The 72089-nt window shown below is 30.0% G+C and overlaps 1 protein-coding gene across 1 annotated transcript; it reads right to left on the reverse strand.

The window, feature by feature from the left end:
• Positions 1–4247: 4247 nt before the first annotated feature.
• LOC117784438 lies at positions 4248–52104 on the reverse strand. The gene is made up of 14 exons (XM_034622180.1): positions 51926–52104; positions 49486–50178; positions 47333–47630; positions 38782–38906; positions 38482–38712; positions 36806–36945; positions 33646–34156; positions 25263–25387; positions 25020–25094; positions 21770–21987; positions 10820–10911; positions 7692–7884; positions 6573–6922; positions 4248–4846 (listed from the first exon to the last, which is right to left on the reverse strand). The coding sequence occupies exons 1-14, from the start codon at positions 52082–52084 to the stop codon at positions 4301–4303; spliced, it is 3756 nt and encodes a 1251-aa protein (XP_034478071.1). The 5' UTR covers positions 52085–52104; the 3' UTR covers positions 4248–4300.
• Between the last annotated feature and the right edge of the window lie 19985 nt (positions 52105–72089).

Consider the following 72089-nt stretch of genomic DNA (forward strand, 5'->3'; position numbering starts at 1 on the left):
AGTATTTGATTTGCGTCGTTCATTTCGTTCGACCATTTTGATTGGTCGCTTGCGCTCACTCATACATTCATACATTCATTCATTTTCGATCACTTGTTGTTGCTGTCGTTGTTTTTGTTGAGTTTGCTGTTGTTGTTACTGATATATCCTTGTTTTTGTTGTTGCGTGTACTCCCGATCAGTGTTGTTGCTTTCTCGCTTTGTCTTATTGTCCCAACGCCTGCATTGCTCTCTCAAACTCTCGCTCTTTCGTTCGCTCTCTCAATTGAGTTGAGTTAAGTTGAGTTATTGTTGTTGTTATTGACGCTGCTGCTCCATGCTGCTTATTTTCGTTGCGCTTAGTTGAGTTAAGTTTTTGTTCTCATTTTTCCATTTTTCTTTTTAGTTCTCTCTCTCCTCTATCTCTTTATCATTCTTGCTGCTACTGTTCGTTTAAGTTGTTTGTTGTTGTTATTGCTGCGTTCTCACTTTCTTGCTCACTTTCGTTGAGTTGATTTTGATTAAGTCGAGTTGAGTAGAGTTTAGTTGTGGTTGTTGTTGTTGCTGATGTTTATTTTTATTTTTTGTTGATTTTCGCTCTATTTTTTCTTAATAATTTTCTGCTGTTTGCTTGTTGCATTTGCTTTAACAATGTATGTATATACAAACATGTATGTACATACATATATTTGTAAATATGTTTATTTTAAATTGCAGTCGCCATTTCGAGTTGAAATTTTTAAACGGAGTTTTAAAAGTTTTCAAACCACCCTCGCTCACCCCTTGCACTTGACAAGTCAAGGGATTTGAAACTGTGGGTGGAAAATATATACGTATGAATGTGTAATTTTGTATGTATGTGCATTAGGGTGCATCAACTTTAAAAAAAAAAAAAAAAAAATGGTCACCCAGAATTCCACCTTAGAATTGTTCGTAGATTACGAATTTGGGTTATCATATTTCACTTTTTTTGGGCTCATACAAATCGATGCACCCTAATGTGCATCTATCCGTTTCTCACTTTTATTACGATTTCCATAATTACAACTTAACGAAAATGTTGATGTATTGATGTATGTCGGTATGTATTTATGTATGTATGTATTACATTTTTTTCTGCATGAAATTCTGTATAAAATTCGGTGTGGATTTTTGTATGTATTCCTTTTTTATCTGTAAGTATTTCTGCATCCATTTCTGTATGTTTTCTGTATGAAATTCTGCATGCATTTCAGTATGTATTTCTTTTTCTGTAATTTCTGTTTTTTTTTTCGGTAAGTATTTCTCTACGTATTTCTTTTATTTTCTGTATTTATCTTTGTACGTATTTCTGTATGATTTTTGTATGTAATTCTCTATGTACTAACATACGAGGGGGAATTTAATTCTCTATGTAAACCTTTTTGGTATTTAAGTTTGTTTTTTTTTTTTTTGTTGTTTTTTTTCATTTTTTTAAGCACAACACAAAGAGCGTAAAAAGACATTTATGCATTAAGTATTTAAGTATTTAAATATGTATACTGTTTTCATATTCCACAATTCCATAATTCTCTTTATGCTCACGTTTATCATCCCGAAAAAAATTGTTTCTATATGTATGCTTGGGTTTTTGATTAAATATTGAGATTCCCTATCTTCAATGGCATACCCTATTTGTTAGCTGATTTGCATACAGGGCATTCTATAGTCGACCTATATATGCTTTCAATTCTTTTGTCTTGCTTTGTTTTTTTTGTTGTTTTTTTTTTGCATTAATAAAATGTGTATAAAATGAAAACTGTATTAAAAAAAAGGGCTTTTTAATATGGATGTAAGTGTATGTCATACACTCATGCTCAATTTAATAATTACACCAGCATCAATTGACTTTAAAATGAACATCTTTTAAGTCAGCCTGAAATTTATCATTTAAATACTTTTTTTTTTTAGTTTAGAATTAAAAAAATAAACATTAAAACCTTTTTTTTTTGAAAAATACTGCTGGCAATGGTTAGACAAAATAATACAACAAGTATGTCTATTATATAAAAGCTAAATCATGAATATTCTTCAAGTGTCCGGTTTTTTTTTTTTTTTAAGTTTTGTTGTTTTTTGGGGCCCGCTTTTTAGAAACCTGTTTTCTGAAAATTTCGTCAAACCTATAAAAAAAAATAAGGGATGAATATGATGGATAGTAAAAAAAAAGCTGATTAGAAGTATTCACGATAAAGCTTATTTATAATACAAGTATTTATTTATTTTTTATTATGTCAAACCATTTTTGCAGAAGGAATTTGGTTTTTTTTTTTTAATTTAATTATTCCAATTAATTTATTTTAAATAATTTATTTTTGATATAACTGTCGTCGGCTGTTCTTTGTATTTTCTGTTCTTCTTCGTCTCATATTTAATGTACGTAAATCTTCAAAAGAATTTTGGAAAAAAAAGGTTACAAAAAAAAATATTTTTACTGCTGTTTGTTGGTTGTTTATTTGTTTGTTTTTTTGTTGTTGTGGGGTTTCTTTTTTCACCTGATCCTGTTATGGAATTTGTAGAAATCAATGTTTTCTTTATAGAATTTTTTTTTCTTTTAAAATTTCTGTGCTTTGCATTTCAAAATTATTGTCCATATTTTTTCGTTTTAATGAAGGACATAAGTATATGCTTCTATGCATGATGTATTTACCTGAACTTTTTATAAAAAAACAAGACGGATTTACAAAAATAAAAAAAAAAATTCTTAAATATACTTTTGATTTAAGACAAAATTTAAGAAAAATTAATAAAAAAAATTATAACAGAAAGTCAAAATAAGAAGTTTTACAATAATGATATTTTTTTTAAATGTTTTCCTTTGACCTCGATGGATTCTTTGGGCAAAAGTTTCATTTTTTTATGAGAGATGTTAAATTTGTTGATTTGTGTCTTTAAATGAAGAATCTATTCAGACAAACGTTCTTAAAATTTCAATATTTTGTCTCAAAGTTAAGAACTTTAATACTATAGACAAAATATCTTAAACTTGAACTGTTTTAATTAAAGCTATTAGAATTAAGATTTTTGTCTCAATTTAGATATAACTCAAAATTCTGAGCTTTTTTCGACAAAAGCTCTCAAAATTTTGATTTTTGTCTCAAAACTAACAACTTGTTTCAAAAAAATGAAATGAAAAAAATTAAAAACGGAACATAGTTAATATGGTAAACTATATTCCATATTTCTATGTAGTGATTGATCTGAAAAATCATGGAACAGCTCAGGATCTGGATTAGCCCTCGATTTGATCTGTCAAGATAAATATTATAGGTGCATATTATAAATTTAGTTCGGAATACCGAATTTACCTCTCAATTCCCTCTCAATTTTCAGTTTCATTTTAAAATGAAATTCCCAAAATTCCAAATTTTTGCACTTTCAATTTTAATTTAGAATAATTTTGTAATTTATTTCTACTTTTCAATTCCATATCAAATGTGCCTCAATTTTATTGCAATGTCAATTTGGGATTCATTTTAAATTTCAATTCACTTTGAATTTGTTACTTTAAAAAAGGTTCGGTTCTTATAAAAATAAACACATATATTTTATGCCTTTTTTTATATATATATTGAACTAAAGATCAAATAATAATAACGTTTAAATTACATTCTTAAAATGCGTTCTTTTGTGGATCTGGATAAAAAGATAAGGTAATAATAATTGAACAAACATTTTTATTTAAAACCCATTTTGTAGAATAATGACTATTTAATGTGCATACCAAAATATCAAAAATTACCAAAAACGTATTTTTTTTATACTGTTCTTTATAATTATTTTTTTTTTTTGGGTATTTATGGTAATTTTGGTATGTGCATTTAGTTTATATTTTCTTTTTTTTTTTTTATATTTAACTTAAAAATAACTTTTATTATTTATCTTTATGGTATAAACTAAATTAGAGTTATTCCCAGATTTTTAAATAAAATGAGAGATTTAATTATGATACCTTAAAACATATAATTTGTTCTTTTTTTCTAAATATAAGCAGCAATTTTGTTTTTTTTTTTGTTAATATTGTTTAGAAACATATTTAGAGCTCAAAATAATTCTTGAGCTATAAATATAAAATTAATATTAATAAAGTTTCCTTTTTTCTGTAAGATTTATTCATTAAATAAGATAATTTGTTGTGAGGATAGATTTTTTTTAAATTCCTGCCGAACCGAACCTTTAAAGAAACTCCTGTCTTGATTTTTTTTTTTTTTTGTAAGGTCACAATCTTTTAAATTATTTGTTTGTTAATCCAGTTATCCAGTTAACACACATACAACTTTACACACACAAAGACACAGAGAGATCGCTTAGATGACAAACAAGTCGCTGCAGCTGGAAGAATTGCGTCTCTTCAGATTCTTCTTGAAGCGCAGCACCGAAGACAGGAAAATTTTGGTGCGTGCTGTCAATTTGGTGACGACCTTGCGATTGCAATCGATGGCCTTGCTGGAACTGGAGTCCCCATCATCATCATTATCATCATCATCATCATGATCATGATCATCATCATCGCTGTCATCATCGCTGTCATTCGCATTACGCTTATGAGTATGATGATGATGATGATGTTGCTGTTCATTATGTTGTCGTTGTTGCAAAGCGGCTGCAGCAGCCGCCGAAGTTGAAGGACCGTCATCATCGTGATCGTCGTGTCGGGAACCGGTACTGGTACCGGGACCGGGACCAAAGGGATCCCGTTGCCGCATTCCGGCGGACAGCAGCTCGAACTTACTCTTGCCATTCGCATAGCCGTGCAATCGCTGCGTCTCGCTGCTCTCCTCGTCCTCCAGCTCACTCTCGCCCATCTTCAGGATGCTCTCCAGGTTCAGAGTCCGTCGATTCGCTTTGCGTACCTGCCATCATGATCAATTTTCAAATATTAATTTCATTTTAATTATGATCAATTTTCAAATATTAATTTCATTTTAATTATGATCAATTTTCAAATATTAATTTTATTTTAATTATGATCAATTTTCAAATATTAATTTCATTTTAATTATGATCAATTTTCAAATATTAATTTCATTTTAATTCGAATTACTTCAAATATTTCTCTATTTGTATCACAATGTTTCGAAATAACAATTATAGTTTGATCTGAATACAAAAATTATACAAAATTATAGTATTTTTTTAAAATTACTATTTGAAAATTTAATTTTAAAATCAAAACACTAAAATTCATTTTCAAATTGTGCTTAAAATTCATTTTTAAATTACTATTTGAAAATTTTATTATAAAATTAAAACACTAAAATTCATTTTCAATTTTTGTTACCAAACTATCAACAAATACTAAAAATACCTTAAAGCTTTTGTGTATTTTTTTTTAATTTTTGGTTTCAAAATTTGAAAATACCAAAAATTACTTAATCATGGTAATTTTAAACTCTTAATTGTAAATTTTATTTTGAATATTAATAACAATTGTACGTTTTTAATTGTTATATTGTAAATTGAAAATGAAAATTTAATGTGCTACCAAACTATCAAAAAATTCTAAAAATACCAAAAAATACATTTAAACTTTTATGTAATTTTTTTTTAATTTTTTGTTTCAAAATTTGAAAATCCAAAAAAATACTAAATCATGGTAATTTTAAACTCTTATTTATAAATTTTATTTTGAATATTAATAACAATTGTACGTTTTTAATTGTTATATTGTAAATTGAAAATGAACATTTTATGTGCAGATCAAAAATATCAGGAAATACTAAAAATACCAAATAATACATTTAAACTTTTATGTAATTTTTTTTAATTTTTGGTTTCAAAATTTGAAAATACCAAAAAATACTAAATCATGGTAATTTTAAACTCAAATTTGTAAATTATATTTTGAATACTAAAAATAATGGAACGTTTGTAATAGAAATATAATAAATTTAAAATGAAAAATTAATGTGCTATCAAACTATCCAAAAATACTAAAAATACCAAATAATACATTTAAACTTTTATGCAATTTTTATTTAATTTTTGGTTTCAAAATTTTAAAATACCAAAACATACTAAATCTTCATTAATTAAATTTTTAATACTAAAAATAATAGTACGTTTTTAATTGTTATATTTGAAATTGAAAATAAAAATTAACAAGTATAAAAATTAAGTTAAAGATTACAAATAAAAATAAAATTAAATATAAATTACAAACTGTAAAGAAAAAAAAATTAAAGTTAGATCTGGGGCAAGCAAAAATTAAAAATGATCCAACATTTGTTGCAAAACATTTGTTGTAAAATGAATAACAAAAATATTAGAAAATACTAAAAATACAAATAAATTCACTTGAGCTTTTATGCAATTTTTTTTTTAAATTTTTGGTTTAAGAATTTCGAAAAATACGACATTTATTTTAATGGTATATATGGTATTTTCGATCATTTTGGTATGTACTTTCAATTGTTCAATGTTAAATATTTACTCTAAAACTGACTAAAATATATACTGAAATATATGATAAAAATTAAATCATGTATGAGAGGATATACTTAGAATATTCGCAACCAAAAATAGTTTTCAGATTTGATATTTGTTTTAGTCAAAACTCATATTTGGGTGCCCTGGTACCTGCTGACTTCGTCCAGCTGCTGCTGCAGCCGATGTTGCTGGCACATTATCAGCGTCGTCATCATCAACATGATCATCATCATGGCCATCGGCGAAGTCATGAGCATCGTCCTGGAAAATGCTCATCTGCCGGACAATGCGACGGGCCGGAAGATGCATCCTGCGATGGTTTTGTATGCTGCTCTGAAGATTGAGACGCCGTCGATCCCGATCACTCAGCAGTCGAATCCGCTGCGGATTCAGCTTCACCTGTGCCACAATTCCCACCAGCAATTCGTCCACATTGTGATCCAGTCCCGAGGATGTCTCTATGAACTTGCAGGCAATCTCCTTGGCCAACTTGCGACCCACTAACACAAAGGATTTTTAATATATATATATGAGAATTATCTACAAGTATTATACACTGACAAAAAAATGTTAAAAAATCAAGATTTTTCTCTCGAATTTTAAGACCAAGTTCTTATTTTAAGAATAAATGTTTTTACATATTTATTCTTTCCTAACAATTTCAGATTATTATTCTTTTATTAAGTACTTTAATTCTTTAGATTAATATTCATAGTATTAGTAATATGATCTTAAAATGTTCTTATTTTAAGAACAAAATATTTAAGATGAATGTTTTCAATTTACGAAGTTGGTTTATTTTTTTCAGTGAATATAGTTCAGATCAATTAAAAAAGCCGTTAGTGCGAGTTTTAATCTAGCATGTATTTTTGTTATTGCAGGGTTTTGCTTGTGCGTCTGGCTGGCGCCAAAACAAAATTTTTCAATATTATTTTAGTTTATTTCATTTTAGTTATATTTATTTTTTCATTTGAATTGATATCATTTGAATTGATTTTATTTTTGTTTTTTTATTTTTGTTATCTTAAAAGTGCTTGTGCGTCTGGCTGGCGCCAAAACAAAATTTTTCAATATTATATTAGTTTTATTTTTGTTTATTTTATTTCATTTCAGTTATATTTATTTTTGTTCATTTTATCATTTGAATTGATTTTATTTTTGTTTTTTTTATTTTTGTTATCTTAAAAGTGCTTGTGCGTCTCTCTGGCGCCACTGTGACTTGCTGAGCTTTAAGTGCTCACTCCTGATCGAGATATTGGGAAAACTTACAGTGTCGGGAGACCTCGCGATGTCGCTCCAGATCCGTCTTGTTGCCCACGAGAATTGCACCACGTGTCAATAACATATCATTCTCCTTGAGGTACTGCAACACCTTCTCCGCAAACTTGTAGGTTCCACGATCCACCACCGAGTAGACAACCACAAATAAATCGATGTTGTATGTGGCACAAAAAGCCTCCGTCTGCGGAAAAAAAAAATTTACACAAAAAATTTTATTTTTTAGTCTGACTAGTGCATTAAATTATCAAGGAATAAATTTTTAATAAACTATATAATAAATGAAAGAGAAATAAAAGAACAAAGCAAAAGGAAATTAAGTCCAAAATCATGTTCATTTTTAAATTAAACAATAACAATAAAAATTTTTAATAAATAAAGTATAATATGAATATAAATATGTATAGGTTATGTCTCAAAAACTTTTCTAAACTTTTCTTTTATTTTTTAAATCATTTTTACGTTTTCTAAACGCTTTAAAAGAGGTTAGAAAAAAAATTAAATTATCTTTTTAGTTTTCAAATATAATTAAAAAATATTTCATTAGCACCACTTATGTCAATGCTAATGAAATGACAAATGCATTAGAAATGCACTCGTCTTTGTGATTTTTGAAAAGGTGAATTACCAATAGAATCAACTGAATAGCGCACAAAAGTAGGCAACAAAAAATAAGCTGCCAATGCAATTTTGCGACTATTTGCTAATGTGATGCATTTGACATGAAAACAAACTGACAAATTGCTACCTTAAATGTACAAGTGTGCATTAGAAGGAGAAGAAGCAGAAGCACATATATACATATATAGATAATTCCCTTAAGCGCACAAAAGTAGGCAACAGAAATAGAAACAAAACTGTCAATGCAATTTGCTGCTTGCGTTTTAAGCTTTCAGCTACAAAGAACATTCTTACACACACACACCACAGGACACACACACACACACACACACACACACACACACACACACACACATACATATGTCATGCGGTTGTTAATGCGAAACGACGTCTAAATACAACAATGTAATGCGCTTTGGCCTTTTTTGTAGCTGATAAAAAAAAATGTGTTAATGACATTTGAAAAAAAAGTGTCAGCCACAGAAACAACCCGCAGAATCTGTGTATGTGTGTGTGTGTGTCTGTGTGTGTCTGTGTGTGTACGGTGTGTATGTGCGTGTGTGAAAAGCTCTTAGCCCATAAACAGGACATATTTGACCTACTCTGATAATAGAAATAAAAATGAGAAGACAAAATAATATGAGTTGATGTTACTTTGACTTCAAAAACGGTATCGGAAAAAGTTATATTATAAAATATCATATACAAATTATCATATAAATAGTAATAAATAAATGTATATCAGTAAATTATTCAAAATATAAAAAAATAGGAAAATTCATTAAAAAATAAAATCGCCAAGACTGTTACGAATTTATTCTGTTTAACATATAAATTATAAAATAAGAATATTTTTCTTAAGATTTATCAAAATATTTTAAACAATTTTTATTCATTAAGCTTAATAGTATTAGTATTTATTTAGCTTCCCAGTGTAACAAGTAAAAATACTTATAAGTAAAATACTAACTTATCATTGAATACATATCAATATAATGTTTTTATTCATAATAGTTTAACTCTCTTTTGATTTCCTTTTTAAATTGTGCTCTATAAATATTGAAAATAATACTAATGTTTAAGTTTTTTTTTACCTTAAAATTGCGAATAAATCCATCGAATGTAAAAAATATAAAAGCAATTGAAAACAAAGCTTTAAACTATATTTAGGATACCCTTACGAAAAATAATAAATCTAGGATCTTTCCATTTAAAAAAAGAAAACGGAAGAAAACTGACCCGATTTTTAAACGGAATGTCATTTTGATCATGGTTTGGCATATTTATTCATTCTGCATTCCAATTAAATTAATTTTGTAAAAAAAATTATATTTCTCTAAATCTTGGGTTGGATGCTAAGGGTCCCCCCTTTGAAATTTTGAAAATTGAAATTTTTAAATGTCAAGTTTTTACTTTTAATGAACTCCTTATATCGTAATTAGTATAAAACAACACTTTAAACTTGATTCTGAGACCTTTCATATTTTTGTAAAAAATCATGTCAAATCAAAGAAAAATTTTGACTTGCAAGTGGCTAGGTCAAAGTTCGGACCAACTTCAAACTTTCATAACTTTGCAAAAACTAGAGCGATTTTCAATCGGAATGTCATTTTTATTATGGTTTAGCCTCCACGTGCATTCTGCATTCAAATTTTATTAACTTTGTAAAAAAAAATTAATGCCGTCAAGATTTTGGGTTTGATGCTAAGGGTCCCCCCTTTGAAATTTTGAAAATTGAAATTTTTAAATGTCAAGTTTTTACTTTTAATGAACTCCTTATATCGTAATTAGTATAAAACATCACTTTAAAACTGATTCTGAGACCTTTCATATTTTTGTAAAAAATCATGTCAAATTGAACAAAAATTTTGACTTGTAAAGTTGCTAGAACCATAGTTTGACCAACTTCGAACTTTCATAACTTGGTCAAAACTGTACCGATTTTCAAATGGAATGTCGTTTTGATTATGATTCGGCCAGTATATTTATTCTGCATTTAAGTTTTATTAATTTTGTAAAAAAAATTATTTTCCTCAAGATCTTGGGTTCCATGCTAAGGGTCCCCCCTTTGGAATTTTGAAAATTCAAAATTTTAAATCTCTAGTTTTTACTTTAAACCAACTCCTTAAATCGTTATTAGTATAAAACAACACTTTAAACTTGATTCTGAGACCTTTTATTTTTTTGAAAAAAATCATGTCAAATCAAAGAAAAATTTTGACTTGTAAAGTGGCTAGGTCAGAGGCTTGAGCAACTTCGAACTGTCATAACTTTGGCAAAACTTTATCGATTTTCAAGCGGAATGTCATCTTGATCATAATTTGGCATATAAATTTAATCTGCATTCAAATTTTATGAAATTCGTTAAAAAAATGTTATTCCTTTGGATCTAGATATGTATTTACTTCGATGTCATAATTATGATATAACGATAAAAATTGGTATTGTTTTTTTTTATTTCATATTTATCCAAGGGATACAAATTGATTGTTACTTACGGACATTTCGCAAGCCGGATGATCAATAATTTCCAAATCCGTTTCAATATTATCGACCAGCACGGAGACCGTCTTCTGTCCATAGTCATCATCTGGAAAATAAGTGAAAGAATAAGGAGAAAAGAAGTTAAGAAATATCCCATACAAATCTGAATTACTCTTTCATTTAATATGTGCAAACATTTTGATGTACTTTGGCCCATTGTCCATTTCCATAATCGGTTTAATGCGTTTACACGCTAAGTAAATTACATAAATTACATGCCTACATATTTGATTAATTCCCCAACTCTATTCGATGGGCAAATAAATTGCTTGTGTTTGCAAAATTCCGCAAGAAGAGTTTATCTAATTTAGCTTGCCATATTTATTCAGATTAAGTGGAGTTCAATTCCATTAAGTTTTAGTTAGAAGACATGAAAAAAATTGCATGAAAATTCTGTTTCCTGTTTTTTCTGAACACGAAACAATAATAAATTTTAAAATAAAAATTATAAAGTAAACAAAAATTAATAGCAATAAAATAGTACAAAAAATTAAGCAAAAATTTAACTTAAGTATTAAATTTTCAATTGAAATTAATTTTGCTTGATTTTATATTTATTTTAAATTTGAAAATAACATATATCAACAAATGACAAATGACAATTAATAGCAATAAAATAGTACATAAAATTAAGCAAAAATTTAACTTAAGTATTAAATTTTCGATTGAAATTAATTTTGCTTGATTTTATATTTATTTTAAATTTAAAAATTACATATATCAACAAATGACAATTAATAGCAATAAAATAGTACAAAAAAGTACGCAAAAATTTAACTTAAGTATTAAATTTTCAATTGAAATTAATTTTGCTTGATTTTATATTTATTTTAAATTTAAAAATTACACATATCAACAAATGACAAATGACAATTAATAGCAATAAAACAGTACAAAAAATTGCGCAAAAATTTAACTTAAATATTAAATTTTCAATTGAAATTAATTTTGCTTGATTTTATATTTATATTAAATATAAAAATTACACATATCAACAAATGACAATTAATAGCAATAAAATAGTACATAAAATTAAGCAAAAATTTAACTTAAGTATTAAATTTTCGATTGAAATTAATTTAGCTTGATTTTATATTTATTTTAAATTTAAAAATTACATATATCAATAAATGACAAATGACAATTAATAGCAATAAAACAGTATACAAAATTGCGCAAAAATTTAACTTAAGTATTAAATTTTCGATTGAAATTAATTTTGCTTGATTTTATATTTATTTTAAATTTAAAAATTACATATATCAACAAATGACAATATTAACCATTTGCACAACAAAATAGTAATTTACTTGCAGCCGAAATAACAATTTTAACACTATTAAATTTCACGTATGTGTTTTGCTTTTTTTTAACAGCTTGTACAAAGTGTTATTCTTAGTTGTTATTACTTAGACACTTTTGTGTTATTGCTCAAGATAATACACATGACAGATAACACAAATATACTCTGTTTTCTGAGCTGAGACAGCTTTAAAAATATTTGTTGTCTTTTAATTGCAACCTTTGTCCTTTTTTTCCACTGAGCAATAACTTGTTTTCTTCATTCTTCTACATTTATAGGTGCATATATTTTCAAGTTCGATCAAAGAGCAGGCGAGTAGTGGGGGTTAAGTGGGCGTGGCAGACAATAAAAGTAGGCTGCAGCTTAACATCCGCTGTTTCACAATTGCCTTGGCAAATATTTAGATGCCTCATTGTCCTTTCCCTCCTCTCCGTTTCTCCCCATTCCCTCCCCCTTCCACTCACCACACAATTGTTGCCGTGCTTAATTTGCATGTTGCATTTTCCGTAATTTTCCGCGCGTGGGCGGAGCTCAGAAATTGAATTGCAAACATTGAAAACGGAATTTTGTTGGCAACTCCTAAAAGCATGCTGCATTTGGTTGCGGCTATAATATACCCTGTATTCCAAGCATTATACTTAAGGGAGTGTCTGATTTAACAATCAAACATGTAATAATAATTTAATTGTAAATTCTCAATATAGTTTTTGTTCCATTTTCATTATCTCAATATATATATATTTGTTTTTTTTTATTGTCGACTGTTTTTAGTCGAGTATTAATAAATAAATAAATAAAATCTACGGATCAATTAATTCTTTATTATTGTAACATTGTTCTTAGTCGAGTATTAATAAATAAATAAAATCTACGGATCTATTAATTCTTTATTATTAAAAAAAAAAAAAAAATTTATTATTGTAACAATTATTGATTATTATCTTTTTATCACATTTTACTCTAATTGAACAAAAGTAATGAAGGTGAAAATAACACTGGAAAAAATAACTCAAAAACAAATTGAAAAGTAATAAATTTTGTTTTAACATTAAATAAATAAAATTGTTTTTTATAATGTAATCAGAAATTAAATATGCTTATGCGTCGGCATTAAAGTTATCTAATATTATAATATGTAATTATAATGATAACTAGATTTCATTAGATTTATTATTGTTATTATTATTATTATATTTTTTTTTTAATATAATATAATGAAAATTGATGCTAACAGCAATTTTAATGACAGTGAATTTCATTACCAGTATCTACTTTTTTGACTGCTCACTTTAATAATAGTAAAAAATAATGCATATTAAATATAGATGTATTGTGTAGCTACTTATGTCATTGTAATGAAACTTTCAACTATCCCTCTGCATTTGAAACATGTTACAGGGTATTAACCAGCTTAACACTCGCGTTATTTGTTGTTCGTTTTGTTGCTTTCAATTGGGATTAGTCATGTCTTGTACATGATAATTTTAGCACTTCTGTTCTTAGCGTTTTCATTGTAATTTTTTGTGTTATTATTAATGCACATAATAAATAGACCCGTACTTAAAGTAAAAACAAGTTTACAAGTTTGTGATAAAGTCTGTCAGTGCCTATTAACACAATACTTATATAAAGTGCAGTTAGAATTTTAACACGAATTCCTCAGCACCCGAATATTTAATTAAATCGAGTAAAATGTGCATTTTTCAAGCTATAGTTTTGAAATTTGGAACACGAAATATTCGCTATTTTTAAACAGTTTGTTCAAAATTTCATTTTGTTTGCATTTCTATAACTTAAAAATTTGAATATATTAATAAAAAAATTTTAACATTTTTTTTTTTTGTATTTTTATGCAAAGATATTAACTTCAACATTTTATTAATTATTTATTAATTAAATATATTTTATTTGTTTATTTATTTAATTGTAATTTTAGTTTGTACTCCCAAAAATCTGTTTTTATTTTATTTATATTTAAAATATTTTAGCTATTTAGTTTTAGTTGTGATTTTAGAACATTCATTTAAAATATTGTATTAAACTTTATTTTGTCAGCTGTGTTTAGTAAAATAAAAAAGGCTAAAAAAATTTATACATTTTAAGAAATGTTTAAAAAATGTAGCAGAAATATCAATCAACAATATCCCAAAATTGTTGTCTCTTCTCTTTTAAATATAGACTTTATTTAAACACTTGTCTCTTTTTTGAAATATACATATTTAAATAAATATTTTTTTTTTTGAATAATTGTCTTGTTGCATTCAATTAGTTGAGATTAGTCGAGCCTGTTACATGTGAATTGTAAAAAAGCTCACATTTTTTGCGCATTCATTTATTTATTTAATTATATTCATATATTCATGTTTGTTGTTGCTCTCAATTGGGATTATTCATTACTCAGTATGTGAATGCAGCTGTTTCTCTCCACCTGAATAAAAGGGGAGGAGGGGGGGGGGGTGTATCTCCCAATTTAACCTTGAATGCAATTACAAATAATCCATAATCCATAATAAACGAGAACAATCTAAACTTGTAATCCCAAACATTGAACGTTGGGAAAATAAATTGATTGTCCACCTGATGAGCTTATCAATATGGAAGTTGCCCTCCCCCACCCCCACCCTCCCCTGACTCCTCACCTTTTACAAGTGCTTTCCAATTAAACTCCAAGTACAGCGAATACTAGAAAATAAGAGTATTATCGAGTAATTGGCATTATCATTAAGAACTAACCGAACGCATTAAGCAATTTTTAATGGATTTTAATTATCGCATTAGCTAACTAGATGAAAAATCTGTAGCCTTCATTAGACTTATAAATATTTAATATTTAATGCCTGAGCGAAAGAGTTGCATTGATTTTTTTCTTTCTGAAAAATAAATGCACTTTTAACAAAACAGATTAAATCAGCTCAAGCTTAATTCTATAGTTTTCAACGAAATTGTAGAAAAATTGATTGCCTTTATCAGATAGAAAAATACTTAATGGAAGAAGTGCATGTTAAAATTTGAGTGTTGTTTATAGGCAAGTTTGACTGTACTTGTATTCAACGCAACAGATGCTCCACTTAGATATTTGGATTTTCCCTTATCTTTATTGTTTTCATTTTTCATTTTTCATTTTCATTACAATTTTTTTATGTTTACTTTTATTTTATTTTTGTTTTTTGAATAATTTGTTTCCACTTTTCATCCGTTCTTCTGGCAATGGAAATGGAAATACACATTAGCCCATGGCGTGTTCTGCATTGCGTTCAGTGACACCCTACCCTAACCACCCTACACCCTACCCGCCCTACTTTCCTTTTCCTCTTCACTGCATTGGTCAGTCTACACAAAATGTGACAGACGAGTATTACAAAACAAAATGAAAAACACTAAAATTTTAAGAAAACTTTAATGTGACGTTTATGCACAATACTGATCAAAAAAATGTTCTGAAATCAATACTTTGGTCTCAAAACTAAGAATTTTGGTCTAAAAAATGAGAACATAAAATTCTTAATTTAAGAAAACACATCTTGGTTTTAAGAGCATTTCAAATGAGACCAAGCTATAATTTTAAGTACAAATACTCTTCAAATTAAAATCAAAATATAAAAAAATTAAAAAGGATTTTTATAATAACATTTTTCTTTTTTTTTTTAATCTTGACTTTTTTACATCTTAATTCAGTTTTGGTAAATTTTAAAATGTTATTTTAATTTGTTACGAGTGGAATTCGAACCGGCGCTCACTGCGTCACAAACTAAAGCGGCTTCTCTAACCAGAGCACCACGGGAATCTTATTTGTTTTATCTGAAATAGTGCATATTTATACTTTCCAAACAATTTAAGATTTTTATTCTTAGCAGAACTTAAGAACTTTGATTTTTTAGATTAATATTTTTAGTATTAGTAATATGATCTTAAGATGTTTTTCTTTAAGAACAAAATATTTAAGATGAATGTTCTTGATTTTTTTTTCAGTGTAGAAAGAAATATTTGATCAAATTCATGAAGGAACAGGTCGAAGACTTTCGATAAAAACCGTAAACAATTTCTTGACTATAAGCATATTTAAATGAAAATAGGAATTTCCTTTAATGATTTTATTAATTTTTTTTTAATCACAAAAATAATGAATACACATGTAAAAAAAAGTTATCTTGGGAAAAAATCCTACCCGTAAGACTTAAATAAAAAGTGATTTTTATTTTGATATTTATGAAAAAAAAAGAAATAGAAATCATAAATAATGATTACATGTAGTTTTCATTACTTTACGCTCAAATATAATGATTATAGTCAGATTTTATTTATAAGACTACTCAAAATATATCATTATAATTGATAAAAATCTCTTTAAAATCAAAATATATGTAATCATTATAATATAATTTCTATAACATAAATTATAGTAACTACTTTATTTTTTCAATGAATTTGTCATTTCATTAGCATTGAAAAATGTAATGCTTAAGAAAATGTCATCTCCCCTGCAATGAAAAATAGTAGCGCTAATGAAAATATTTTGAATTCTAATTGAAAAGAAAAATTATTTCAAATTTTTCCTTTGGCATTAAATAATTGTAATGAAATCTCATTACAACACGCAATATAATTAAATATTTGAAACAGTTAAATTTAAAAAATTTGGTACTTTAAAAAATTAGTTTTTAAAAATATGTAAACACATTTTTTTAATGTTTTTAATTGTCTGTGGCTAATCTAGAGCAATTTGAAAATTATGGCTTAGTCATTGTGTGAACTGTACTCATTTATTGATTTGTATGGGATTTTATGGATATCTGATGTACTTTTTAGACAGAGTTCAATATAGTGTTGACAATATTATTGGCTTGCTTCTACTCATCCTATCTATATAGTCTTATTTACTATTTAGATAGAGTCCACATTAATGTTAAAGTATACTTGGCTACTTTTTACTTATTGTCCTATATGATTGGATGTATTAATAGGAGGAGGTTTACTAAAGTATTGAAGCGTACTTGTCTTGCTGTATTACGGTATTTGTATAGATTAGCGGTATAGATTGACAATATATTTAATTAACTCTATTCCATTATTGTATTATTTGATCTTGCGTATTAGCGCGCATATTTCCTTATCTATTTGGAACATACAGGTTGAAACAATGGTCTATTATATCGGAGCGCCAGGGTTGCGACCCATGTTGTAATTCTACGCTCTAGTGACCTTTTGGAGGGACCCAATTGAGTTTCAAATGTGATAAAGCACTCCGAGGGCTGTTTAAACTGTTTGTTAATTTATGAACAACCCTGATAAAATTTAACATTTTTGGCATATGTTGAAAATACTAAATTTATAGATTTTAAATTACCAAATATTTATTTTATGCAAATTTTATAAAGTTGTGATTATATTTATTGAATTTTAAAAAGAATAGAAAAGGTTCATAACTAAAAATTTTCAATTATAATAATAATAATATTATATGAGCGCTGGTTTTTCAATTGCCAAATGCAGGGTATTTCGTAGTCGTGCTCTGAGTTGTGTTTCATTTTCAAAAAGCGAGGGCAGCATCAACATTTGCAGCTATTGTTGAGTTTACGTACGTTAAACACGTAGTTACAATAGCCTAAAGTCTGTCCCACTCACACACACACACACACACACACACAGAGTGTAGAGAGAGAGAGAGAGAGAGACAGAGAGAAAAAGGACAACAATGTTGCGTGTTGTCTTTGTTGTTGGTCTTTGGCTTCTCCTTCTTCCTCTTCATCCTCTGCGCTTGCTGCTACTTTGACTGAAGCGCTAATTAAAACTTGAGGTATTTCACTCATCTCCCCTCTCTGTCTAGCACCCATTCACTGCCTCTCCCTTCCTCTCTCTTCCACTTTGGCACTCCCTCTTTTTGGGTGCATCCTGTCTGTTGCTTTTGGTGCAACAATGCAGCCTCTTTGCAACAATTTTGCATGCCTCAGTGCTCCGTAAGGAGCAATGGATTATAGCCCAGTACTTAAAATTAATACCCAGGATTATAGGTCTGTGAAACTAAAAAATATGTCGGTTCTATAAAGCATTTATACAATTCAAATGGACAAAAATGTTGGGCAAAAAAGGATTTTCGCCTTTATTAAAAAGAAATTGCAAAATATAGCGAATTTTTTCTATGTTGATCTCCATGCTTAACAAAATTTCTCTCACAATAGAATAGACCGACCAAAAAATTTACTACACTGCGTTTTCAAGGCGAAGCCCACCTTTCTAAAAAGCCCAAGTTTTAATCAGTGTGACCAATAGTTTACAAATTAGAGCATACCAAAGCTGACACACAAAAAAATTACTTTTTCCACAACCTAATATTTAATAGAAGCACCTAAGTAAGTACTCATAAAGTGTGAAAACTGCTGTAGTTATCGATAATATATCGATTTCCCTTTTTTTGTGCTTATTCATCGAACACCAAATTTGAAAGTTAACCCAACAAATTTATCAGAAATTTAAAAATATGCACACAAGCATAAAAGTTCTAAAATTTCCTTTAAACGAGCGTTTTTTTTTTTCACCATCGGTGAATTTGCTATTTACATAATTTGTATCGGTTTCAAAGGATATTCCCTATAGGTTTTTTTTTCCCAGAATTATTCACACTAGGAACAATTTCAAGCAAAAATTGATTCAACTAGTTCTTTTTTCATCGGTGAGCACCGACGCTTTTTCATTTCTCAGTGTTCACAAGATCCCAACGGTTTTTTGACAAAAAGTGTCGGTGAAATTGGCTGCTTGACGGAAACATAACGAATTTTAAAAGCTTATTTAATAAACTATAAAAATAATAAGATATACAGTTGAAAATTTTTAACCTGTTCTAAATTAATTATTATTTATTTGTATTTTGCGTTTTGAATTCACTTTGAGTTGGTGAATTTAAGTTTAAAAGTAAAATAATACATTTTGAAATTCTTTAAAATAGAATCGAAAAAGTTCTGGTTATACTATTAATAAAAAAGAATTTTTATTAACAATGTTATTGGTTATATGCTGTTCTTATTGTGTTGCCCGCGTCTGTATGTTCAGTGAAACGACCTATGTAAGCATCCACGAAGTGTGTAGTCTCTTTTATTGTTTTTAATTTAATCTTCTTAATTAATAATATATAATTTGCATATTACACTTGAAATTATTTTTTTAATATTTATATTTAATATATATTTTTAATTTGAGCTGAAAGCATATAAATACTGGGCATCTAACAGTCGAGCAACTAGACTGTACTGTTTCTGCTTCATTTCTGCAGACGCGTCAGCCCCATTAACCCTTTAAAGCCCCTCGTCTTCACTGCCTTTTAACCCACTGCACGCAAGCTGTAAATCATAAATGTGGAACAAATGTTGGTGTTGTTGTTGTTGTTATTGTTGTTGTATATACTAGCCTATACTATACTGCTATACTGACTGCAGGATTAGCTTAATGGCAAAGCTCGAAGCTTTTACGCCTACTACGCTATTTCCACCTCCATTTTCAGCTGCGTTTTCAACGTTCCCAGTGCTAAAAAACACGCAAAGTGCGTTCAATTCCAATTCCAATTCGAACTTTAACTCCAACTCTGATTCCAATTGTGATTTGGAATCTAACTTGAAATCCGCTGCATGCACTTCCGACATTGGAAAACTTTCATGTTTTAGGTCACACAAATTCAGGACACGTATGTGTTCAGTATGTATGTGTGTGTGTGTGTGTGTGTGTGTGTGTGTGTGTGTGTGTGTGTGTGTGTGTGTGTGTGTGGGTGAGTCCTGAAATGTCCCTCAACCAATGACCAATTGCTGCTGAAGTTTCATTAAAGCCACAGAAAAACGTCTTTAAATATGCCAAATAAAATAAATCATATACAAAAAAAACATTAAAAAATATAAAAATTATAAAATAAAAATTTGTATACAACAAATTTTAAATTATTCTTGATTTGCACTCTTTAAATAAAAATCCAACTTAAAATGTTTTTTATGATTTTTATGATCTTGACATCAATGATTATAATGATTACATTCCCAATCTAGGGCATCTTTTTAGACCCCGTACTTTAAAAAAGGACAGGAGTCTATTGGGTTTGTTTTAACGAATATGTGCGTAACAGGCAAAAGAAGGCGTGGCAGACCCTATAAAGTATATATATTCTTGATCAGCATCAATAGCCGAGTCGATAGAGCAATGTCCGTCTGCTCGTCTGTCTGTCTGTCCGTCCGTCTGTCTGTCCGTCTGTATGAGCGCCAAGAACTCAGAGACTATAAGAGCTAGAGACACCAAACTTGGTATGTAGGTTCCTCTATATTGCAGGCAGGTCAAGTCTGTTTCTTTTTTGAATCGGACCACTATATCATATAGCGCCCATAGGAACAATCGGTCGAAAATCAAGTTTTAGAATGAAAAACTTTTTTGTTTTATGAGATATCGTAAACAAACTAATCCAAAGTTGGTTCGAATCGGACCACTATATCATATAGCTGTCATAGGACGGATCGGGCGAAAATCAAGTCTTAGTATGAAAATCTTTTATGTTTTATGAGACATTGTAACCAATATGATAGAATATGCATTTAAGTTAACTAAGTCCGGGGTCTCCGACAGTCGAGTATGCTCGACTGTAGCACCGGCCCACTAGTTATTTATTTATTTATGTATTTAAAGTCGACAAGGAGCAGTCGAATCAAAAAATTAAATTAGGTAAAATGACTAAAAAATCTATAAAAATTAAAAACTTTATTTAGATGATTTAACATTAATAATTAAAATAAGCTACAAGTAATTTTAATTTACAAAAAAATGAATATTGTAAAGTTTTTATACAATATTAAAGGCGACAATTATTATCTGTTGATAAATCGCATTGTAACAACAATAAAATTTGTTAATTATTCAACCAACGATTTTTGATTTAATTACGTCTTACGTCTATTTTATAAATGATTTGATTTTTAAAGCAATTTTCAGTCAATGGTTGAGCTATTTTTTTTTTCCGTGCTTCCCTTGCGGTCTCTATTCATTTTTCAGTGATGTATTAGCAAAGTTAATGAAATTAGCGACGAGTCTTTTCATATTTTGCGGCGTAATTAAAATGCAAATGCGTTTGACTTAAATCCGCAAAACAAAACTAAATCCCTCCCACCACTTACAGTGGGGAAAACAGCAAGATTAGCTTGTATCAAGGTATTTAATATTTTTGCTCAATTTCAAATGTGTATATTTTTAAAAATCCTTTAATTGACTTACTATATCAAAATAAAACTTCAAAAAAAAGAAAGTGTTTTTAAAAAATTTTCATTTTAGAAAAAAATAAAAAAAAAACTACACAAAAAAAATGTTGCTTTTATTCAATATCATTAAAAACCTTTTTGAAACTTTTTAATTGTAGAAAAAATTACAAATTGAAAAAAAAAAACCGAAAAAAATCATGCCAATATGACAAATGTAAGCTATTAAAAACCAATTCATTTCTTTCCACCGTTGCCCACAAAATACTGATATCGTTTATCACGTGTCACATGTTTCTCGTTTTTTTTTTTTTTAATTTTTTTCAGTTCCGTGTCCGTGTCCGTTTCCGTTTCCGGAGTCGATTCCGCTTGATTGATTCACTTACCCAAACTCAAATCATAGGCGCAGATATAGTCCGATGTTGTGAACTGATAGGTTAGCGTTGTTTTTCCCACACCGGAAGCGCCGAGCATTGCGATTTTATAGGCCGGAATGTTCTCCCCATTCTCATTGTGCTGATGGCCGTTCACTCTCTGGGGCTGCAGGGCGAGAGAAGGGTCCGTTGCGCCCTCCACCACATCCGCGGAAGTGCGTGACGCATTGCTGCAGTTGGAAAGTGACAAAAAAAAAAGACATCAGAGAGACAATCATTGCAAATTAAAAATAAATCTAATTATTCACATATACAGTAAACGTGTATACATTATATATTCACTTAACTGGCTATATCTTGCCGAAACGAATTTAGACAGATATGTGTTGTATGTCAAAAAACGCGTAGTTTTATTGTCTATAACATATTCAAAATTGATAATGATTTTAGGTGTAAATTTTTCTTAAATCGCCAAAGTGTGTGATAATAAACTATTTTTCAACTGTAATATTTTACCAGAGCACTATTCAAAGAAAAGTTACGGCTGATCCTAAAAGCTTTTAAAAATATCTTTCTAATGACATATAGAACATATCTATAGCCTTTGTGGTTTGGAAACTGTGTGGGTGTCAATTTAAGCGGGTTTTTAGCGATTTTTCGCTAAACTAGCGGCTTTTTAAAAAAGTCCTAGAACAAAAATCTCTAGATTTGCGAGAAGGAAAAATTTTCTAACGCTTCGATACAAACAGACACAAAAAAAATAGTTTATACCTTATTGGAAAGGATTCTGAAAATTTCAAATATCAAAAAAAAAACACACTCTCATCATATATGGGAATTTCGTTGAAACTATTAACGGGTCATCCTAAAAGCTTTTAAAAATATCTTTCTAATGACATATAGAACATATCTATAGCCTTTGTGGTTTGGAAACTGTGTGGGTGTCAATTTAAGCGGGTTTTTAGCGATTTTTCGCTAAACTAGCGGTTTTTTTTATAAAGTCGTAGAACAAAAATATCTAGATTTGCGATAAGTAATAATTTCCAAACGCTTTGATACAAACAGACACAAAAAAAATAGTTTCTTCCTTATTGGAAAGGATTCTGAATATTTCAAATATAAAAAAATACCACACTCTCTTCATATATGAGAATTTTGTTGAAACTTCTCAGAGAAAGAATATACGAGTATCATCTTAGAGTTATATTAGGTATTATATATTTTAATGGTTTAAATAAACTGTCTGATTGCTTCAAGATTTAGATTTAGCGATTGCAGGGCATATTGATAAGTTTAGCGGGCACAGACAGTGACGGGGCATGTAATAACAATAATAACAGAAATAATAATAAGAATTCACGACCAAGCAAAATGCCACAGACGAAGGCCACGCGCCGAGACAGAGACAGAGACAGAGAAATGTGACGGCAGTATAAGAACAACAATACAAATTCCCTTAACAAAAAAAAAAAAAAAAAAAGAAAAAAAAAACTTAGAAGTAAAAAATAAAAAATGGAGAAAAGCGACACAAAATAAGTCTTTGCCTGCTGTTGGTAATGGCAGCGGAAATTGTTTTGTGTGGAAATTGTATGAAATTAGTGTGTACTCCTGGTCGACTGTCTCCCTCTCCCTCCCTCCTCTCTCTCTCTCACATCTCTCTCATGCTCTCTGCGTGTGTGGGGCACGTTCTCATTGTTGCCACCGTTTATGAACTTTGCCTTGTGCCTTGTTTGCAATGTTCCATTGTCATTTTATAAACACTTTATACAGTGATAAAAATTACCGATTTCTTAAATCAATAACATTTACTTTAAATATGCACAGTTAGTCAGGAAAGTGTTTTCACTAAATCAAAATTTGACGCAATTTCTCTTGCAAAAAATTATATATTTTTTTTTTCAATTAGTATTTTATTTCATATTTTAAATTTCTTGTCTATAATTAAAACCCTTTTAAAATTAAAAAATTATTTTCATGGAATTTTACTATTTCTAAAAATACAAAAAAAAAAAAAATATGTGAATTTTGATTTTGTCAAAACCACAAAAATGTTGTAAAAGGTTCGGTTTGGCGGCTCGAACCATAGGGCAAGACTAAGGTTCGATTCGCGAACCGGTTTATGTACCCCCTTAACCCAAGCGTTGGGTTTGAAAGCCGTTTCTATTTAATGGAAAACAATTTTTTTACTATTTGAATTTTTTCTATAGTTTTTTAACCAATTAAATTTTGAAGTTAAGAACAATCGAATTTTGAAATTTATTTGAAGATTTGAATATGAAAATTTTTTTCCAGTTAAGTAATACTACAAAAACATCAAAATTATGTAAATATTTTTTTTCGAACCGAACATTTTATTATTCGCTAGGTAAATAATGTCAAGATTCGACTTATGATCCGGTTCAGGCGGCTTAAAAACACGAACCGCATTGGTTTTGCGAGGTTCAGTTCAGAGCCGGCTGCCCTTGGTCAAAACATTTTCTTGATTAACTGCATGTATTATAGTTTATATAAAAATAAGACAACTTTATGAAAAAAATATGGAACTTTTTTTTTTTTTGCAAAAGGGCTTGAAATTCAATTGAAATTTTAGTTTTAAAAACTAACAGTTTACGTCCTAAAAATGCGCCAAGAATATAGTAATAATTATTTTAATCAGTGTAGTACTCTCTATTGAGACAGACAATCGCATTTTTGAAACAATAGTTCTTGAAATTTGAATGTTTTTTTTAAGTTCTAACAATTTTCCAGGGACTGTAAGCATTAAAAGCTTTATTATAAAACTCAAGAAATAATCATTATTCCATGAGTTTTATTAATTTTCTTATGATTACTTTTGATCAAAAAAATATAACTCAGGAATAATCATTATTTTTAAGCAAAAAAATAAAACTCATAGAATAATGATTATTCTTGAGTTTTATTTATTTGAATCAAAAATAAAACTCTAACACCAAGAGTTTTATTTTTGAGCAAAAAAATAAAGCTCAAGAAATAATAATTATTTAGGAGCAAAAAAAATAAAACTCATAGAATAATGATTATTTCTAGAGTTTTATTTTTTTTGTATGTTTTATGAGTAAAATAGTAAAAATCATAAATCTTAAGATCATGGTGAAATTGCATAGATTACCTTTAAAGAAAAATTTTGGTATATTTCAGTTTTATTTACAGTTACTAGAAGTGAATGATTTTTTCATTTGAAAAAAAAAACAAAATAATTCCTGTTACTGGAATTTTGACATTTTTTATATTTTTTTCTCACCTATTGTGACGATCCACACCACTGTGCGAGGTGCCCGCCGATGTCACAGAATTGATCGAACGTGACCTGCGACTGCTGTCGTTTGTTCGTTCCAAGAAGAGAAAAAGAGCAAAAGAAAAGAGAAAGTAAACTGTCAGTGGAATGTGAATGCAAAGCAGTAAACAAAACTTGTTTGTTATTTTGTGTGTATGTCTCTCTCTGTGTGTGTGTGTGTGTGAGTGTGTGTTTGCCCCGCCCACTTACCGTAATGAATCGCCCAAATTGCAAACGCCATGCGACGTGATGCTGAAACTGCGCAGTCGATAATAATCCATGTCCACATCGTCGCCACAATGAATCGCCGAGCGACGCGTGTCCGCCAGTCGAGGCTGCAACCGGAGACGACAAATAAACAGACAAAAGCAAACAACATTCAATACTCAACATTCAACATTCAACAGATGACAATGACACACAGATACTAATACAAATACAAACACAAATACATATTGAGATGCTCTTAAATGCAGCAAATGATGCGATTACAATTATTTTCATCTTAATAGCACAATAATGAGGCACTCGTTACGTATACGCCGCGTAAGCTGGGGGAACAAAATTGCAAATAAAACTAGTGGGCCGGTGCTACAGTCGAGCATACTCGACTGTCGGAGACCCCGTACTTACTTTGGCAAAAACTTAAACTAAAAACTAAAAATATCATACTAAGACTTTATTTTGCCCGATCGGTCCTATGACAGCTATATGATATAAGGGTTCGATTTGAACCAACTTTGGACAGGATATATAAAACCAAGTCATATGCTTATTGTATCAGTTTAATTACGATATCTTATTAAACAATAAAGTTTTTTGTACTAAAACTTGATTTTCGACCGATTGTTCCTATGGGCGCTATATGTTATATTGGTCTGACTCGAACCAACTTTGGACAGGATACATAAAACTAAGTTTTATGCATATTCAATCAGTTTGGTTACGATATCTCATAAAACAAAAAAGTTTTTCATACTAAGACTTGATTTTCACCCGATCGGTCCTATGACAGCTATATGATATAGTGGTCCGATTTAAACCAACTTTGGACAGGATACATAAAACCAGGTTATATGCTTATTGTATCAGTTTAATTACGATATCTCATTAAACAATAAAGTTTTTCGTACTAAAACTTGATTTCGACCGATTGTTCCTATGGGCGCTATATGATATAGTGGTCCGATCGAAAAAAGAAACAAGCTTGTTTTGCCTGCAATATAGAGTAATCTACATACCAAATTTGGTGTCACTAGCTTTTAAATTGTTCTTATAATTTGGATATGAAATTTTTTTTCTCGATTTGGTGGCGATAAAGAAGGCGTGGCCGAATTTTGAAACAAACTTGATCTGTTTGCAATATAGAGGAACCTACATACCAAATTTGGTGTCTCTAGCTCTTATAGTCTCTGAGATCTAGGCCATAATACAGACGGACAGACAGACGGACAGACAGACAGGCAGACGGACAGACGAACATTGCTATATCAAACAAACCCAATAGACCCCTGTACTTTTTTTAAGTATGGGATCTAATTATACCACGCATTGACAAGTAATAATTTTTTCAATTTTATTGCATTCAAGTTTTAAACTCAAATAAGTTTGCTACAACAATATGAAGTCAAATAAATTAATAATAATTGCGCATACTCTGGGTAAGCCCGGAAGATGTTGAGATGCTCTTAAATACAGTAAATGATGCAATTACAATTATTCGCATTATAATAAGACAATAATGAGACACTCATTACGTATACGCTCAGTTCGCCGGGGAAGAATTAAAGCTAATATTAAATCAATCAAATAAAATAATAATAATTGCGTATACGCCAAGTGAGCCCAGAAAAGTATTGAGACTCTGTTAAATGCAGTAAATGATGCGATTACAATTATTCGCATCAATACATTTGCCACAATAACGAGATAATAATTACGTATACGCTGCGTAAGCAGGAGAAGAAACTCTTAAATGATAAATAAAGTATTGACAACTACTACATTTTGAATTTTATTGTTTTAAAGCTTAAATTAAAACTTTATTTGCAAAAAAATATTCTATTAAATTATTTAATTATTAATAATTGCGTATACGCAGAGTAAGTACTATAGTAATAATAATTGCGTATACGCTTATTCAGCGTCAGTATTGAGATTCTTATCAAACCATTTGTCACAATAACGAGATAATAACGTATACGCCGAGTAAGCCTCAATAGGGATAAATTAAGTATTGACAGCATTAATGTATTTTTTTTCATCACTGTTAATTTTTTCCATACTTTACATAAAAGTTTTTTTCTCTTACTTTCCCCTTAACACTTAAAAAAGTACTTTTTTAAATTTTGTAGATAAAAGTCAATATGTTTTGTTAATGCATTTTTTTTTTTGGCTTTTATGGTTCCTGTTCGCAATCGTAACTATGAATTGCGTTGCCTTTTCAAGGATTTGACGCTGTGATTATCCTGTTGACGTGCTTCTGTTTGTTTTCTTTTTTTTTTTTGGCTGTCTCGAGAGAAATACATAAAGTCAGTCAACTATGAGAAATTCACTACGAGTAGTGGCAAAAATTAGAGAGACGATACACTGAGACAAACGCAGCAAGGGATGAAGTTGAAAAAGAAGTAGAGAAGTAGAGACAGCTTTGTCAGTCATTCAGCATGACTAAACAATTGTCAAACATCCAAGTCTCTCCACTCTCCACTCTCCACTCTCCACTCTGCAATCTTGAGCCTTGAATCTTTTGGCTGTCATCGAGTGGCAAAATAGCGACAGGTGGAATCGTCGATATCAAGCATTCAGCCTAAAGTACAGGCACAGCTGTTTACCACTCAAATTACACAATGCTGGCCAGCATATTAAGTACACTAGCAACAATTTATTTATTTAACGCCAGTCGACCAAGCATAGTTAATGATTAAAATTAAAATATTGAAATACGATTTTAAATAAACAATACATATATTTTTGTAAGAAGTAAATATTTAAACAAAATATAATACATAGGCCAGTTTGTATAGATTTATTTAAGGTCAATTAGAAGCAAGTGACAAAAAAATAATTTGACATTAAAAAAAAGTTATCAAATAACATTCTAAATTTAAATTTTGCATATTATTCACCAAAACTTTATATATAAAACTCTTTGTCCTGACTAACTGATCATTGCACAGCCTGAACCATAAGGGCTAGAAGGCTGAACTTTTCACACAACATAGCTAAGACAATTTCACTGTGAAAGGCAGTTTTTTGCAATGCTAAATAAATAAACGAAATTTCTTATAAATTTCCCAATAGTTTTGACTATTTCCCCGAAATATAACAACATAAACATATTTTTTTTTAATTTTTCTAAAAGTTTTCTTTACAAAACAAGATAATTAATTAAATCTATATTTAATTGTAAATATTTCAATGGAAAGATATGTGAGATGGATGTACATATTTTTTTGACCATGAGTGTATACGTGTATATAAGCAAGTGGACGTGTGTAACTTTAGTTGAATTTCTTTTGTGTGTTTCATTTTTTGGCACATTGAAAAAGTCCACAAATGTGTGAGTAAGATGGAGAGACCAAGAGAGAGGGAGAAGGCACGCTCTAGTCATTAGCTAAGGATTTATGGTTAGAAACTCCTTAGATTTCCCCCCGTTTTCATCATTCACATCCATTGAATGTAGAATGCAGAGTTTTGTTCATGTTTACCACCTGAATTCCCTGCTGAATTCACCCCTGAGTTCTCCTGACCCATGCCAATATATGTGGCTGCTATAGAGGGTGTGAGATGGAGTGTGAAAGTGGGGGAGAGGTTAACCTGGCTCCTGATTATCTGGCATGCACTTATCTAGTCCTTGCAGCTAATATAATTAGTTTTGGAAAACAGCTCGAATGGAAATTTTTGCAGCCAACAAAAAAGTGCTTACACAGCTAACAAACAAGGTAAGAACAATACAAGTGAGCGTCTCGACTGCTAAATACCCTGTACCAAAACGGTTATCGTTTTTTTTTTTTTTTTTTTTTTATTTCGGTTTTTAAATACCAGTGTGATTTCTGTTCCCAAAAATAAAAGGAAATTATCTGTACAAATTTGACAAAAAATATGTTAAATGAATCGATTACTAATCGGTTTTTTTTTGGTTTGAATAAAATCGGTTTTTCGTTTTCGATATTATAAAAAAGTTTTGTCTTGGTTAGGGTTTCAGTTACGATTACCAACCAGTAACCAACCGGTTATTATCGGTTAAAGATTATGGCTTTTAATTCCAATTAAAACAAAAATAAGCATTTTTATATTATTAAAACACTGTCTTATATATTTGTACCTGTATATATATGAAAAGAATTATTAAGTGCAATCAAGTGATGCCAAAGCATTTTCCACTTTCCACTTGGGATCAAAACTGTCAACTGGCAGCTGACAACTGTCAAATGCCAGCTGCACTTTTCCATTTTCCATTCTCCATTTTCCACTTTTGTCGCCCATCCGTTTGCCGTAACAACAATCCGCTTTATGTGCCCCCAAAAATCGAATCAATGGCAAACACCTTCTGCAAGTTTGACGCACAGTGGGAAAAGCTGTGATTTTTCATATTTAAATTCTAAAAAAAATACTTATGTTCAAATTCTACCGATACCAATACTCCAACAAGCTTTTTATATAGGTTTATATAGGCTTTTTTTTAAAGGTTTTCTAAAAGCGTTTCGATATTTTTTTGAGCGGCTATAAGATTTCAACTATAACTAGTTTTTTTTTTTTTTACCATTTTTCGAATTTTTTACTGCATTTCATTGCACAGTACAAATTATTTGTATTAAAATTTTTCTTCAAAACGTGCTTTATTTTATATTTATGTATAGTTAATAATTACAAAACTTTATTTATCATTTTTTAATGTGCTTAAAAATGTTTTTCTTTAAGTTTAACTAAAAATGTTTACAAATGTTTCCATCGACATAATTTTTGTAAATTAACATTCTTTAAAAATATGTAAATTCGGTTGCTTATGTAAATATAAAAGTCTTCAATATGTGGCAATGATTCCCTTTTTTTAACTAAATAAAAAAAAATGTTTTTTTTTTGGAAATTTAAAAAAAAAATGTATACAACTGTCATTATATATTTTGATGTTCTTTGTTTCATGCGAAATTAAGGTAAATAGAAAGTAGACAGTTCCATCAATATTTTTATTTTATAGAAATTTTTATTGTTTGGCGAATCAGCCCACTGTGCGACGTTGCGACGTCGGATGTCATCCTGGTCATATAAATAGCACAAGTTGAAGTCAAAAAGAATGTCAAGTGTTTCTGTGTGTATGTGTGTGTGTGTGTGTGTGTCTTGCCGGTGTGCAGACAAGGCAACAGGAGACAAGCACAGCGACAACAACTTGGCTCAAAATGAGCAAAAGAACGAGCGCACTCGACAGTGGGATACCCTGTACACAGGCCATTAAGTAAATGACATTCGACACGCTGAAGATTTGATGAGACAACACGGAATTCATTATTTGCGAGTTTGATTGAGCTACATCCAGAAATAACATCAATTTTCTTACTAATGCTTCAGTATCAAACAATTCTTTCTATGGCAGCTATAAGATATAGCGGACCGATTTGAACCAAATTTGGTCAGAGTGCATAAAATCAATTTTAAAGCGCATTTTGTCAGATTTGTTCAGATATCTTAAAAAATAAAAAAATTTTTCATACTAAAACTAGATTTTCGAATGATCGTTTCTATGGCAGCTATATGATATAGTGGTCCGATCCAAAAATAAAAATAAACTTGTTCTGCGTACGGTATTCAAGAGCCTACATACCAAATTTGAAGTCTCTAGCTTTTATAGTCCCAGAGATCGTTGTGTTTATAGATAAGAACGAACGGACAGACACACGGACAGAGATAAATTGACTAGCCTGTTGACACTGATCAGGAATATATATACTTTATGGGATCTGCCACGCCTCCTTCTGCCTGTTACATACATTTGCACGAAATTAATACACCCTTTTTAGAAAATTTTTAATGGGCAATGAGCTGAGGCTATAAAAACCTAGTCTGCTGCAAATTCTTGAAACTTTTTCCTCTGCTTTTTACTGCACCTAGCTATCCCTGGGGCAAACACTCACAGACACACACACACTTTTAAGCACACACACAGACACACACATACTAAAACATTTCCCTGAAGGCATGCAACTTTTGAATTTCCAATTCTCAATTCAACAATTGGAAACCACTCTGCAATTGCATTTGGGCATTGACAGCAGTGCTGTCATTTTAGCTATTTTATAGCTAGACTGGCATGCTTTTAAATTAAATTAAAAATATAGAACACTTGAAGAAATGCAATTCGATATATTTTATTAAATGTATTGACTACTTTTGCAGATTGCCAGATAACTTTATATATGAAAATTGAAACTATAATCTCAGTTGAAAATATTTGAATCGGAAAAATTGTTTTTGAATTTATATATTAAGAAAAAAAGATTTTCTAATGGATACCGCAAAGCGTTGAATTTAATTTTTAAAATCCATAATAGGAAAGCAATTTATGAAATGAAATGAATTAAATTTATTTAATGCCTGTCAATCAGTCATTCAGTTAGTCAGGACAAAAATTTCTAAAATTAAACAAGTATGTATCTAGGTTTTCAAAATTAGAAATATAAAGTTTAGAATTTATAAAAAAAAAATGATTTTGAAAATAAACTAAATAAATAATAATAAATTCTTTCGACGATTTGAGAAACATTTTTTATTTTTATCTCTATTCTTTTTTTTTTTTTAAATAAAACTGTTAGCAGTTTGATAATTTTGTATTTTTTTTTTCAAAGTACAAAAATATTTTCCATTTAATAATATGATATGTTTAGTTTATTTATAATTTTTATCAATTTAGCTATTTAAGCCTTTAAAATTCTAGCAGCACTGATTGACAGTGTCTCTGCCTTTTTGTCTATTTGTCTTCCTCTCTTATTCTCTCTGCCTCTTTCTCTCTCTGTCTGTGTTGGTTTTTTTTCCCTAGGATTAACAATATATAGACAAGAGCAACATTCCTTGGCACTTTTGTCTATTTCGAGTCCTTAAGGCTTAATGCGCCCAAAATGACAAGAATATTGTCAAGAGCTTAGGCTTAGAGTTCGACTGAGAATTGAGAAGATGGAGATGGAGATGGGGAGAATTGAAGGGGAGAATTGGAGATAGAATTGCTTTGGGCCTTTGGTTTGGCAATCGTTCAAATTATACTTTGTGTGGCATAAGACCTGCGATTAGCCTTATAATAAGTATTTAGCACTTGAGCTCAGCACTACTTAATTATTTTATTTTTTTATTTTTGCCAAAAACATGTTATTCAATTAATCATCATTAAGGCGATTGCTCGACTGGAAGATACCCGGTTATAAGGCATAGACTGAAGAATATTGATTTCAATTGAATTGCATTTTAACTAAATTACTATTAAACTAATTTTATTATAAAATCATTATTAATTGTTAATTTCTCATAAGTTTATTTAACATAAGCAAAGAAGCTGTTGCTCGATTGAAAAATACCCGGTAATTTGGAACAGACTGGAGTATATTGTCATTACTAACAAAATGACACTTTTTATTATGAATTTTATTTATTTACTATTATTTAACTATTTACTTGTTTATTGTTAAAGATCCTTTGTCACAGAATATGCTCGACTAGAAGATACCCGGTATAAGCTATATTTAGGGCATAGACATAAAAACAATGCTACCAAGTCTGACCGACTACATTATGCCTGGTAAAGAGTCTTTATTTAGGGTCTGCTCGACTCGTAAATACCCGGAAATAAAAATATTTTGGAGTTAAAATATTGTAACAAAATTACAAAGTCTAATGAACTAGCATATACCTGGTGAAAAGTCTAAAATCAGAACGTGCTCGACTAGTAGATACCCGGTAATATGATCTACTAAGTGTAAGAATGATTCTAAGAAAATAACTAGCATATACCTAGTAAAAGGTCATAACTCGGGGTCTTCTCGACTAGTACATACCCGGTAATTAAGTATATTTAGAGAAAGAATATTAAAACAAAATAATTAAGGCTGATCGACTAGCAAATACCCGGTGTAAAATCATTACTAGGGGTCGTCTCGACTAGTATATACCCGGTAATAAGGTCAATTTGGAGTAAGAATATTGAAATAAAATTACAAAGTCCGATCGACTAGCAAATACCTGGTAAAAGGACTTAATGCTCGACTAGTAGATACCCGGTAATAAGGTCTATTGCGATGTTATAAGATGAATATAATATACAAAGAGTGATCGAATGATAAAAGTCTTAATTCAGGGTATGCTCGACTTGTTGATACCCGGTAATAAGGTCTTTTTGGAATCAGAATATTGAAATAAAATAAAAAGTCCGATCGACAGCAAATACCTGGTAAAAAGACTTAATGTTCGACTAGTAGATACATGGTAATAAGATCTATTGAGAGTTATAAGATGAATATAAAATTACGAAGAGTGATCGAATGATAAAAAGTCTGAATTCAGGGTATGCTCGACTTGTTGATACCCGGTAATAAGCAATTGAGCTTCCACTCACCTTGCGACTCTCGGCGGGCATGCTAGAGGTTCGTAGACGCTGTCGGGCTGCGGCAATGGAGGCCGAGCTGGGACCGGAAGGTGGCGGCGGTGGAAGGGGGGCACAGACGCCTCCGGTGGACTGAGCCGAGGAGGATTCGCCAACGCCACGTTCCCGCAGCAGACTGCTATGTAGTGCTGGACATTGCTGAAGATTATTGGATGTGGATGTGCCCGGTAGATCATCATCAACACCATCGTCCATGGAATCGGCTGTGGGTGAATCGTTGGCATCGGGTCCACTCGTTGTTGTATCCTCGACGACGGCGGCCAAGGCTAAACTGGAGTCCAAAAGTCGCCTGTCTAGCTCTTCAGCTACAGATGTGGATGCTCCTGTTCCTGTTCCTGTGCCCACTGCTCCTCCGCCGGCATATTGTGGCGACACTGCGCCGGACATGGCCTGTTGAAAGGTGAGCACACTGCTCTCCATTCCGCGGTGATTCATCGGTGATTTCGCTAGCGACATGCGATCCCTGCAATCACAAAGCAATCACAAAGCCCACGACCCACGACATGGATGGTTGGATGGTTGGATTTATAATAAATTGCATTACTTGACTTATAATTGAGCTATCAAGCACAGTGAAGCCTTCTCGCCCATACAGCATATTGAAATTATTGGAATAATTCAAAAGTACACTCAGAGAAAAATACAATGTGAGTACAACAATTTGTAAATACAAAAATCATATATTTTCAAAAAAAGAACAACTGCAAAACGTTTAGGTTTCTCTTTTTTTTTCAATGCATTTTGTGTTATTTGTCATGTGTTTTGTGCTGAGCAAAAACATAAAAGTGTCTGAGCAATAACAACTTATTAAATAACACAAAAAAAAATGATCATGTGTTTTGTGTTTGGTTATTTTTTGAATTCAGTAATTTATGGTGAAGGTTTTATGTTTTTAGAACATTTTTGGCAGGGTGTGCAGCTCGTCAAAGTTGATGTAATTTGCAATAAAATGCTGAAAGAGAAAATAAACGCGTTTTTAAGACAACTTTAGTTCTGTATATATTTAAATCGAGCTTCGGTTTCTTTATTCAACTAATTTAATCGACTTTGTTTAACTAAATTATTATTATTATTATTATTAATAATAAAAAATTATTTCAACTTTAGTTCTGTATATATTTAAATCGAGCTTCGGTTTCTTTATTCAACTAATTTAATCGACTTTGTTTAACTAAATTATTATTATTATTATTATTAATAATAAAAAATTATTTTTAAAAAGCAAAATAAATATTTCTTGTTAAAAAAAAGTCCAGAATTTTAAACACTTGAACAAATAAAATATTAGCCGAATTTTTTAAATTTTTTTGGTAAACCATAATAGTCAATAATTTCGTGAAAAATATAAAAGTATTGTTGTGTCTTTGTTATTGTTCGAATTTTATTTGGTTACCTAAAATAAATGTCAATATTAAGTAATTTTGTGGAAAATTTAAATTAAAAAAAAAAAAATAAAAAAAATATATAAACAAAAATTAAAATCTCTTTAATTTCAGAATTTCAATTTCTTTTGTCACTAATATTTGCAAACATTTATAGATAAAAATGTTTTGTAATAAAAATTGCAAAAATTGTTAATAATAAATTTGTATATTTTCAATATATTGCATAGTTCATACATTTAAAGGCTTCACTGTACTTGCAAAAGAAATGCCCAACAAAAATTTGATTACAAATGCGTCTGCATTTTGTGCAATTAACTGGAATCACGTGGAAGAAGTTGGCCCACACACACACACACACACAAACACACACACACACATACAAACACAATAAATTATGAAATGTATCCTTTGATTGACCTTTGACCAATTTTTGAACTGAATTGAATTTGAGTTGGTTATTTTTTAAACATTTTAACATTGCAAATGAGGCTGTTCCAAGAAAGGATTTCAGCACAGGACACCTGCAACAATGTGGCAAATGTGTGGGGCATGCAACGGCTGGGGGGAGGGGGGTGGGTATCAGTTGAGAAAGGTCAGGAAGGTCAGGTAATAAGGAGCCCACAATTTGCACATTTTACTTTCTTACTCCCATTGTTGTTGTTGTTGATGATGTCGCTTTTGTTGTTGTTGTTATTATTGTTGTTGTTGTTATTGTTGTTGTTGTTCCTACAGCTGTTAGAAAACTCTTTTATACCCTTGCAGAGTCTTATAATCATTATTTATGATATTCTCATTTATTTTTTCCCACAAAATAAAACTTAATTTATAAAAAATATTTTGAGCAAGTTCGGACTTAATCCCAATATTGTTGCATATACCTTTAAAAATAAATATAAGGAAAATATCTTTTTTTTTTTTTAAATATATCGCTTATTTTCTTTAAAGGCTGTCATTGCAGTATTTTTCTTTTTGTTCTGTTTTATATTGTGTAAAAATTTCATATTAATATCTTTTATACTTTTCAGTTAATATTCAAAAGAACTTTAGATTTTTTATTTAAGTGCGTTATTCTCTAAATGTCGCTTTAGGACTTATGACAGTCTAAAAATAAATAAACGGTATATCTTAAAACCTGTCAATTTTAATTAAAAGCTGTGTATGAAAGAATATTAGACAAATTAATTAAGTTTCAAAAAGGATTATGATTTTTAAAATTGGTTTTGACATTCTTGAGTATTAGTCAAATATGCAAGCTAAACTCTAGTTAAAAGCTTTCAAAAAAATACCAGTTTTAAAAAGTATTTTTTAAAAATTCTGCAAAAGTTTTTCAAAAAATTTTTTATAAATAGTTATATCACATATATATTTTTCAAGTGATTTTTTTTTCTGCTTATATATGGGAGTCAGAAATTGTGAATTCGGTTTCGGAATTTTTGTATAAAATTGTTTTTCTAAAAATTTCTGGCCTTAAAATAATTTGAAACCTTTTCTAAAAATCCATAAGACTCTGCAAGGGTATGAAATCTTCGGCGTGCCGAAAAAAGACTTATTTTCTTGTATTTCTGGCTTTTCTGGTTTTCCATGTTTTTTTGGGTGTCTTAATTTGGGTTTGTGGGACCTGTGGGACCTGTGGGCTGTGTGGGAGGAGTGCGGGCTGGGAGGTGAAGTGGTGGTGGGAGGTACGTGACAGTCTGGGGGTGGAGAATGGAGAGATGTCTCACTCCTACCTGGTGCTGTTGTGCGACACGCGAAACATCTCCTCGTCATTCGACTGACGACCGTACTCCCGATCGCCGTGCAACAAATTCGCAGCTATCGACGAGGAACGACGTCGATTCACTATCGGTGACTTTTGGGTTCGCAAATTCTGCTGTTAAAAATTAAGAAATTAAAAGTTTTATAAAATACGCATTTAAAAAAAACGCTACAGTCGAGTTGCTCGACTGTTGGATGCCCAGTACCCGCTACCGTTCATATCAATTAAATTAAAAATTAAATTAAATATAAATTAAAAAGAAAAAAAATATATCCTTTTACCCACGACAAAAAGTTTAAAAAAAACAATTCAGCTTACAAAAAAAATTAATTAAGTACACGAAAACAAAAACAAAAGAAACCTGAAAATGAAGTATAAAGATTCGGGTACATTTGACGGCCCCATTTGACGAATGCCAAATTTTTTCTTTTGGACTTCTTTTTTTTTTAAGAATAATTTATATTTTACATTTTTATATCGCTCGTTACAAAATAGGACAAAAAAGGACAAAATAGGAAATTTGGTGCATGCAATTGTTTTTGTCACTAGACTGTTACCTCGTAAAGAGATTTTATTTGAAAAACTATGTCTCAATTATCTTGTCTGTTTCCGATTGAAATGAAATTTTTAGCAAACTGTCACAAAGTAACGAGCATTCCGTGTGCCAAATCTTAAATCTGTTGCTCTAAAATTGCAATTTATATTCCATTTAATTCCAGAGTACTATACCAAAATAATATTTATTTTATCCAAATTTGGTTGCTCTAACTGTTATAGTGTTTGTATGTAGGTGTTTACAGCATTTCTATTTTGTTTATTAAGAAAATTTAATTTTTCTGGACAGGCGGACTAAATTACAAAAAGAAAACCTGTATAGTAGGGTGCATCAATTTTTTTTCACTAAATATGGTAGCGAAAATTCGTTATCTACGGTCAATTCTAAGAATTTTTCAGCAGTAAGTCAAAGTTCTAAAATCATTAACTGATTCCCGCTTTTTGAGTTTGCAAATTTTGTGTTTTTAGTTTTTGCTTGGACAAAAATTATGTTTTAAGGAAAATTGGATCTTTAATTTATTAAAATTTATTTTTTTTAAAATTTATTTAATTCTTTAAAATTTAATCTATGAAATTTTAAGTGTCCTAGCCCTAAAACGAGTTGTGTTACCAAGCTTGTCAGAATCGGACTAAAAACATTAAAGATATGCTAATAATAATTTTTTAAAAATCAAAAAAAAAAATTAATTTTTCAACTCAAAAAGCGGGAACTAGGACTTGATTTTAGAACTTTGAGTTACTGCTGAAAACATCTTAGAATTGAACGTAGATTACGAATTTTGTAGAATATTTTTACATTTTTTTTGCAGCTATGCAAATTGATGCACCTTACTGCATATTACTTTGGGTACTGGGCTTGAACTACTTCGTATTTTGGCTTACACGGGTCGCGAGTGGAGCTGCAACTGTTGCAGCTGCTGCTGATGATGAAGCCGCATTGAGAAATTCGCCGTAACTGTTGCGAGTTGTTGCCGGAGCCGCGTTCATTTCCTGATCCCATTCGGTCTGATGATCCGTTTCCCTTTCCCAGTTGTATGACAAGTTGTAGTTGCTTTCGTTGGCCACATGTTGCAGTTGTTGCTGCTGTTGTTGCTGTTGCATGTTGTAGTTGTAGCTGGCGGCGGCAGCAGCACTTGTGCTGGGTCCTGTTGCATAGATATTGCTACAGGGTCGACTGTTGCCCATGCCACTCTGCTGTTGCACACGCTGCAATGTCATCTCGCGACTGTGGTATGCCCCTAAACCACCGTGTGTCGGTGGCGTCGGCAACAAACGATGCACATGTCCCGATGTTGAGGGAATTCCATGTTGCTGTTGCTGTTGCTGTTGCTGTTGCAGCTGCAACTGTTGCTGCTGCTGCTGCTGCTGCAATTGCTGCTGCTGCAACTGTTGCTGCTGCTGCTGCGGCTGCTTCAGTATCGGCTTCAACACGTTGTAGGCCAGCTGATGCGGTGCCGGCGATGGCACGGGTCCGGGTGTACTGCTGCTCAGCACATCGCTCTCATCGCAGCTCGTGTCTGCAATGCAAGGATCAGGAAACCAGCAACCATAAATAATGATAGATTATTTTTTTGCAAGAAAATAAAATGTCTCAGAATCAGTTTTAAAGTGTTGTTTTATACTAATTATGACATAAGGAGTTGATTAAAAGTGAAAACTTGAGATTTAAAATTTTTAATTTTCAAAATTTCAAAGGGGGGACCCTTAGCCACGAATCCAAGATTTAGAAGAAAATAATTTTTATTACAAAATTAATTAAATTTGAATGCAGAATGAATATACAAGCCGAATCATGATCAAAATGACAGTCCATTTGAAAATCGCTCCAGTTTTGACAAAGTTATGCAAGTTTGAAGTTGGTCAGACTGTGGATTTGGCAACTTTACAAGTCAAAATTTTTGTTCGATTTAACATGATTTTTTACAAGAAAATGAAAGGTCTCAGAATCAGGTTTAAAGAGTTGTTTTATACTAATTATGACATAAGGAGTTGATTAAAAGTGAAAACTTGAGATTTAAAATTTTTAATTTTCAAAATTTCAAAGGGGGGACCCTTAGCTTCGAATCCAAGATCTAGAGGAAAATAATTTTTTTTACAAAATTAATTAAATTCAAATGCAGAATGAATTAAGAGGCCAAACCATGATAAAAATGACATTCCGTTTGAAAATCGGTGCAGTTTTCACAAAGTTATGTAAGTTTGAAGTTGGTCTGACCCTTGACCTAGCAACTTTACAAGTCAAAATTTTTGTTCAATTTGACATGATTTTTTACAAGAAAATGAAAGGTATCAGAATCAAGTTTAAAGTGTTGTTTTATACTAATTATGTCATAAGGAGTTGATTAAAAGTGAATATTTGAGATTTAAAATTTTTAATTTTCAAAATTTCAAAGGGGGGACCCTTAGCATTGAAAATCGAATCCAAGATCTAGAGGAAAATAATTTTTTTTACAAAATTAATTAAATTTAAATGCAGAATGAAAAATGATGCCAAACCATGAAAAAAATGACATTCCGTTTGAAAATCGCTCCAGTTTTGACAAAGTTATGCAAGCTTGAAGTTGGTCTGACCCTGGACCTGGCAACTTTACAAGTCAAAATTTTGGTTTGATTTAACATGATTTTTTACAAGAAAATGAAAGGTCACTGAATCAAGTTTAAAGTGTTGTTTTATACTAATTATGACATAAGGAGTTGATTAAAAGTGAAAACTTGAGATTTAAAATTTGTAAATTTCAAAATTCCAAAGGGGGGACCCTTAGCATTGAAAATCGAATCCAAGATCTAGAGAAAAATAATTTTTTTTACAAAATTAATTAAATTTAAATGCAGAATGACAAAAGATGCCAAACCATGATAAAAATGACGTTCCGTTTGAAAATCGGTCCAGTTTTGATAAAGTTATGCAAGTTTGAAGTTGGTCAGACTGTAGATTTGGCAACTTTACAAGTCAAAAATTTTGTTTGATGTAACATGATTTTTTACAAGAAAATGAAAGGTCACTGAATCAAGTTTAAAGTGTTGTTTTATACTAATTATGACATAAGGAGTTGATTAAAAGTGAAAACTTGAGATTTAAAATTTTTAATTTTCAAAATTTCAAAGGGGGGACCCTTAGCATTGAAAATCGAATCCAAGATCTAGAGAAAAATAATTTTTTTTACAAAATTAATTAAATTTAAATGCAGAATGACAAAAAATGCCAAACCATGATAAAAATGGCATTCCGTTTGAAAATCGCTCCAGTTTTGACAAAGTTATGCAAGTTTGAAGTTGGTTAGACTGTGGACCTGGCAACTTTACAAGTCAAAATTTTTGTTCAATTTGACATGATTTTTTACAAGAAAATGAAGTGTCTCAGAATCAAGTTTAAAGTGTTGTTTTATACTAATTATGACATAAGGAGTTGATTAAAAGTGAAAACTTGAGATTTAAAAATTTTAATTTTCAAAATATCAAAGGGGGGACCCTTAGCTTCGAATCCAAGATTTTGAGGAAAATAATTTTTTTTACAAAATTAATTAAATTTAAATGCAGAATGGATTTAGAGGCCAAACCATGATCAAAATGACATTCCGTTTGAAAATCGGTCCAGTTTTGACAAAGTTATGCAAGTTTGAAGTTGGTAAGACTGTGGATTTGGCAACTTTACAAGTCAAAATTTTTGTTCAAATTGACATGATTTTTTACAAGAAAATGAAAGGTCTCAGAATCAAGTTTAAAGTGTTGTTTTATACTAATTATAACATAAGGAGTTGATTAAAAGTGAAAACTTGAGATTTAAAATTTAAAATTTTCAAAATTCCAAAGGGGGGACCCTTAGCTTCGAGTCCAAGATCTAGAGGAAAATAATTTTTTTTACAAAATTAATTATATTTAAATGCAGAATGGATTTAGAGGCCAAACCATGATAAAAATGGCATTCCGTTTGAAAATCGCTCCAGTTTTGACAAAGTTATGGCTGTTTGAAGTTTGTCAGACTGTGAATTTGACAACTTTACAAGTCAAAATTTTTGTTTGATTTAACATGATTTTTTACAAGAAAATGAAAGGTCTCAGAATCAGTTTTAAAGTGTTGTTTTATACTAATTATGACATAAAGAGTTGATTAAAAGTAAAAACTTTAGATTTAAAATTTTTTATTTTCAAAATTTCAAAGGGGGGACCCTTAGCATCGAATCCAAGATCTAGAGGAAAATAATTTTTTTTACAAAATTAATTAAATTTGAATGCAGAATGAATATAGAGGCCAATTCATGATCAAAATGACATTCCGTTTAAAAATCGGTTCAGTTTTGACAAAGATATGACGGTTTGAAGTTGGTCTGACCTTTGACCTAACCACTTTATTAAGTTAAAATTTTTGTTCAATTTGTCATGATTTTTTACAAAAAAAAGGAAAGGTCTCAGAATCAGTTTTAAAGTGTTGTTTTATACTAATTATGACATAAGGAGTTGATTAAAAGTGAAAACTTGAGATTTAAAATTTTTAATTTTCAAAATTTCAAAGGGGGGACCCTTAGCTTCGAGTCCAAGATTTAGAGGAAAATAATTTTTCTTACAAAATTAATTTAATTTGAATGCAGAATGACAAAAGATGTCAAACCATGATAAAAATGACTTTCCGTTTGAAAATCGGTCCAGTTTTGACAAAGTTATGCAAGCTTGAAGTTGGACTTAGCAACTGTACACGTCAAATTATTTGTTCAAGTTGCCATGATTTTAAACAAGAAAATGGTCTCAGAAAGTAATTTAAGATTATAAATTTCAAAATTCCAAAGTTGGGACCCGATGCTTTAAAAACGAAACCAGGATGTAGCGGAACATATATTTTTTGACCGTATTATGAAATATTTCGAAAAATTTTCAATTTCGGTCCTTAAGTTAGTTTTAAATAATGGTTAAGGTATTATTCCCAGATTTGTATATAATTTGTATTATTTTTTTTCTATTTTTTTTAACTTTATTTAAACTTGATTTTAAGATCTTTTATTTTGACTGTTTGAAGTCAAAATGAATTAAATAAGCTGTCAACTATAAACAGTCGACAGAACAATGTCTATATCGTAAATATAAAATAAAAACAAATGATGAGAAATTTGAGGAAATATTTGTTAATTATATTTTGTGGCAAACGCATGACAATAAATTTAAAACCTTGATGCATTTGTTATTTACTGACTCAATTTCTTGCCTTTGACCAATTAGTTCTTTTGAAATTCCCATAATTGAGAACTAATTCGAACGGTATGTGACAGTTTCAGTTTCTAGGTCCAGTCTCCAGCTTTCTGTATAATAAATTCACAGTCTCAAAGAGTTTTCTCCCACACACAGAGAAGTACAAAGACAGAGAGAAAGGGAGAAAAGCACCACAAAAATGTGGGCAATAACAGGAGTCGCAGTTTCTCTGCTTCTGTCCAATTGCGTTGTTATTCTTGCCAAAAATCATGGGCGTAGTCAAATTTATGCAAGGGGGAGACACAAAACATTCGTCAGTCAGTCAGAACAAACTGTTTTAAAAATATCTAAATATTCGTATATAATCTCGTGTTCATAATCTATTTTTCGAAGACTAACCTTTTATGTTTCTTAAAAAAATTTAATATTAATCAATAACAAATCTCAAACTACCCAAAAGCACAAAATATAAAATTTTTAATGTGCCTTAAAATCAAGAAATCATTGATTTCAATTATCGAAATAATTGTATTAATATTAAATTAATTTTTCAACTGATAAAAGGAATAAAATGCATTTTAAATGAATTTAATTTGTATTTTTTAAAACATTTAAAATTTGTAATTCATTTTCATTTTACAATAAGACAGAAAATACATTTTTGAGAAATTTACTTTTAATTCATTAAAATGTGTTATAATTTATTATCATAATAATGTATAATTTGTAAATTTATTTGTAGCATTAATTTTTGATTCAATAAATATTCCAATAATTTCTAAATTCATTTTTAGATTGAATAAAAATCCATAATTTTTATGTTTTAAAATATTCAATTAGTTTATAATTTGTAAATTCATTTTTGAATTGAATCAAAATTCATAAAACACATTTAAAATGCATTTATTGTTTATCAATATAATATTCATATTATTTATAATTCTTAAAATCACTTTTGAATTTAATTAAAAGGCATAAAACACATTTGAATTTAACTTATTTCTTATGTATCAAGTATTCAATTAATTTATAGTTTGTTAATTCATTTTTAAATTGAATACGAAGGCATTTATTTTTGCTGTATCAAATATAAAGCAACTATAAATATTCTGGTTAATTCATTATCTAAACCCAGTTTGGTGTGTGAATAAATAAATCTTTATCTAAAATTCCGGCATATTTCAAATGATTCTATGAATTGTACTACAATTGAAATTCATTGTTTATAGCTTCCAAGCAATAAAAGTTCGGCAGTTTGCAACTGGTTTTTACTATTTGATAGGGTTTTTGAATTTCTAAGAATCAAATGCAAATTTAATTTCCACGCTTTATTAAAAAAAAAAAAAAAAAAAATTATTTGCTGCGTTTTAATTACACTTTTGGGCGGATTTGGGAAACTACAAAAGATTTGTGCGATGAATGAAGTGTGGAGAGGGCGGGGGAAGGGGGGTTGGAGCTGCCCCCCTGCTGTCTACACCCTTGGACATCGGCTGGTTACCTTTTGCACCTGTTCAGCTGGTCAAACGTACAAATTTCATCGGAAATTTGACAGTTATTGTGAGGCATTGTTTGCTTCAGTCTAACTCATCTCGCCCAAAAAGAACTCCTGTTGTGCATTGTTTATTCGTGTGAATTTTCCTCTCTATTTATGTGTGTGTGTGTGTGCGTGTGTCGTGTGTGTGTCGTGTGCACACATGTTTCCCAATTTGAAGTCAAAGTCAAAGTCAAATATGAAAATATTTTCAACCGAAAACTTTTGAGCTCCAAATTTTTCAAAGGTTTTATTGACGGGTAAAGAGACATCAGTGTGCGTGTGTTCGTGTGTGTGTGTGTCGGAATGTGTGTGTGTGTGTACGGACAAAATCTCTTTGTTTGTTTGTAGAATTTATCTGTTTTTATACCCTGCACTCAGTGTCAATTGAGTGGGTATATTGAGTATGACAAACTTTTGACAAATTTAAAATCAGGCATCGTTACAAATACAATTTTTTGATTATAAATTATATAGAAAAATTATTTGTTGTCTTTATAAAATTAAAACAAAAAAAACCTGTATTTTTCCCTATACAAAAACTGTTTTAAAATTATAACTAAATTGGTATTTATGTTTTAAAGTAAAAGGTATAATAGCTAAAATGATAAAAATAAACGGTTTCTAAAATCAATAATATTCGACATACCATTAATTTTTTAAAAATATGACAAGCTTTTTTTTCAGACAGCTTTAAGAAAAATTGTCAAGATGTATTTTATTTTTTTTTATTCTTATATTTAAAAAAAAACCATTAAGAATTTAATGCTTATACCAAAAATACCAATTATTGTATTTTTTTTTATAATTGTGCATTATATTCATAATTTCAAACATTTTTTTAAATTGAAAAAATATTTATATTTTTAAAATTTTCAGGATTTATATTAAAGTTAAGAGTTGGTCAGATAAAAACATATTAAGCTAATGATAAAGTTTAGTTCGTTGAGTATATTTTACTAGTAAAAAAAAGTAGCTTAAATTTAAATATATGCAGGGTAACAGCAAGTCGAGCACTTTCAACTAAAGCATTTCAATATGTTCTTTCTTTGAAAAGTGTTAGGCACAAAAGCAATTTAATAAACTACGGTTTGTTCGCCGCAAACGGAAACAATTGAGAAAGTTACAATCAAGTATGCTCGACTTTAAGATACCCCGTACTTATATAAACAATCTTAGTTTTCAGATACAAATTATTCTGAAAGATGAGAAATGAAAACCGAAAGTTTCTTTTAAAAAAGAGAATACATTTTGTTATTTTTTTAAGCTTAATTAAAAAATAAAAAAAAAAACTTGTCATATTCATAAAAATAAAAAATGGTAAGAGCAACATTCTTGATTTCATAAACCTTATATTCAGATCAACAATAAGGTTTAATACCCTATAAAAGAAACGACAAGTAGGAACAAAAACCAATAAAACAGAAACAAAAACTGAGGCCAAAACTGAAACTGAAATTAAGGGAGGAGAGTAAAGGCAACTTTATGACCTGACTTAATGCTAATTAAAGTCCCGAATTAATTTGTGGGCATAATAAATATTTAATTACAACAACACTATTACCTCAAGTCTACCATTTAGTTTATTTAGCTGGCTCGGATTAAAACAATAACTCATTTGCCTCAACGCAAAAAATAAATGTAATATTAAATTAATACATTATTTATATGCAATAATAATAACTAATGTTGGTGCAAAGCAAATTCTCAGTCATTTATTTAATTACACAAGTATGTAATGCATTTCATTTGAAAGGGTTGAGTATCCTAATGTGATTAGAATTAAATGAGAATTTAATCAATCTCTTTGAATTCTCGTTTTACTTTGAATTCACATTGCAATCTGGTCAATGTAATGAATTTTTTCCTTTGAATTTTACTAGAGAATTAGTTGCAGATACTTTTACTTTTTTCAAGCTAGACACATTTGTGCAAAGTTTAAATTTGTTAATTATTTAACTGGAAAATGAAAATTTGTAATGTAAAATTAAAGTGAAAATATTATGATGTTAGCACCTAGAAATTCTCAACTAGTTAAAGAATCCAAACTTTGTTTTAACAACCTTTTACAGACAGCAAAAAAGTTTCGTATTTTGAGATTGCGTTTAATGTAATGCAAATTAAATAATTAAAATTCATGAATATGCAATCAATTTTAAATAGGATTAAAATGACTTTGCACAAGTTTCACTTTTTGCAGGCAATAGAATGAAAATCTCATCTTGATATGATAAAATGAGATGTTTATAACATCAACTTATTGACTTGCATCGATTTAAAGCTAAATACAAATATAAAGTTAAAATGTAGCTCAACTTAATGTGAGATATTTTTGTTTATTTTTTTCTTTGACGAACGAAATGAAAGTTCTTTTCTGTACCCTTTTTCGTCCTTTCTTTAATGCTTTATGCTCATTTTGCTAAGGACATTTAATCATCAAAAGCACAAGTATAAACACTTTAATCCAGACATTGAATATTAGATACTCTATGCTAATTTTTTTTAAAATATTTTTATACAATCTGTGTTCGGATTTCGCAAAACGCCGTCTTTTATTGTCCTAGCTATGTTGTGTGAAAATTTCAGCCTCCTAGCTCTTATGGTTTGGGCTGTGCAATGAGCAGTGAGTCAGTCAGTCAGTTAGTGAGTGAGTGAGTCAGGACAAAGAGTTTTATATGTATAGATTTTATCTCTTTCATAAAGAGGTAGCAAAAGTTGCGACTAATTATTAAGTGATAGAAATATTCAAAACAAAATTTTTATGAAATGGAATATTATAAATAAGTTTTTATTGATTGTGACAATTTGCTGACTGTAACAATTTAGAGAAAGCTCAATTTGTTTACTAATTCTATAGTTTACAGAAAAAGGCATACAAAATAAAAAGATTTAAAATATTTGTTATCAAATTTCAAAGAGAAAATTCCACCAAAGTCGGAAAAACCAAAGCTACTTATTTATTTTAATAAACTAGGTTTTATTTCCAATTCTTATACTCTGCATGTTTTTCTCAATTCATTGAGAAGGGTTCCTTAAGTTTTCAGAAAATCAAAGCTACTTATTATTATAATTGTGTAAATGTTTTTCTTCAGTGAATTTCTTAGATTTTGCATTTTGTTATCATAATTTGCTATGTTGATTTCTATAAATTGCATTCATAGTTTGTCATGTCGTTGTTATTGGAATTCGGATGAGGTTGAATTTATCGATAAGGAATTGTTTTCGTTGACTCACCAAAATCAAAGGCTCTCTCTAGGATGACCGAGTGACGTTGTTGTAGTTGTTGTCGATCCCTGGAACCATCTGGCATTACACGACCCATGAAATTGGCCGGAATACGAGCTCCATTGACTTCCTCGCCATCGGGTCCAAGACGCATTTGATGCAATTGCAATTCCAATTCTTGTTGCTGTTGCAAATGATGTTGTTGCTGATGTTGTAGTTGCTGGTGTTGCTGTTGTTGCTGTTGTTGTTGCTGGTGTTGTTGCTGGTGCAATTGCTGCTTATGCTGTTGACCATGATTAACGATTCCCTGGAAGAAATTTCGACAAATAATACCAAGAATACCCAAAAATTGCAAAACAATCAAAAACTAGGAAAACAATACTAGGAAGCATCTAATTTGAAAATAAATATTAGGAAACCAAAATTATGTATAGTATTATTAGGAAATTTAAATAAGTGGCAATAATTGGGGAGGAAAAAATTGGAAACAGCCGAAATTAACAATATTTTTCATATTGACTTTTTCTCTTGTTCATACTGCAATATTCTGTTGAAATTTTAGAAATACTTTTAAAATAGAACCAGCTGAAAAACCTAACATTTTGTCGGAGTATTATTTGAAATTATCTTAAATCAAGCATTGACAACATATAAATATAAACCAGACAAAAAATAGGAAAACAATACTAGGAAGCATCTAATTTGAAAATATATATTAGGAAACCAAAATTATGTACAGTATTATTAGGTATTTAAAAAAAATGGCAATAATTATTATTATAATTGGGGAGGAAAAAATAGAAAAAAGCCGAAATCAACAATATTGCGACATTGACCTAAAAAGGAAACAGCAACAAAAAAAAACAACTCAACATTTTGTCAAACTATTTTTAAATATAATCTAAAATCAAAAATTTACAACCCAAAAATATTGGTGAAAAAAAAACCGCATAACTCAACGAAAATTTGCCAGGTGTAGCAGAGAAAAATATCAGATCTGGCGGCAAATCGCCAGATTTGGCGAGAAAAAGCTAGACTGTAAGTCTAAGAAAACCACAAATTATTGTATAAGAAAGGTAATTTTGCAACCCATTGCCCCTATGACAGCTATATGATAGAGTAGTTCTATTTCAACCAAATTTGGTCAGTATGTAATATGGAGTAAATAATTCACAATCTGTGAGTTTGGTTTTGCTAGCTCAAAAGTCAACAAAGTTGTTTATGCTCAAAAATTTGCTCCAAGCGTGAACTTTGATCCTTAATTTGACTAACTTTCCATTGGAATTTCGCAAATAACATCTTATCTCACAAAGAATTAGTCTTAGTTATTTTGTGTAAGAATTTCAGCCTTCTACGTCTTACGGTTTGGACTGCACACTGATCTGTCAGTCAGTGAGTCAGTCAGGACAAAGAGTTTTATATATATAGAACAAAAATAAAATTTAAAAAATAACAGTCAAACTTTAAATATTATGTTTCTTTGCTATTGTAATTTGTCTCAGTTATTTTGTGTAAGAATTTCAGCCTTCTACGTCTTACGGTTTGGACTGCACAATGATCTGTCAGTCAGTGAGTCAGTCAGGACAAAGAGTTTTATATATATAGAACAAAAATAAAAATTAAAAAATAACAGTTTAACTTTAAATGTTATGTTTCTTTGCTGTTGTAATTTGTCTCAGTCATTTTGTGTAAGAATTTCAGCCTTTTACAGATCTGTCAGTTAGTGAGTCAGTCAGGACAAAGAGTTTTATATATATAGAACAAAAATAAAAATTAAAAAATACAGTCCAACTTTAAATGTTATGTTTCTTTGCTATTGTAATTTGTCTCAGTTATTTTATGTAAGAATTTCAGCCTTCTACGTCTTACGGTTTGGACTGTACAATGATCTGTCAGTCAGTGAGTCAGTCAGGACAAAGAGTTTTATATATGTAGAACAAAAATATAAATTAAAAAATAGCAGTCCAACTTTAAATGTTATGTTTCTTTGCTATTATAATTTGTCTCAGTTATTTTGTGTAAGAATTTCAGCCTTTTACAGATCTGTCAGTCAGTGAGTCAGTCAGGACAAAGAGTTTTATATATATAAAACAAAAATAAAAATTAAAAAATAACAGTTTAACTTTAAATGTTATAAATAAATTGGGATTTATTGGGATTACCTGATGAAGGGAATTAAGGTCGCAGGTGGAAGCGACACGTTGTCGGTCATCAGTCTGAGCTGTCGATGTGGATGTTGTTGGTTGATGCAGACAACAATATTTGATGTGCTTGCAAAGTAAATTTCCACCGGAGCCCAGAGCAGCAGCACAGGAGCCACGATCCGCATGTCCTGAAGCTGTACCCAAAGATCCTTGATCATGACAGATGCCATGTTGAGCTGAGCTTGATTGCTGCGGTTGTGAGTGGGAGTGAGTGTGGGATTGGGTGTGAGATTGGGTGTGGGACTGAGATTGCACTGGAACTGAGTGCAACATTTCAATATTTTGTAAATTTTGTAGATCACCGCTGCTGCTGGTGCTGCCATTCGAAATGATGCCACAAAATCCGACACGATTAATGTTGCTGCTGCTCGAACTGAATGTTTTGCGTTGCGCATTGCGATTCATGCGAAATGAGTTGGAACGATTGCGATTTGGATTCGCATCCGTTTCAGCCATGGCCAAGGCCATGGTCAAGGTCATATCGGAGCTGCTGCCGCTGCGATTGCGATGTTGCTGCTGTTGCTGTTGCTGCTGTTGCTGTTGACGATGTTGCTGCTGTTGCTGCTGCGTATTGGATTGAGATTGACTTCGCAGGCTGCCGCCACAACGTTGTCGTTGTGCATACATTGGATTATTATTTCTTGGTATTACCTAACAAAGAAAATGATTCGAGAAAAACACACACAAAAATTTCCCATTCAATTTCAAGTGCAAAAAAATAAATATATATTTTACGTGTAAGGGTAACAAGAAAAACACAACGATTCATAGCAGGGGGAATCACATAAAATGCGAAACCTTTATTCACCCAGAGAAAAATGATTGGAAATATTTCAATGTTCACACTTTGCTTTAACTGTTTTGCTTGAATCGATATCATAAGAAATTAGATTTCAATTCAAATATTATAAAAAAAAACTATATATATAAAATTCGAAAGTAAATTTTTCTTGGAAAAATATTACATGTGCAATAAAATGTTGATTTGATATTGTATATTCAATCTTTATATTTGAAAATATTAAATAATTCATAATATATTATAAAATTTAATGACTTGAATAAATATCATGAGAAATAAGATTTCAAATTAATAATAATAAATAAATATTTTTAGTAGCTAATTGAAATTTCAATCTTCACACTTTGCTTTAACTGTTTTGCTTGAATCGATACTATAAGAAATTAGATTTCAATATAAATATTATAAAAAAAACTATATAAATAAAATTCGAAAGTAAATTTTTCTTGGAAAAATATTACATAGTTAATTTATAATATTGTATATTAAAATGTTGATTTGAATTAGTATATTCAATTTTTTTGTTTAAAAATATTAAATAATTCATAATATATTATAAAATTTAATGACTTGAATAAATATCATGAGAAATAAGATTTCAAATTAATTATAATAAATAAATATTTTAAGTAGTTCATTTAAAATAGTTTACAATTTTGATTTGAAAGTGCTTTAATTGTTTTGCTTTAAAAAATAAGATATAATGAATAGTTAATATTTCAAAAAAATATTTAAAGACTTGAATCAATATTGTAACAAATAAAATATCAATTTAAATATAGTAAATAAGTATATATAAAATTAAATTTAAGTTTTTCTTTTTAAAATATGTCAAAGTTAATTTACATTATTTAAAAATTTTAATTTAAAAGTTCAATATTCACACTTTGCTTTAACAGTTTTGCTTTAAATAAAAATGCTTTAATATTAAAAAATATGAAATTGTTAATATTTAAATATAAAATTAAGACACTTGAATCAATGTCGTAAATAATAAGATTTTAAATTATATATAAAACTCGAAAAGGAATTTAATTAAATAATACAGTTTTTCTAATAAAAAATGTCATACTTTATATTTAATATTTTAGTTAAAAATTTAAGGACTTGAATCAAAATCAAGTAATTTTAAAAAGTAAATTTAAAAATCAAAAATATTTAATTTAAATGAAAAATTTTATATTTAAAAATATAGCCTAGTTAAAAAGTAAATTTAAAAATCAAAAATATTTAATTTAAATAAAAAACTTTTATATTAAAAAAAAATAGTATAGTTAATATTTAATATTTTATTAGTTAATTTTCAGACTGAAATTTAAATCGTGTAAACTTAAATTTAACGATTAATTATTATAACTTTAAGTAATATTCCTTGAATGCAGCATTTATTTTACTTAATTAAGTATTAAAAATATCTCAGATAAATATTTTTACTACTATGATTTTCAGCTGCATAAAATATTTAAAAAATAAATTTAGGAAAAAATTAACTTTTGTGAAATCAAAGTGTTTTATATATTTAATTTGAATACGACTTCTATTCAAATGTTATAGGGTAAGTTTATTATATTAATATTTTCTCTGGGTGTTTAATACCTTATCCTCCAAGAGATTGGCAAAGAGTTCAACGTGATCCTCATCTTCATTCATCATTTCAAAGAAGTTTTTAAATGATTCTGGAAATGATGCCGGAAACTGGCTCTGACTTTGGCTTTGACCTTGACACTGACCACGTGCATCCAATTTGGTATCCATTTTATTACCGGTATCGTGATCGTGACGGTGATCGTGATCGTGATCGTGACTGCTGGCAAATAATCCAAATATCATGCAATAGAGAACACACATCGAGTAATTAGATGAACGAAAGCACAGAGAAAGCACGAGCAACTAAAAGCTTAAATCTAAAAAATAAAAAATAATAAAAATAAATCTATTATTTTACACTGCAAGAAAGTTATGAATATATTCAGCTGTAACTTGAAACAGGACTAAGTTAGAAAAACATAAGTACATTAAACTGAACGAGTTTCAAATTCGATTTTTAAACTTTGTCAATGATAACATCAAATTGTCAATTGATCGATAAAAGTTACAAATAAATCGTTTCATCGATTTTACATACAAATGTTCATATGTTAAAAAAGTAGAATGCGGCTCTTTGTATTTATTTATATTTATTTGTATGTAATTTTCAGAATTCATTTTAATCGATTTATTTCACTCGATTTATCATCAAAAATCGAATTAAGGTATAGCTAATATTATCATGGATTTATCGATGTGTTGATGAAATTTCATTATTTTCGATAAAAATATTTGACAGACTAGACACGACTAGCTGATTCCCTGGAATCTTGCAAATACCCTGCAATCTATTCAAATTTAATTGAAAAGAATAAAAAGATACGACAAGCGGATACTCTGCATTCTATACGAATTAAATTTAAAAATATTAAACAAAAAACACTAGACACGACTGGCAAATACCCTGCAGTCTGAACGAATTTTATTAAAAGTATATTGAAAGACCTGTGTAAAATTTATTCTTAAAAAATAAAAAAAAATGACACAACATGACTAGCAGATACCCTGTAGTTTATACGAATTAAATAAAAAAAAGAAGCACAGCTTTGTCACTTTTATAATTGAAAGTACAAAAGTCTTATTCACTTTACTATGAGTACTCGTATTCGTATTCGAATTCATGCTGGATGACTATGATGAATGGGTGAAAGACAACAAGAACTGAGACAGGAAAAACGGGAAAACAATGACGAGCACTTTGCATTCCCTTGCTGCGGTTTTTCACGGTGATTTCTTTGCCAAGCGACCAAATTTGAAAAGTTACCACGACGAAGCCGCTGGCAAATTTTTGTTGGCCTGGCTCAAAGTCAGGGTGTCACTTGGCCAGGCCAACAACAACAACGACAAGCACTCACTGACACTCATATTCATGCACTCACTCACTCAGACACTCATTCATTCATCCCCCTGCCTATCTCGCAAAGTTGAAAAGTTATTTTAATGGCGGTTTTTGGTCGAAAGGCCAGACAACAAGAAGAACAACGGTTAATAACAAAACTGTTGAGTTGCTCGACTGTTAGATGCCCAGTAAACGTATGCGTTCGATTCTGAAACCATAAACTAAATGAAAATTCAGTAAAACTAAACAAAATAGAATAAATAACTTCGAAAAAATATTTTTAAAAATATTTAAATTAATATGTTTATTTAAAATAAATTTAAGACATTTTTAATCGCAATTCGATTAAAAATATTTTAAAAATTAAATTTAAAAAAATAATATAACATTTTCAACCGCAAATTGAATATTTAAAATTTTTTTAGAGCAACATTTTTAGACAAATAAACAACACAGAAAAATACAAAAATTGTATTGAAAATACAAATTTCTAATTGTTCCTTATCCGCACAGTGGACATTTTTGCTTAATTTAGCTCGAATTTATTTAAAAACAATTTATAATCTTGAATATAAACTTTCTATCTAAGGATTTTTTTTGTGATTTTTTGTGCCTAATATTAACACCGCTGTAAGCGCTTAAAAAACTCCACACGAGGTAACAGTCTAGTGACAAAAGCATGTTGACACCCCAAAAATTTTGATATTAAAGAATGTAAAAAACTATTTATATAAATTAAAAAGACTTTAAATATAACATAATAAAAATAATATAAAAAAAAAAAAGGAAACAGACACAAATGTGTCACAAGCCTGGAAGCCTGTTTAAGTTTTGGATACAGGGCTAACAACAACAATAAGAAGAAGCAGCAGCAGAGAACGAAAAAGAGGAACAACAAAAAAGAAAAACAAACCTATTCAACTTTTATACACTGCAAATGGACTGGCTGTGGTTGTTTTGACCAATATTTAATCCCCCTTTCCTCGTTTAACATTCCAATACTCTTTCATTTTCCCTTTCCCCTTTTCCTCATCTGCTAGAAACGTGCATTGAGAATTGAGAAGTAAGAATACACAACTTAGACATTCAATTTGTCAACTTTTGAGAATGGTCCTTTAAAAAAGGAGGCAGTTGAGTTTCGTTGGGTTGAGTTGAATTGAATTCAGGTTCGACTTTGAGTTGCCGTTTCCGTCAATTTGTGGAGTGACCTTTTCTCTCCCCTTGGATCCGTTCTCAAATTAAGCACAATTAATGAAATGAAAGCTTTAGAAATTCAATTGATTTCATCGCCATTAACAATTTAATGGATGTGCTCAACTACAGAATGACCTGTATTGACTTCTATTATAAAATCCGATTCATCTTATATTCCCACACATAAAGAAATGTATTTTTTAAAGTTGCTAAAGACGTAGCATAGCTTATAGCATTTAAAGATACTTTTCTTAAAGTTCAGCTAATATTTATTTAAGAAATATTTTCCAATTTCTATGCACTTTACTTCAATATATCTTTTTAATATTGTTACAGTATATTTAATATATGTAACAGAGAGAAGAAGGCATCTCCGACCCCATAAGGTATATATATTTTTGATAATAATCAACAGCCGAGTCGATATAGCCATGTCCGTCTGTCCGTCTGTCCGTCCGTCCGTCTGTCCGTCCGTCCGTGTTAGCGCGTAGATCTCAGAGACTATAAGAGATAGAGATACCAAATTTGGCACACAGATTTTTATAGACCCTACGCAGGCCAAGTTTGTTTTAAATTTTTGACACGCCCCCTTCCGCCCCCGCAAATTGCGGAAAACCACCACACCCACAGTTTTTAAGATAAGATTTTTATGGTAAATAACTTTATCTATTAATATTATCTATAATCTCACTTAACCGCAGCAAGATCAAACAAGTAAAACGGGAGTTATAGCTAACCAAAATTATTAATAAAGTTATTATTTCAATACAATCACTTAAAAGAATGCAGTAGCTTTTGTTGGGTAGTAATTTCTTTAAATTACTTTTATATGTATTGAAATAAGTAACGGGTATCCTATGGTCGGGATCTCGACTATATCCTTTCCAACTAATTTTTAAATATTTTTATTTATTTAATTTTATTTATTTATTTATTGCTTTTTAACGTTTCAATTTAAGACACTAGCCACAGTCATATTTTATCCGGCTATTTAAGAAATTAAAATAAAAGGAATATATTCAAAAAACGGCTAAATCGGCAATCATCTTGACTGTCAAGCTAAAGACTAAACCTACTGGGAAACTGAGCAAAAAGTGGGAATGAGGAGAAGAAGGCTATCAAGAGTCAGTCAACAGAGACATCTGATAAATTTTGCCTTTGGCTTGTTTGCAATCTTCAATGTTGGCAAAAAGTTGCAGAGACAGCGACAAGCCGCAAATTCAATTTCAAGTTATAACAGTTGGCCAAGTTAACAGGGAGGCCAACAATTCAGTTCAGTTTCCATTTATTGCACTTGGCCAGTTTGTCAGTGAGTTGATATAGTCGCAAAATACTTTTATACTCTTGCACTTTCCCCTTTTTCGCACATTCTCCAACAACTCCTGATTGCTCCCTTTTTGGCACAGTGTTCCTTTTTGGTATATATATATTTAATTATTTAATTTTAATTTATATAGTTTTATAAATTTGTCTTTTTTTGTGATTTTGAAATGTTTTTTAGCCTTGTATTTAATCAGCTGTAAGCTCTTATAAAAAACCTCTAAAAGAGGTAAAAGTCTACTGACAAAAGTATGTTCAAGCTACAAATTTTCATATTTCAAATTTAAATATTACAAATACAATAAAATTTTATACTATTTTTACAAAATTTTAAGTAAAAGATTGTAAAAATTTTTGAACACATTTTCGACAACGAAAATTTCCAAAAAGAAACACTGTGTTCTATTAAACTATATTAATATATGTGTACAGACTTTTTTTTAATTAAAAACTTAACTTAAAACTAAATAACTTATAACTTTAACTGCAAATTTTTCAACAACGTTGTTATTTAACTGGAGCTAAATTGCCCAAACGCTGTAAGATCCACACGAGGTAACAGTCTAGTGACAAAAGCACATTCAAGCCACAATATTTCTGATATCCAAAATTTAAAAAATACTTTAAAAATTTATTTTAAAACTTGAAAAAACTTATAAAATTAATTGCATACATTATTTTTGAAATTAAAAATCTGACATTTTTGACAAGAAAATAACCTAAAAGAACTGAGTCAAAAAAAATATGTACAAACTTTTTTTTGGTAAACAAATTTTTTAAAATTAAACCAAATAACTTATCATTTTTGCTGCACATTTTCACACAATGTTATTAATTAAATCCAGCTAAAATGAGCAAAAGCACAGTGGTGTGGAACTAAGCCGAGGGGTCAACAGGTCAACAGCCTAACGCAACCGGACAGCAAAAAACTTTAGAAGCAAATAAATAAAAAAAATAGCAATAGAAATAGTAGTGATCAAAAAAAAAGTAATGTGCACTAATTTTTGCAAATGCTGCAAAATTTGCCGCCAATTTGCAGCAACTTTTGCGAAGCGTTGCCGGAAGTTTCTTTCCCCGAGTGTGTGTTTTTGGGTTGTGTGTGTGTGTGGGTGTGTGGGTGTGTGTGTGGGTGTGTGGCATATAGAGAAAACATTTGCTGGCTCTCGTCAGCCAGCGAGAAATGATGTCAAGTGTGGGAGGTGACGGCGGTTCTACTTTTGGTCCCTGGCCCTCGACTCGCGTCAAGCTTATTAAAAACGGCGAGCAGGCTGAGAAAGGGGGTCTACGAACAGGAAGAGGGGTTGGGGTTGAAAGGGGGGACCTTTAGCTAGGTCGAGCTATGTCGAGTTGGGAATTTTACATAGTTAAGACCGTGGGAAAACAGTTTGTAAAGTGTTTGAAGCGTTTAGTGCACTCAGTTGATTACAAAACCGAGAGGGAACCTCTCGCAATTAGGGATGGCAGCGTGTCGTGCTTTTTTCGTATCGCTGCGGGCGACAAATCAGAAAATTAAATTTTCTACCAACAAATTTAAATAAACTGGCATATTTTATATCTAAAAAAGTAACTTGGGAACTAATCAAACTTTAACTTTATATTTAAAACCATAGGATAACTCCTATTTTCAATACTTAATAAAAAAAAATTAAATATTATACGTAAAACCATTTTATCAAAAAAATTTCAAAATATTTATTGACAGAAACAAAAAGTATATTTTCTTATCAATTTGTTTAATAAAAATTAAAAAAAATTCTTTTCAACACATATTTATTATAACTACGTATAATATAACTTTATTTTGTTTTCAGAATACTCCATACAAAAATGTTAAGCCTAAGATTTTTTCCATAAATATTTTCAGGTTCAATTATTTTAAAGCTCAAATTTCTTATATCCCTGTTTAAGACTGTATAAATTTAAAATTTAAAAAAAATTATTTTGAAACATTAAATATTCTAAACTTTTAATAATTTCAGAAAGAGTACGGAAAGTTTCATATTTTCACTTATTTTTAAGCAACATTTTCGTGTTCTGCTTTGGTCCGAAACTCTCTAACTACACCGTTTTCATTTCACTCTCTTTCCTTGCCACTACTTCCCCTGTGTCTCTACACTTTTCCATTTGCAGTTGGCCTCAATTGGTGTCAAGAATGAAAAAAGTGCCTAAAAATATGCACAAGATTTCCCATGTCATTCGCAATTGCATGAAGAGCTAAAAACACAGCCACAAAACATATTTATTTAATCAAATAAATATCAACTACAAATTGAAAGCTTAACTTAGAATATCCTGTAATGACTGACATCGACTTATATAAAATATGTACTTAGATTACACACAGATCTTCATCTGTACTTCAGAAATATTTGATTTTGAAATAAACAATCCCTAATAATTTTTTATTGGTCATAATTAGTGTGTAGTTCAAGGCAGAATAAAATATTTAATATTATGTTTAAACCAAAGTTAGGAAATAAACAACTGTTGATTAGAAAACCATTACAAATTTATTATATTTACTGAAATGCTTTTTTTATTCAAAACCTTCTAATTTGGTAGTCTCGGAAATTTAAAAAAATAAAAAATATTTCATTATATTGTAGCATTACTGTTGACCAGTAATTATAATGTTTTATAAGCCTGCTTATGTTTTGCTAATTGGCGCCAGCGAGACGCACAAGTACTCGAGCAAACAGGTGCGGATCTTGAGCGAATTGAAATATGAGCAGTTTAGGTGCCAGCGAGACGCACAAGCACTGAACCAAACAAATGCGGTTCTTGAGCGAATCAACGATAACTAAATATATATAGATATTGGGCGCCAGCGAGTCGCACAAGCTAAACTCTGTAGGGATTTCTAGGATGCTCCAGGCACAATTCATGTGGATTATGTGGAAAATGGCAAAACAAAGCCAAAAACAAAGTGCTTTTCAATCCCACTATTCACCAAAATGTGTCACCCTGTGACTGTAATCTCTTTTTGAACTGCAGAAAAAAGGGTCTGCTGGCTTCCAGAATTTTCAGAATTTTGAGAACTTGGACCATTCCTTTTACACGGAAGGCAAGGCAAAAAAAAATTTAAGAACCGTTGCACTCAATGCTTGCGTCTAAAAGCAGATTAGGCTGAAAAATAAAAAAGGAAAGGAAAGATGCAAAAATGCATTAAAACAAAAAAAAATAGTAGTTTTCTGTAGTAGGCTGACTTTTTGACGTACTCCTTCTAGATCCAAAAAAAAAGGGCTAAAAGCAATGGCAATGGCAACGACAAATGGAAGCTCAAGAATTACAGCTTATTTTCTACGACGCACACACACACACATATGTAAGACTCCCCTCTCTCTCTCTCGCTCTCTCTTCCTCTCTCTCTTTCTCTTTGTATTGTGCACTGAATTATGAACATGCCCAAATAAGTATGCTACTTTAAGTGAGCCGCAACGCCTGCAGCGGCAACAGAAGAACAGAAGGCACAGAAGTAACAAGAGAACTGTGGGGAAGGGGGGGACAAGCACTCGGAAAGGCAAAAAAGAAAAGAAAAAGATGAAGATGAAGATGATGAAGAAGAAGCAGCAGCAGCAACAGCAGCAACTACTGCAGTTGGAGGTTAAATACAAGTGGCCTCGCACTCAGCTGCAACCTACACTGCACTATGGGCAATTTATGCACTTTCTCTGACATTTTCTTCACATGTTTTTCAAAGTATGCTGACTTTTGCAACTTCAAATTTTTAATAATGCAGTTTGATTTTATATATTTAAAACTTTTGAAAATTTTAATTTGTCTTATTTTATTATTATAATTCTAATATATTTTCCATAATTTTATTTAAATTGTATTGTACTATATAAGACACTAAAAAAATACAATTTGGATTGCAAAAACTAAAATCATTTAGTTTAAAATGATTGTAGATTGAAATGGAAATTAACTGATTGAATGAATGTATTTTGTAAATATTTGAAATATTTAATATACTTTTTGTCTTATTAGTTATCATTTTAAATTTAAATTATTTGCCTTATTTTATTATTTTAATTTGAAATTTAATATATTTTCCATAATTTTATTTGAATTGTAATTAAGACACTAAATAAATAAAATTTGGATTGCAAAAACTGAAATCATTTAGCTTAAAATGATTGTAGATTGAAATTTGTACAATCATATATCATAAATGTATTTTGTAAATATTTGAAATATTTAATATATTTTTTGTCTTGTTAGTTATCATTTTAAATTTAAATCATTTGCCTTATTTTATTATTTTGAATTTAAATTTAATATATTTTTCATAATTTTATTAAAATTGTAATTAAGACACTAAATAAATAACATTTGTATTGCAAAAACTGATATCATTTAACTTAAAATGATTGTAGATTGAAATGGAAATTAACTGATTGAATGAATGTATTTTGTAAATATTTTAAAATATTTAATATATTTTTTGTCTTATTAGTTATCATTTTAAATATATGTAAAATTTATTTTACCTATAAATTTTTCAATAATATTTGGTTAAAGAAAAAAAAATAAAATGTTTGCAATCATTTTACCAGTTCTGATGCATATTTAGAAATTTTTGTTGACAACGCATAAAAAAAGCATTAAACTGTTATGTTACATATTAGTGATAACAGTTGGAAATTAACATAACAGCTGTTATACCCAGCTGTAATTCTGTACAATTTCAAGTCCCACTTTTTAAGTTTGTCATACTTAAAAAAAAAAATAATTACTTAGAAAGACAAATTTTTTTTTCGCTTATGGTTTTGTTTTTGGGCTATTATTTTTTAATTCCAAAAAAAATGGCAAAACTACCCACAGTGCAATGGGCATATGTGGCATGAGGCATGTGGCATGTGGCAGATGGCATGACAAATGAATGATGAGCTAAGAAACGAACAATCTTAATTGCAATTGCAAATTGTGCCCTTTTTGCTCACAAGGGAGGTCAATGCCAAAACTGAATGCAGATAAATAGTTATTATATTTATAGCTCTGATTAAAATATGAGAAATAAGTTCAATTGCCTAAAGACACAAACTTTACAAATCTCGAGAGATTTTACTGGTTTCTAAAATTAATAAAACATCAAAAAAAACTGAGAAACAAATGGCAGAAAATTTGACCTAATTAATAAATTCAATTCAATATATTTATGCCGCTATAAGCCGTTGAGAATTCTAAAAAGCAGAAGTGATAAAAATCTGATGTAAAATTTGTATAAAATTGAGTATTTTTAAGGCAATAACTAGCTAAAAATTTAAGACTTAAAAAAAGTCTTTTTAAGGTCTTTAAGGCATATTTTATTCAGGTAAAAAATCAACTTTTCCTTAATTTTAAATTTTAAATTTTGAGTGTAGAAAATTGGGCAAATTTGAGCTCTTTCAATAGGAAATAGTTTTCATTACTTTGGCGTCTCTTTTTTTGGGATTCCAATAAATCCTAGAACAAAATATTCAATTAACTTTTTGTGCTCAGCTTTGAAAATAAATTTCAGACCGAATCGAGCGTAAATTAAACCTAAAACTTTATAATTTCATGGATTTGCTGAATTTTCTAAATATTTGACGAGTCATTTCTGTTCACTTTGATTTCAATTTAATTACCAATCACTCAGTGAGTCAGTAAATTGTTGATGATACTATAAAATTAAACAATTCAAATGTTGTTAAGTTTTTTTTAAATTCAACTGATTTCAGAGTAAATTTAAATTCGATGTTAGGTAAATACAAATGCTGCGTGTTTGTTAGTAAAGAGCATTATCATTTTGGAATTCCATTTGCTGTCAATTGTTTGTTTTGTTTACTTAGGCTGCGTCTGCTTCTTCTCTTCTTGCTGCTTTCTTCTCAATGTCAATAATAAAAGAGAAAGTGTCATGATAATTTATGCCAGAATAAACCCAAAATCAAGTGGCTCTCTCGCCATTTTGCCAAAGAAAGTCGACGGATGCCAAAGCAGAAATAAAGAAAACTCGACAAAAAAAGGGCTGGAAAGTGAAAATCGCAACTGAAACTGAAACTGAGACTGAAACTGAATTTGAGTGCTACTTGAGAGCGTTGCGAGGGGCAACTGATAACAATGCCTGCAACAAACAACACGCAAACAACAACAACAAAACAAGTATGAACTCTGCAGGCGTGTTGATCGACTGTTAGATGCCCAGTACTTGTAACATGGCAGTCCCTCTATTAATAAAATGAAAATTAGAAAAAACAAATGGGCGGTTACAGTCGAGCACGCTCGACAGTAGGATACCCTGTGCCCAGGTACTCTGTACCTCTGAACCGAATTAAACCAAACTTGGTCAGAATGTACAAAAGCAACTTGAATGAATATTCTAACAGTTTGGTTAAGATATCTTTAAAAACAAAAAACTTTTTCATACGAAATGTTGATTTTTGACCGATCGGTCCTATGACAGCTATATGATATAGTCGACCGATTTGAACGAACTTCGATCAGGATAGACAAAACTAAGTAAAATGCATATTCTATCAGTTTGGTTAAGATATCTTAAAAAACAAAAAAATTTTCCATACTAAGACTTAATTTCCGATTGAGCGTCCCTATTGCAGCTATATGATATAGTGGACCGATTTTAATCAAATTTGGGCAGGATGTATAATACCAGCCCAGATGCATATTCTATTAGTTTGGTTCTGATATCTCAACAAACAAAAAACTTTTTCTCACTAAAACTTCATTTTCGACGTATCGTTCCTATGGTAGCTATATGATATAGTGATCCGATCCAAAAACTAAAACAAATTTGATCTGCCGATGGAATCCAAGAACCTACATACCAAGTTTTAAGTCTCTAGCTTTTATGGTTTCTGAGACCGACGCGTTCAAGCAGACGGACAGACAGACAGACGGACAGACAGACGGACATGGCTTAATCGACTCGGCTGTTGGCCCTGATCAAGAATATATATACTCTGGGGCAGTATAAATATTAACAAAATATAATACATTTTTCATTGTAATTTTTGTTTTTAATTTTTGCCACATTTGCAGACAAAAAGACTAAAAAAAATTCAATTTTAGTGCATCATAAAAAAAATTGTTAACAGTAAGCATTATAATCTATATTTTAATCAGCAAAAGTTTATTTTACGCACATATTACATTGTAATGATTATTGGAATATTTTTAAAATGTTAATCAACGATGATGAAATTTTTTTAAATTTAAGTAAAAATAATATAAAAATCACAGATAATCATAATTTATAAATTTTATTATTTTTTGATCAAAGTAATTCATTTTTGTTGCATTTTCACTCAAATATAATCAATACTAATATAAAATTACTCAAAACTAATCAAAATGATTAATGAAAATTCATAAGAAAAAAAACAGTAATTTTTAAATCATGGCAATGAAAAGATTTTTTTGAAAGAATCATTATGGAGCTATTCTTTTTATTTGTAAGTATTTGTGTATTTCTTGTCATCGATTTTATGACTTATAAAAATTAAATATAAAATAGCCTCTAATATATAGGTGTTTATAGATATAGACGGACATTTTCACAAGCTTATAGGCCTGTGTTACATTTGTTTACTGGGCTAAAAAGGCACTGGACTGAAATTGGATTTGTATGGTACACAGGACATGACAGGACGAATGTGAAGTGAAGCGAAACGGTCAGCTCAGAATGAATGGTCGAGCCGAAATGAATGAACGAATGAATGCATAAAGCAACAATCCAAAGGCAGCACACATTGAGGGCGTGGCACACACACACGCACACACTCACACACACACACTTACACACATACAGGAGAAGGGGATTGACAAATGTGCTGTACTCTGAGAAATAAGGATTGTATGAAATGATTTTGAGGGTTTAGCAAGGGGAAAAGAGTTGGCAGGTTGCGCAAATGAGTATATCATTAAATATTATCTGTTTTGTTAATAAGAAACATGTTAGGACTCATTGCACTCAATGAATCATATCGATTCAGATATCGGTGCCAGTTTCGGTTCCGTTACGTCCCAAACAATTATTTCGGTAAACGGTTCGATTTTTGTACTTTCGGTTCCGTTATCAGTAACGGTACGTACCGGTACAACTATTCATTTATTAAATTTGTAAAATTTAAGTGTTTATTTTTACAAATTATGATCTCAGAAATTGATTAAAACTTGATATATACAAATTTACATTTTTAAGATCTCAAAGGGGAGCTTCCAAGATCTAGAGAGAAAAACATATGTTTTTTACAAAACTAATTAAATTTGAATGTAGAATAAATGTTGAAGCTAAACCATATTGAAAATTACATTCCGATTGAAAATCGGTCCAGTTTTGACACAGTTATGACATTTTGAAGTTGGTCTGACCTTTGACCTAGCTACTTTACAAGTCAAAATTTTTGTTCGATTTAACAAGATTTTTTACAAGAAAATTAAATATCTCAGAATCAGTTTTAAAGTGTTGTTGTATACAAATTATGACATAAGGAGTTGATTAAAAGCGAAAACTTGAGATTTAAAATTTTTAATTTTCAAAATTTCAAAGGGGGGACCCTTAGCAACGAATCCAAGATTTAGTGAAAAATAATTTTTTTTACAAAATTAATTAAATTTGAATGTAGAATGAATAAAGAGGCCAATTCATGATAAAAATTACATTCCGTTTGAAGATCGGTTCAGTTTTGACAAAGTTATGCAAACTTGAAGTTGATCAGAGTGTGGACTCAGTGAGTTTACAAGTCAAAATTTTTGTTCGATTTAACATGATTTTTTACAAGAAAATAAAAGGTTTCAGAATCAGTTTAAAGTGTTGTTTTATACTAATTATGACATAAGGAGTTGATTAAAAGTGAAAACTTGAGATTTAAAATTTTTAATTTTCAAAATTTCAAAGGGGGGACCCTTAGCATCGAATCCAACATTTAGAGGGAAATAATTTTTTTTTAATAAATTAAATTTGAATGCAGAACGAATTTAGAGGCCGAACCATGATCAAAATGACATTCTGTTTGAAAATCTGTCTAGTTTTGACAAAGTTATGCAAGTTTGTAACTTTTGAAAAGTGTCAAGAAAGTATGGAAATAGGCTTCGAGGATTATGACTTTTTCTTAATGTTTTATTATGTTTTTCTTAATATTCAGTTGACTTTTTGCCTCAATCGTTGTATTGGGTAACTAAATAAAAATTAAGAGTGAATTTTGTTAGGCGTTTTTATGCAGTGGGAATCTGATATTTTGTGGAAATCAACCGAAATGAGAGAAAGTAACTCGGTGAGCTTAGGGTCTAATTGAAGCAGGGGCGTTAATTAATACCCATTGGCGATATTAATTAATGCAACTATACGCATCCAACATCCAGCTGTCTAATAACCAGGCAACCCATGGCGCAGTCTGATTGTAATTGGAACCAGGGACACACGTGTCAACTCTGTGTGTGGACTGTCCAGGGTTGTCAAAGGGCTCGAGCAAGGAGAAAGTGGAAGGGAAACTGCTCAAGAGTTTTGAGAGGCTTCCCGATGTGTCATGAATTGCAATGATGATTGGGAGCACAGTTTACAAACTGCCAAATGACAATTGAAAGTGGGCTAAAAGCGTTTGCCAAACTGCAGATGTAGCCCATATAAAGAGAGGGGGAGATATAAGGAAGGATTCCCCCTAGATTTATTTCAAAAATATTAATCGATTCGGTTTTTATTACACCACCAAATATTTGTCTTATTGCAAGATCAAATTTCCTCAGCTATGTTCTGCCCAAATTTCATTCTCCTCGGCCTTACCGTTTCGGCTCCACGAATATCAGTCAGTCAGTCATCTGTCGGTCAGTCATTCAGTCAGTCAGGACAAACTGTTTTATATATATATAGATGTAATTTTCACTTTCTTTGCCATTTTTGAATTAAAATAAATAAAAGATTTTTGGAGCAATAAAATAATTGTTAAATTTAAATAATTTTTTTTTAACCGCTCTCAAAAAAAAACACTTTAAAAGTTGATTTTTGGTTAATGCTCATGCTTGAGCAATGGAAATAGAAAACAGAATTAAGTGTAAAATTTCACGGAGTTTATTTAATAACAATAATTTTTTAGACTATACTAAAGGTATTTTTTGCCAAGGGGAAAATTTCTTATAGGTGAACCAAGGCTCAAAAGCTATAAAAAAAATGTGATAGTTTAAAATTATTGATTATTAATAAAGTAAAAAAATTAGATCTCCTAAATTAAATAATAACACTTCACAATAACAAGCGAGGAGTTTTGTTCTTTAGCAAACCATAAAATTAATATTATTATTCATAGAATAAAACCTGCTGCTCCTTTCAATTGTTGAGCCTGTCTAGGCCATTATTGTCTACGAAAATTGGCAAGTGTCATGTGGTATGTGGAATGTGGTATGTAGCATGTGGCATGTGGCATGAACTTGCCACACATACATTTACATGAACGGAGCTCATTGAACCTGCAGCACCTAAAGACACCACCGACACCACAACATCCGTAATTCGTTTTAATCGCGTGCCTTGGTCTAGACTGCATTGCCACGCCCACAGTCACGCCCACTTGCCGCCCTTGGGTTATCATTGCAAATGCAGCTAGCGAGTTGATTGACTGACGCCGTTGTCAAACTATGTTAAATAGACTTATACAAAGAAGTACCGGAAAGAACCGGAATTTAAAAAAATATATACAAAAAATATAAATATTCGAAAATATAAAAAAAAAGCAAATAAAAAAAAGAAATTTAGATAAATATTATTAAAATATAGAAAAATAAAATAATAATAATATACTAACATAAATCAATTGAAAAATGAAAAATCCAAAAAAAAAGAATAATAATAACAGAGACATTCATAATAAATAAATATAATAATATATTAATATAAAATAATTGTAAAATAAAAAATAAGAATAATAATAACAGAGACACTTATAAAAGATACAAATAAAATTTTTAGTCTTAATTTTTAAAATTATGCATTGCTTTTTGTGTTAAATTTGTAATTTAAAAAAAATCCATCTTAAACCTTGAAAAAGACAGTAATAATTACATACCGATTTTCGGGAATATTATTCAATGATAATGATCAGTTTTAAATAATTTTGAGTACATAATAATCAATAACGATCGCTTTAATATAATGATTATGATCAAAATATATTAGTAATATTAAAAATTAAAAATAATACTTTTGTAATATATTAATATTACTAAAAATAGTTATTTGTACAGTCCCGAATTTCCGGTACAATTTTTTTTATTTTTTTATTTATTTTTTTTTTTTTTTTTTTTTTTAACAAAAAACAAAACTGGACTTTAATTTTTCAAATATAGTTTCTCGATGGCTTTTAAATAAATATTTCTTACAATTTACGTCTAAAAAATAATTCAATAACAAAAATATTTTTTTTAGCAGTGTACAAGTTTCCCATTCCTGAGTTCAATCTCGGTACCAATTTAGAGGGCAACAAGTGTTGATTACAAAACGGGACAGAGGCAGGGATTTAGTTGGTTGGGATCAATTACCGTTAACGTTGGCATGCAACTTTCTCGCCGCTAATTTCAATTAACCTCCTAAAGCCTACTGTTCTACCTTTAGGCGGCGTAAACAAAAAAATTCAATTAATTCAATTCAACTAATTTAATGTGAAATAATTTATATTTCTTTATAGTTTATCTGCAGTTTATTATTGCATCTTTCAATTAATAACTAAATTTCCTATCAGCCTAGTGAAAAAGTCTTTATATTCATAACGAAAAAAAGGCATATAAAACTCTTTGACCTGACTGACTGACTGATCCTTCTGCAGCCCAAGCAATAAGTCGTACAGGTCTGAATTTTTGACACAGCATAACTAAGACAAATTCATTGTAAAATAATATTCTATGTAAATCTAGTTGCAACTGCTTTCACATTAATATTGTAGTCGTAGTTTGAGGTTAAGGAATTTTCATGACTCGCCACTTAATTAAATATTTTAAGTACAAGCTACACGGTTGCGGGTTAAGCAGAGGGGTCGAGTTGGAGATAGGGATAAAGATACAGATACAGATACGTAAGGCAGCTGATTCACTTGAAAAACGCGAAATATTTTTAATTAAAATTAATTTGAAAATAATGCGCCGTTTGTTGGACAAACAAGCACGACGAATGGCATCCGTTTCATTCACAATATTCATTCACAAGTTTCTCTTTTGGCTGCAGCTGTTTCTCCTTCTTCTCCTCTCTCTTCTCCTTTATCTTCTACTTGCCTCAAGCATCTGTCAGGCATCTGTGTGCCACTTCATTTGTAGTCCTTGCCTCAGCTTGCATTTAAATATGCAGAGTAAAAAAAAAAAAGACAACAAGAATACTTGAAATTGTACAGAGTCTCGACTCACAAATACGCTGCAAAAAACAGTAATAAAAAAAGCTGTCAATTTCATTTCATTATTTAAGACTCTGACTAAAAAGTTATAGTTAAAAATAAATATTACATTAAATTTCATACTTTTTAAAATTTCATATAGTTAAGTATTAACTTGATTTTCAAACGGTTGAAAATCAATTGAAAAATTATTATCTTCACTTAGCATCTAAGCTTTTATAGTTAGAAATATGTTTATTGTTTATTTTATTGCCTTAAAAAATCAAGCAGCAATTGAAAATAAATATATTTCTTGTAATAATTTAAACCATCGTCAGAAACAATAAATAATAATAGATGAAAATGTTTGCCTAGGCAAAACGTCATTGAATTAATTTAGTAAGTTTATTTCAAAATTTTAAATAATATATTTCAAAAAAAAGCCTTTTAATTCAAAAAAGAAAGTATAAAAATATCAAATTAAGCTGAAATGATTAGACAAAACAAATGAAATATTGAAAAATGTTAAAGTCTGAGGATATTAAAAAATAAAATAACCGTCATACTCCATTCCGACGGCTACAGGGTATCACAATTTATTTTATGCTTAGAAATAAATAATAATAAGTAAAAAATTATGCATAAAAACGCATCAATCAATTAATTTAAATAATAAAATAAACATCATACCCCATTCTGACGGCTACAGGGTATCACAACTTATTTTACCTTTAGACGGTGCACATTTATTGCACACGAAAAACTCTCGTTCACATTTTATGCCAAAGCTAAAGCGATGCTACGGACAGTAAGGACTAAGGACTGAGGACTCAGAGCTCAGGAAACAGGAAGGAAAATGGGGCGGAAAAAAGGGACGAAAAATGCTGAATGGAGGCGCCGACAACTGGCAAAGACAACTTTAATCTCAGCTGCAGCAACTTCTTCACAAGCTTAACTGTCTGTCCATCAGTCTGTCCGACGCACCGTGGGCAAAAATGCTTGATTTGCTTATATTAATAAATTCAATTTTCGACTATTTTAAGTACATTGTCAATATACTCGAGATCCCGACCATAGGAAACCCGTTACATATTGCAATATACATAAAAGTACTTAAAAGAAACTACTGCGTACTTTTAGGTGATTGTATTGAAATAATAACTTTTTAATAACTTTGGTTAGCTATAACTCAAGTTCTACTTGTCCGATCTTGCTGCGGTTAAGTGAGATTATAGATAATATTAATAGATAACGTTATTTACCATAAAAACTGTATAATCTTAAAAACTGTGGGTGTGGTGGTTTTTTGCGATTTGCGGGGCCGGAAGGGAGCGTGTCAAAAATTTATATCAAACTTGACCTGCGTGGGCTATATAAAAATCTGTGTGCCAAATTTGGTATCTCTATCTCTTATAGTCTCTGAGATCTAGGCGCTAACATGGACGGACGGACGGACAGACGGACGGACAGACGGACATGGCTATATCGACTCGGCTGTTGATTCTGATCAAGAATATATATACTTCTCCCTGTTACATACATTCCAGCGAATTGCTAAATTCGACGATATTAATTACTATAAGCAAATCTAGCGTTTCTATCCACTGTGTGAGACAGTTTCTCAGCCTCACTGTGACTGTAACTGAATGCCACGAATTTAAGTCCGTACATAAACTTATTACGAGTTTATCTAGCTGCAAGAGTACTTATTACGATTTTCATTTTGCTGATTTTCCTGACAGATATTTGTGTCATCATCATCATCGTTGTGGTTGTCCATCTTGTTTATGTTGTTGACTTTCGAGACTTTCGAAAATGCGTAATTTCATCATCAATCAACATCAGCATCAAAATCAGCTTGAACTTAAGACTCCCCACTACGAATCAAATATAATGTCAATTAAATAAATAATATGCGTATGTATGTTTATTTCTAAAGATTTTCTTGATTTAAGCTCAACAAATATTGAATTAATATTTCAAAACAAGTTCATCGAAAAATAAAACTTAAAAAATTAATTTTAATAATATTAAAAATTGAATAAAAATTGAATGTAAAAATCTTAAAATATTTATGACGTGTGACTCAATACTTTTCATATGATACATTACACGACCTTAAAGGACGTATATTAAGGATATTTAAGGTATTGATATTTTTACTGGATTCTTTTTCTTCAATTTTTATGATAGAAATTGACAAATAATTTTTTTATTTGATTTTTATAATGAAAAAAGAAAATTAATAATTTTTTATTTTTATAATAAAAATTTAAATAAATTATTATTTTTAATTTTTATCATTAATTTTTAATTTTTATAATAAAAATTTAAATTAATTATTGTTTTAATTTTTTAACATAAAAATTCATTTAGTTTTGAAATTCATAACTATTATTTGCAGTCCTTGGTCAAAACTGATTCATTTGTATTTAAGAAATTCTGAGCATGTATCATTATAATTAACAATAATTAATTAAAATAATGCAATAGATACACTACCAACGATAATTATGTAAAAGTATGTAAATAAATACAGTATTATTCAGTTGACAGTTGCAAATAAATTGCTTACAACTATGGGAATCGCTGAGTTCTTTACTTTTCCACTGCCTTTAAGCGATAACTTTAATTATTGATTTTTTATTTTGGCGGGAAGGAGCAACAATAAAAACACAACCACGCCCACTCGTTCCACTCGCCGCCCTACTGAGAGCACTGCTGTTTAGCGGACTGTGCGTGTGACATTTCTATCATTTAATTACCAACGAGTAGAAGTATTTTTATACCCTACAAGCGCAAGTACGTTAAATGCCATTATTTTCTCTCTCTCAGAGATAACCCACCACATATAAATATAATATACGCTATAAGAATTTTCCAATTCACAAATTTTATGTGGCGGAATAATGTAAAGAAAAGTTATATACTTAATTTTTAGACACCTTATTTTATATGGTAATTCATAAAAAATAATGAAGATCTAAAAAAAAGTTGAGTAGTACACTGATAAAATAAAGGTACCAAAAACAAGATTTTCGTCTCAGAACTAACAATTTTGGTCTAAAAAATTCGCCGAAGACATAAAATTCTTCAAATTATAAAACACATCTTCGGTTAATAATTAGTTCTAATAAAACCAAGTTCTTATAAAAAAGATCACAAATCTTATATTTTAAAGACCACAAAGTAAACAAGATACAATTAAAAACAAAAATTTTAAATCTATTTTATTTTTATGGTTATATTTTTTTTGTTATATTAACTTGTAAATATTTAATTTTTTTTATAAATATTTGTTTCATATGCTTTTTCTTTGCAGGACCGGAATTCGAACCCGCTTTTATTTTTTAACTAAAGCGGCAACTCTAACCAGAGCGCTACGAGAAAACTATTGGTTTGAATTGAAAATATAATATATTCATATATTCTTAAGAACTTAAGATATTTATTTTTTTATTAAGAACTGCGATTTTTTAGATTAATACTTTTAGTATAAGTAAATTGGCCCTAAAATGATGCTATTTTAAGAACAAAATATGTCAGATGATCAAGAACATTGATTTAAGAAGTTGGTCTTATTTTTTAGTGTAGAAGGCGCATACAAATTAAAAGTAAATTCATTATAACAAAATTAATTACTCAATTTAAAAAAAAAAATTTTTGTTTTAATTTTAATTTTAGTTTTATGATAAAAACTAGTAAATTCATTTAAGTTTAACTTATAACTGAATAAGTTTAATATTTTAGGCTACTGTAAGGTTTGTGATTGAATTTGTATATGTAACATTTATGCTAGGGTATTTTATAGTTGAGTTGCACCTTTTTTTAAGCGATATTTTGACGAGAAATTCCAGACGGGAGATGGAGACGGTTGCAAGTGGTTAAGGCAATTGATGTAGAGCGTGTGGTGCGAGTGTTAACCAAATTGCGTAGCAAAGACAAGTTTTAGGCGCAACATGTGCCTAATTTATGCCACATATCACAC

The sequence above is a fragment of the Drosophila innubila genome, chromosome X (genome assembly GCF_004354385.1).
Source record: "Drosophila innubila isolate TH190305 chromosome X, UK_Dinn_1.0, whole genome shotgun sequence".
In the NCBI taxonomy this organism is placed as follows: Eukaryota; Metazoa; Arthropoda; class Insecta; order Diptera; family Drosophilidae; genus Drosophila; species Drosophila innubila.

Bases quoted from the DNA above. Each gene is read 5' to 3' on its own strand.
- LOC117784438 (XM_034622180.1), bottom strand. From the start codon at position 52,084: ATGGATACCAAATTGGATGCACGTGGTCAGTGTCAAGGTCAAAGCCAA. The intron at 50,179-51,925 runs GTATTAAACACC...TTTCTTTGTTAG, and splicing joins CCAATCTCTTGGAGGATAAG to GTAATACCAAGAAATAATAA. The intron at 6,923-7,691 runs GTAAGTTTTCCC...CCTTTGTGTTAG, and splicing joins TCGCGAGGTCTCCCGACACT to TGGGTCGCAAGTTGGCCAAG.